This window comes from Mustela lutreola, chromosome 18, assembly GCF_030435805.1.
Source record: "Mustela lutreola isolate mMusLut2 chromosome 18, mMusLut2.pri, whole genome shotgun sequence".
In the NCBI taxonomy this organism is placed as follows: Eukaryota; Metazoa; Chordata; class Mammalia; order Carnivora; family Mustelidae; genus Mustela; species Mustela lutreola.
This window is the reverse complement of record NC_081307.1, coordinates 25,822,150-25,893,884: the sequence shown is the minus strand read 5'-3', so window position 1 is coordinate 25,893,884 and position 71,735 is coordinate 25,822,150. Positions and strand designations below refer to the sequence as shown.

Below are 71,735 nucleotides of genomic sequence, written 5' to 3'. Positions count from 1 at the left end.
GGAGAAATAAATCTGAATGGAGGGAATTAAGGCAGCAGTGTGGCACTTGAAGACTTGGATGAAAACGGCCATTTGCTACCTGCTAGCACCGTGCCTTTGGGCCAGTTGCCTAACCTCCCTGGGATTACCTCAAGTGTGCGGAGGGTGGTGGTCAAGTTCATTGTAGATGTTTGTGTGCCAACAGGAAGACGGGACATTAGGGTCGCCCTTCCCAGGTTCATGACAATCCGAGAGTAGACAAGGCTAGAACTCGTTCAGAGAACCTGGCAGTGAACCTGGGACCAAGAGCAGCTCTGGAGGCGGGGGCACCTCTGCCCACTCAGGAAGGTTCAGTGGTGGCCTCTCTGCCCTTTGCTCACCCAGTCCTTCTTGGACACCGACCATATGCCAGTGTGGGTGCTGGGGACACAGCCTGTCCACGCCTTGCTTGGTCTCTGCTCCTGAACTTACCCAGTTCTTTACAGATCAGTCACTATATTCTTCACATGCAAGTGATTGAAGGAAAGGGAAACTTCAGTGGCTCAGAGTGTAAACGAACCCCAGAGAGGCGGGCTGTGAGGGGAGGTGTGGCGAAAGCAGGGGGAGAATGAGCTGGCCTCAGGGTTAACTGATCAAGTTCACCAGAGCACACGCTGGGACTTAAAAATAGTTGCAAACACCCCCCAAATAGATAGTGTTCACGTTGGAGTAGTGGGAGGGACGCTGTTTGGGAATCAGGATTCCTTTTCTTCTTTTTATTTTTTAAAAGATTTATTTATTGATTGGGGGTGGGCACGGGCAAAGAATCTTTAGGCAGACCACGTTGAGCATGGAACCTGACATGGGGCTCAATCTCATGACCCTGAGATCGTGACCTGAGCTAAAATAAGAATCAGATGCTTAAACAACTGAGCCACCCAGGTAGCCCTCCTTTTCTTTCTTTCTTTGTTTTTTTTTTTTTTTTTTTTTTTTTTAAGGCTTTGTTTATTTATTTATCACAGAGATAGAGAGAGTTCAGGCAGGCAGAGGCAAAGGGAAAAGCAGGCTCTCCGCGGAGCAAGGTGCCTGATGCGGGGCTCAATTCCAGAACGCTGGGATCATGACCTGAGCCGAAGGCAGCCGCTTAACCGACTGAGCCACCCAGGGGTCCCTCCTTTTTTCTTTTAATGTCTCTTTACTTTTCCAGTTCTATTGAGGTATTTTTAACAAGTAAAGAATGTATATATTTAGGTCATACAATGTGATTTTTCTTAAAGGTATACAACATGATGATTTAATATACTGTACGAAGGCATTATGAAATGATTACTGCAATCAAGTTAACACATCCATCATTCACATAGTTATCATTTTTGTGTGTGTGGTAAGAACACTGATTTACTTTCTTAGAAAATTTCAAGTCTACAGTATGGTATTATTAACTATAATCAGTTATTATTAACTATGTAACTGTAAAATTATTATTAACTATATGTCAGTTATAAACAGTAGATTCCTAGACGTATTCATCTTATAGATGAAAGTTCATAAACCGAACTATCATCTCTTTGTTTCCTCCACCCCAAGCCCCTGACAGCCCCGTTCTGCTCTCTGGTTCTATGAGTTTGACTTTGCCACATTCCACATATAAGCCAAAGCATTTTTCCTTCTGTGACTGGCTTACTTCACTTAGCATAATGTCCTCCTGGTTCATCCCTATTTTTGCAAATGACAGGATTTCCTTCTTTTTATGGCTGAATAATATTCCATTGTATATACAATGGAATAATATTCATATTATAATGAATGCAATAATAATAATAATAAGGAATACAATAATATTCATATATACAATGGAATATTTCATTGTACATTTTCTCTATTGTACATTTTCTCTATCCATTTATCCTTTGAAGAAGATTCCTTGATCCACTCCCAGATCTGCCACTTATTAACTACACGATAGCGGGCGCCTGGGTGGCTCAGTGGTTAAGCCGCTGCCTTCGGCTCAGGTCATGATCTCAGGGTCCTGGGATCGAGTCCCGCATCGGGCTCTCTGCTCAGCAGGGAGCCTGCTTCCTCCTCTCTCTCTCTCTGCCTGCCTCTCTACCTACTTGTGATTTCTCTCTGTCAAATAAATAAATAAAGTCTTTAAAAAAAAAATAACTACACGATAGCATTTATAATACTGCTAGGGCTTCATCTGTTAAATGGGCGTAACAATCACCTCCCTTTCCAGCATATAAATGCTTTATGTGCTGGGTGATATTATTATTATAAAAATATCTGCAAATTAACAGTATGTGCTCATCTGCACAAAGACGCACATGGGAAGAAAAACAATGACAAATATTGACAATCGATAATTCAACCTATTTGAATTCAGGATGTGTGGCTTCTATCTCAAGTTCCAGACTTGTTCTCCATCAGCTCATAGCTGGGACCACTGACTTCACGGACCCCCGGCCCTCAATGCAGTTTCCTGAGCCAGTGCTCAGACAGCAAGTAAAGAGTTTTAGCCACCCCCCTCTTCCTGTGGGTTTAGGGATCCTGACCCTGGGTTCCCATCTTGGTCCCAGCTGTGCTGGGGAGGAGGGGGGTGTCTAGAGCCTCAGAAGAAGCCCAGAGCTCAATGACCATGTGATAGGGCTTCTGTGTGGTTCTCTTGAGAGCTGAAGTTCTGGACAGGGCATCTAAGATCCAAACTCAGGATCACCGGACGCCTGGATTTCTGGGCTGCTTCCTTTTCTCCAGATGGGAACCCGCTGCCACCTAGAACCTAAGTGAAGTTTGGGAACTGACCCTCTAGCAGTGTTCCAAAACGTCTTCCCTCTCCTATTTCACATGGTGGGCTGAGCCTAGACCCTCTCTTCTACCCCACTGCCACCACGGCCCCATGCCCAAGAGAAAGGCTGCAGGGGATGCTGAAGGCGATCAAGCCAAGGTGAAGGAAGAGCCACAGATAACATCTGCTAGGTCATCGGCAAGGTCTGCTCCTCCAAAGCCAGAGCACAAGCCTAGAAAGGCCCCTGCCAAGAAGGGAGAGAAGGGACCCAAAGGGGAAAAGGGGCAAGCTGATGCTGCAGAGAAGGGAAGAAGTCTGCCGAAAGTGGAGATGCCCCAACATACCCGGAGCAGAAAGCTGAAGGGGTTAGGCCGCCGAGAAAAGTGTGCATTTCTGGTAACTGTGGACTTCCGGTGGCTGTACAGTTTGAAATGCTACCTTTTATCAAGTTTTGTTATGTATATATATTTTTAAAGGAGCATATGAGTCTTGATCTCCAGGTTGTAAGTTCAAGCCCCACATTGGGTATAGAGAGTACTTCAAAAGAAATTATTTAAAATAAAGAATTTGCCCAGTCCCAACCCAAGCACTTGACACCCTCCCTGTGAGGTCCGTGCTATTTTCCTCTTGACCGGTGAGGACACCGAGGCTCAAGAGGTCCACCCAGGATGGATGGACAGCTGGTGTGTGACAGAACTGGGATTCCGGCCAGAGCAGCCTCATCCCAATGCCTGTCCTCACGACCCAGATGAGGCAGGTGAGTGACCCACACAGGTGTGCAGACCGTGTGGACCGAGCAGAATCACAGCTGGCTTCCTGCAATGTATATGGGCAATGGCATGTACTTTTGAAGTTTTATTAAATGTCCACGTTACATGTGGTTTCCTCTAGGAAACCCAGAGGATCCTTGTCCATTCTGTTCCATCTCCCCCAAGGCTTTGCCACCCATACTGGAGAACGTTCTGCGAGGAACTATGGAAATACAAAGAGTAAGTGGACAGGGGCGCCTGGGTGGCTCAGTGGGTTAAGCCACTGCCTTCGGCTCAGGTCATGGTCTCAGGGTCCTGGGATCGAGTCCCACATCGGGCTCTCTGCTCAGCGGGGAGCCTGCTTCCCCCTCTCTCTCTCTGCCTGCCTCTCTGCCTGCTTGTGATCTCTCTCTGTCAAATAAATGAATAAAATCTTTAAAAAAAAAAAAAAGAGTAAGTGGACATAGCTTCGCCTTCAAAGGGTTTTGATACAGGAGATGAGTGGGGGACGAAGTAGAGCAGTCGGAGGTTTTAAGCGCATTTTTGAGGGAGACGCAGGGATCAGGCAGCGTAGGGCTGGACAGAACATGAGGCTGGGATGCAGAGGTGAGGCTACCGGAGGAGGGGTGGGGGAGGGAGGAAGAGAGCAAGGACCGGGAGAAGAGCGGTTGGCGACCAGCTGCAGAGCGCAGACGGAGCAGGTCAAGAGGCAGGACGATGACAGAGTGAGGATCGAAGGGGCAGCGTCTGGAGAGGGATCATGAGAAAGGCTGGGGACAAAGAGGGTGGCAGCTCTGGTGCAGGGTCCAGAGCCAGGAGCCAGGCGAAGAGTGGCTGCTCCCGTCTGTTCCCACCCCCACCTCCAGGCCCCAAGGGGCCCCCCACCTCCAGCCCATTGGTGGGAGTTGGTTGGGGGGGTACAGCGGCTCACGCCCCATCTTCTGTCTTCTGCTGCTTGGGATCCGCCTCACCCTCCTCTTCAGCGCGGGCCCTTCATCGTCATCTTCTTCCTCAGCTTCTTCTTCCTCTTCACCCTCCCCTCCTCTCCAGGGCTGGGAAGTGGACAGCTCAGCCATGCCAGACGGCGCTCCGGGAACGGTGGCAGGCGTCGTGGCCGTTTGTAAGGCTTCTCTCAGTGACGTGTATAAAAAAGTAGGAGGCCGAGAGAGGTGCTGGGAGGGATGAAGTGCTGGGTGTGAGGCTCCACAGCGCCGTGACAATCTGGTGAATGGCTAGTCTTATATCCAGGTCTAGAAAAGAGAGATCCTAAATGAAAAAGAAAGAAAGAAGGGGTGGGGCGGGGAAGCACTGATACTCTGAACATAGGCCAATGGTTTACAAACAAGAATGGGAGGCACCTGGGTGGTTCAGAGGGTTAAACCCTCTGCCTTCGACTCGGGTCATCATCCCAGAGTCCTGGCATCGAGCCCCACATGGGGCTCTCTGCTCAGCGGAGAGCCTGCTTCCTCCTCTCTCTCTGCCTGCCTCTCTGCCTACTTGTGATCTCTGTCTGTCAGATGAATAAATAAAATTAAAAAAAAAAAAAAAAAGAATGGGATGCCTGTCTGGCTCAGTCAGCGGACCATGCGGCTCTTGATCTCAGGGTCGTGAGTTAAGTCCCATATTGGGCATAGAGCATAGTTTTTAAAAAATAAATTGAAAAAGAAAGAAAAAAAAGAACCGTGTTTGAGTGTATCTGTGCCTGTCTGAGTGTGTCTGTGTCTGTGTATCTTCCTTGAAGACAAGACACTTGACCTAAAGCTCAGGAGGAGAGTCCAAGCCCGGAGAAGGGCATGAACAAAGGCACAGCAGCAACAGGGGCCATGCAAAGGCCCGTAGTGGGCTGTGAGGTGGGGAGGTCAGGAGACGAGGCAGAAGCCAGCAGGGCTTAGACTGAAGGCCCATGGACGTGGGCTGAAACCCTCTGGTTAATCCTGTAATGGAATGGGGTCCTGGGAAGCAGGGGAAAGACATGGTCCCATTACCCCGTTGGTGACACTGCTCTGGTGACAGCCTGGAGACCAGAATGATGGGGGGTGGGGGTGATGGTGGGGTGCTGAGATTGGTCTTCAGGGAGAACGACAGTCTAGGAGAGAGGCATCAGGGCTCGAATTCCAGCAGGGAGAGAGGAAGGAGAGAAGGCCCTACACCCTCCTGGGATCCCAAACCCGGCAGACACTTCCAGCCTCCTCACAGCCTCCTCTCCACTCTTGGCAGCCTTTCCCCAGCAGCTCCCAGCCAGGAGGCCCATCCAGGCTTCCTAAAGGTTCTCCTTAAACACCTGGGAAGAGGGGGTTGGGGGAGGGGAAGAGGCCAAGTGAGGAAATTGGCAGAAGCCGCCCGCTGCTGCCTCCCCCCTCGAGGGTCTTTGTCTGACCGCTGCGCAGTTTCACTTGCTCTTTGCAGTTCACTCAGCCCACTGACTGCGGTCAGCCCGACCCACACACACAGAAGCCTATGAGCGGTCAGGGTATGTTGTTAGGGGAACAGAGGTCCTCACTAGGTTTCACAACACATACTCTTTCCTCTTCTTTTTTTAAAATTTTACTTTTAAGTAATCTCTACACCCAACATAGAGCCTGAACTCACAATGCCAAGATCAAGAATCGCACCCTCTAAGGACAGAGCCGGCCAGGTGCCCCCCAACAACACTCCTTTTTCCTTCTAATGGAAACATGTTTCCTCCTCGCTCTCCCACACCCCCTCCCCTGCAGGGCTCCAGGTTGTCCAGGTGAAGACCACGCGCCCAGTCAATGAGGGGTTCCTGTTACCTCAGGAACAGGCTTCCACTGTGAGGGTTTCCTTACGAGAGCTTATTCTTTTCAACAAATACCCGCCAGATTAGATTCTCATTTAACTAGTATCTGCGGTGGGGAGAGGAGTCATTAGAACGTATTGAGATGGTTAGCAAAGGGATCTGGGACTTTTCAGCTTTCTTTCCGGTGAAATCAAAACCAACGGGCATTTTTAAGCCCCTGATCTGCCAACGCATTGCACTAAAGAGTGGAGAACAGCCTAGTCCTGTCCTCCATGATGTAGATCCGCAGACCCAGGGGAGCACAGGGGACAGCAGCTGACTGTGTCCAAGTAAGTCAGGGGGTGCTTGTGTCTGAACTGGGTTTTTAATTAAGTGGATATTTGACAGGCAAAGACAAGGGCATTTGAAGCTGAGGAGACTGTGACCAGTATGGCATGGAAGGGAATGGTGCTGGGGCTGGGGAGAAGTCAGGGGTGACTGGAGGCCTGTGTCCTTGGGGAGTGGTAGGGAGATGCAGCTGGTAAGGTGGCTTGAGGGCTGACTGCAAAGGCCCTGGGGCACCAGGCACTGGAGCCAGGCTGTACTTAAAAGCAAAAGCAACCAGAAGTCATCGAATGTGTGCAGGCCTGATCTATTTCGTGTTTTAGGAAGGCAACCAGATGGACGAGAGAGAGAACATGGTAAAAATCAATCTAGAAGCATTAGAGGATCAAGATGAAGAACAATGCTTTAGGCAAAGGGACACATCTAGAGATACTTAGGATATAGAGCTGTGCCGAGCTGGGTGCTGACAGTACAGGAAGGAGTTGTCTGATAGAAAGCTTGCTGGTTTGGGAAAATAGGTGCCTACCACGCACTGTGCCAGGATACCTGAGGAGAACCAACGCTTTTATAAACTGCCTTCTGGTATCCTCTCAAGCAAATCTAAGAATGGAATCGCCGAAAGATGCGGCAGAAGGCAAAAGGAAGAGCTAAAGGAGGGCATATATGAAGGGAGCTTTGTACTCTGTGCCCAGATGGTTTTTCTAAGGTCTGCCATTGTGCCGTTGGTGCCAACCACTGTCTGGGGTATAACGCGGGACTCACTCCAGACGCCCACATGAGACATTTGTGGGAGACCCGTTGGATGAGAGCACACGAAGAATGCAATGCTGGAAGGACATTGAGGGGGACATCGAGCTCTCTAGGAAGCAGCTGGAGCTTGGAGATCAGGAGACAGATGGGCTGGAAATCCAGGCTGCAAATAATTAGCATCCCGGAGCCACTTGAAGCTGGGGGCGCAGATGAAATCACCCAAGGTGGGCTCAGGACAGGAACCCAAGGAACATCCACATTCAGGGAGCAGCTGGGGAGGGGTGGCGGTGGAAATGAGGCATGAAGAGGACAAGGAGAGGGCAGAGGACAGGAATCTGCCATATGATGGACCAGGCAAGTAAAGCCCGTGAGGGGAAACTTGCACAGTGGGAACAAGGGGAACTGGGCAGGAGGTGGTGTGTGGGCCGAAGCAACGCTGGGCGCACCGGAGTCAGGCAGTTACATCTGGACTCCGGTGCCCCTGTGTGCTAACTGTTCTCAATCCAGACCCAGTGCTTGGCCCACAACTCATGGCTCCGAGGGAGGCCGCCACCTTGACATTTTGGGGCTTGGCCTTTGGGATCAGAGGTAAAGAAAGAAGGGTCTTATAACTCCCCTTCACTCATCTGTGGGCTAAGAGCTTTTGGAGCACCGAGCCAACGCCACTCTTTGTTTTGCACTGAGAAAAACCATCAGCGTAGATTCCATGTGGAGATATTTCTGAGCGTGGCTTTGATCTTGCAGTAGCAACATTCCAGGAGAAAAAGAAGGAAAAAAAGCTGAGGAATCTGCTGCTTGTTGACTGAGAGATTGGGTGTTGTGCCAGTTGATGAAAGTCCCAGGGCTCAGCAGGTCTGGGGAGAAAGCAGGGCCTTCCCTATCAGAAGAGCCGCACCACACATTCTCATCCGGCAAGCGGCTGCCATCTTCATGGCGAAGCACCTCGAATGACTACCTTGTGTCAGCTGGAAATCTGACTCCACCAAAGGAATGAACGATACGTCACAGTGTCACTAAGAGTTTCTGCACTTATGTGCATATCCTGAGTGAATCACGTTTGTTAGAATTCTATCCTGTGTGCCAACAGATTTTTTAATACATGTATGACGTTTTAAAATCAGCTCTGAAGATTTTAATGTGGGAATATGATGGCATGGGGTTGGAGAACTTAACCATGAGTTAACCATTCTTTCTACTTTTCATAATCACACTGCAACAATACATATATTAGCATTAATATGTACATATCTTAGCATGCTTATTTCTTTGGTTAAATAAAAATCTCAATGGTCAGGAGGTTGATTTTAGAAGTTTTTAAACCATGAATGAAACAAGATAGGGTAGTTATAAGCCTGAGATAAATCCAAGAAAATTATAGTCCTTTTGGTGGATTTCTATGAAATAAAGAGGCATTTAACCCAGAATTTTTCTTTTTTGGAAATTAGTATTTTTAATTTGATTAATGATAGAAATCAGCCATGTCCACATTTTGCCCTTTCCTCTTATCAATTCAGAAAATAGAATATATTCCCTCTGCTGTTGCTCCCCTTACCCCACATCTTCTTAATCTCATTAAGGCAGAATTGCTAAATAATAATAGTTGATGATAGTTTCTGATGAGAATTGGATCATTATAGAGATTGAGGAACATCCAACACTCATGATCAAAGAAGGAAGCTATGTATATGAGGAAATCTGTAAAGTCTCATTTTGACAATTTTATTTTGACAACTTATTTCCCTTGTTAAAAATTTTTTTTCTTCTGGCCTGAACTTGAACCATTAAGGGCATTTCTGTTCTGGATGTTTTTGGTTCTCATTTATTTATTTACTAGTGCCTAAGGACTGCAATCATGCCACTGACTCTTACCGCTGTCTGCCATAGACGTAGGACTCTCACTCCAGAACCCCACACCTGTGCCATTTCTGGGTTAGATTCTTGGGGACTGCACTGGACCTTGGGCTATACAAGTGGGCTCTCGAGGGCAGGGATCTCAGATCCCGAAGAGGGATAATGGGAGAATTCTGTCTGGTTAGATTCTCCAGTCTCTCAGACCTATACTAGAAATATGTTTTGAGAATCTTCTAGTTGAAATTGTCTATTATATGTGGTGAGAACAATGTCACCTATTCTTTTATTTGTCATGGTTCCCAAGAATCATGGAGATGTTTTTCAGACCAAAATATTGGGGAACTTATTGCCTTAAACTTTCCAGTCAGAGATGAAGGAGCTAAACATATGGCAAAAGCACATTGTTAGTTTAACCATTCTTTGTTATTTCCTAAGACTCAAGTGATTCTGAGTTAGAAGAGTAAATGCACACACAGTCCAGTAGAGCTTGGTGCTGGAATGTTCTAGAATATTCTGATCTAGTGGTGTCTTGTTACAATATGAAAACCTGAAAGATGGATGTAGCTGCAACTTCATGTGGTGAAACAACGTGGGTATTTGAGAAATGTAAGACTATGAATTATAACATAACTTCCATGTATTATATTAGCCCTTCCGTTATTCCAGGTCCTCTATTTCCTGCTTTGCATATGTGCTCTCAAAGTCAAATCCGGGGATCAATCACAGTAGTTGTCAACTACCTCTCAGGGTCAGCACATCTGCTTCTCCTTTCTTGCTTGCTACCTTCATTTCTATTTTATTCATCTTGAGGCATACACATTCTTTATCTTGGCCCACTTCAAATTTCTTTTGGGAAGAGGCAGCATTCTGCAAACAGTTTTGGGACAATTTGTTTCTAAAGAGTAATTAATTGTGAAGGCTTTAGTTGGTCTTCAGTTCTAAAGAAATCAGTGTCTTCCTGGAAGGAAGACAACAGCCATTCTTGTTGAATTATTCTGCTAATGCTTGCTTTGTAAACACTGGTATTTTATGCAAACAAAATCGGAAAGTCTTGATTTGGGCCCTGTAGGGGCAAAGGGCTTCATTCTAAGTATCCTCGGGTAGGGCTTCCACAAGGGACACCGCGGGCTGGGTTGTCTCCTGGAATGAAGTCTAACTTACTCTCCTTTTTGATATAAACAGTGGGTGTTCGTATATGCATAATCTTTACTCTTGTACTTTATAAACAGTTTATTTGTGGGGATATAGTATGTGTGTGATCATTTCTTTAAGCTGTTTCATCTCTCCCTGAGGAGCCTTCCATAATTACTGCAAGATACTTTTGCACAATGACCCAACTGAAATATAAAACTGTTCAAAAAGAATTTGGGTTTTCCGAGAGATGGAGAGTTGCCCATTGACAAGGATGGTGGCCTTTGGCGAGCTGGTTGTATGGGAGCTGTCAGAAACCCGGGAGGGATAATGAACACCTTCACTTAAGTTAGGGCAGCAAAAGCCACCTCCCGCTGGCTGCTCACGGGCTTCACCAAAGCTGTGTTAAGCAGGGGTGGCTGCTGCCTCTGGAGCGGAGAGTCCATCATTAACCACAGGCACACTGCCTTTACGGGAAAGTAGGGAGGAGACATCAGACTGGGTCGCCACTCAGAAATCAGTGTTGCGGACTCAAAGATCCTCTCATGAATTTCCAGATGCCTTCAATACACAACAGAAAGACACAACAGAGCAAATGGTCCTGAGAGTCTGAAGGGGAAGGCAGCTCAGTTCAAAGTCGCGAAATGAGGGCTTTGTTATTAAGAGAGTCCCAATCTGGGAAGGCTCTCAGGTGAACCCAGTAGTCCAGACTTGATGTTTTTGTGTTTTATTGTTTGTTCTGGTGAGGCACTATTTTCACCCAGCAAGGGTAAGAGTCGGTGGAAAGGATGGACCTTAAGGCGATGGAAAGATTTTCATGTCTTATTTTCTACTTGTACTGCCTGGAAAATGCTTCCCATTGTAATGTCAAGTAGTACAAAATAAACCCGAGTGGTCTTGTGTATTTTTACACTGGGGCCTTAGTTTTGCAAAAAAAAAAAAAAAAAAAAAAAAAAAAAAAAAATGGGTAAAACATTAGTAGAAAATATAATAAAATGGTACCAGTGGTTGTCTCATTATGTGGGGTTGTAACTGTTTCCTTTTGTTTTTCTTTTTTCTAAACTTCACGTACTAAATGAGAAATATTTATAATGAAACTGAAAGCTGGAAATAAAAATCCTAGCCTTATTTTGCAATTTATGCCACATATTTTTGCCCAGAAAATCCTATCAAATGTAATTAATAATCTTCAACCTTGGGGTTGAAGACCTACATCATCTGGGAACTTTTAGATTTTTCAGGGACCGTGAAGTCTGGCCTGCAGAGCTAATGTTCGCCAAGGCTGAGGACCACTGAGCTGATGGTTGCCACAGACTTCCTCGTTAATCTGGATCTAACCCTCCTGTGAGGTCCATGACAAACAGCTCTAGACGAGAATTACTGAAGCTGAAGGGAGTGTCGGCAGCTGCCTGTGGTCATGAGCGGTGGATAACAGAGTGTGGTCTCCTGGGGGCATCCATCTGAACAGGAGGTCCCCCCCCCCCCGAGGTTTCCATGTCACTTATTAGCTTAATGGGAACCGGAAAATAGTCAAAGGTATTTCTTAATGCAATATTCATCCAAATTCATTTTTCAAAAAAGAAGTGCAGATCTCCTAACACTCTCAGAAATGGGAGAGGATTTGTGAAATAAAACATATATGGGACACTAGAGGTTGGAGCTCACCTAGTCCAGTGATTGATATTAATGAATAGATCAATCATGACAACCTTTTTTCTTCTTAAAGATTTTACTTGTTTGAGACAATGAGACACAAGCAGGGGGAGCAACAGAGGGAGAGAGAAAAGCAAGCTCCTTGCTGGGCACAGACCTTAACTCCGGGCTCAATTCCAGGACCCCAGGATCATAACCTGAGCGAAAGACTTAACCAACTGAACCATCCAGGCGACCCAACCATGACAATTTTTAAGCTAAATATTCAGGAAGGCATCTTTTTAGCTAAATGTGTGTGTGTGGGGGGGGTGCTGGGGGTGGAGTGGATGGTGGGGTGGCAGTGGTAGTGATGGTGGCCAGGATCTGAAACTATAATACGGGAAGTGACACAAAGTCCTTAAGGCTTGGACTGCAAGCCTTAAGAGATGTAAATCAACAAATGGAGATTTTGATCTAAAAGTAAGATCAGGGGCACCTGGGTGGTTCAGTCAGTTAAGCATCTGCCTTAACCTCAGGTCACGATCCCAGGGTCCCAGGATTGAGCCCTGCCCTGAATCGGGCTCCCTGCTCAGCGGGGAGCCTGCTTCTCCCTCTCCTGCTCCCCCTGCTTGTGCTCTTTTTCTGTCAATTAAATAAATTAAATCTTAAAAAAAAATAAAGGTAAAATCATTGTCTATGTAAAGACTTCTCTCAATTATCATCTCCATAGGAAAAGAGAATATTTTCAGATTCTAGAGGCTATCATAAATGAAAATTTCCCGAAATCCAGGCGTCCAGACAAGCAAATTCATTTTCAATTGAGTGAATAGGAGACACAGATAGGGTGTCCCTCAGCTACTGCTCCCCTTCCCAGGAGTTGCCCGTGGTCAGGCCCAGCAGCTGCAGTCACACTTGCCTTCCTGGCTACGTTTGAGGAGACTACCAGTGGGTGGAGCAGAGTCTCGATCCTGAGAGCTTGGAATTCGGACTGAGAGGCTAGGAAGTCATTCCTGCAGGTCAGTGAACAGAGGACACCAGGGAGCAAGGGGAACCGTGTGGGTCACGTGCACACGTAAGCAGCGATTGCCGGTTTGCTGAGATCCTCGGAGTGGACAATGTGAGGGAACTCGAGTGAGCGAAGCTGACTGCCGGCTTCTTGGTCCAGTCCTCTGCGGGTCCCGGCTCTGCTTGATGTCCTTGGATTCCATTAGCCATCTCAAGAGCCTTCCATAAGGGCCTTTATGCTTCAACGAGTTTGAAGTGATGTCTTTACCAAAGGGCCTTGACTAGAAAAAATGGTAACCAAAGCGAACTGCCTAACCTGGCCAGTAATGAACACTGAGAAAGAAACGTAAATGGAAGCAACATTAAGGATGTGTTAGTCATTTCTCCCTGCTGAAGATTTTAGAGCAATCATTCTTAGCTTTTTGGGGTTGTATCAGTAGAATTCTTTAAGTGGATGGACGTTATAGACCTTCTCTTTAAGGGAAAAAAACACATTTTGCATATAATCCATGTCCATGGGATAAATACTATTAAGTAATCAGTGTTTTGAGCCTTAATAAATGGGCACATATACCTGTCATTCTCATTGTGTCACCCACTTAGGTTATAAGCTTCTTTGTAAAGGAGGAAACCAGTTTTCTCGGTAAATTTTAGTTCCTTTAACCTCATTACTCAATCAGAATTCTCAATGAAGTTATAATCTGTTAAATTATGGGCACGTACGGTATCATAATACTTTTTTATAATATTAAAATACTTTTTGAATGCAAATCATGACCTGTGCCCCAAACATAAATGTCTTATCAAGGAGGATTGAGAGTACTTCACATTGACGTGGAATGCCCTCTTACGAGGCCAATATTTTCTTCTCTCTTTTGAACTTGTAATTTATCGAAGGGCCCAAGAAGCTACACGTCAGCCTGTATTTGAATTTAGTCTCTACTACTTACCACATAACCCTGGTCAAGTTCTCCAGTCTTTTGAGACTAAATTTCTTCATTGGCAAATGAGGTCAACAATGGTACAGAATCATAAGGTTTTTGTGAGGGTTTAGTCAGATATTCCATTTAAAGCACTTGGCAAAATGCCTAGCACAGGATAACAAATATTAATTTGTTATCTAGATGAATTGACATAGAAATTTAGTCACAATATACTGTGAACTTGCTTCTCTTGAAAGGCCTTGTCTCCTGACTTGTCCTGCATCTTACACTAATACAGTAAGGGCCAGGACGCAGTCAGGGTCAAGGTCCACTTAAGGCTTTCTTCCTTTTGAAATTCCCTCCCTCTCTTAGGCAGAACGAGTGACCTCTTCAGGCTTCCCTGGGTATTCCTCCTCACTGAGCTGGAATCCACTGTATAATTGGGCTCCATCTCCAGACTCGGAGACAGGGACCGAATTATTCTCCTCCTCTGCATCCCATAAGATAATTTGTGAATAAATACATGAGTAAAGATGCACAGAGCCAACAGTGAAGGAGATTCCTGCCCTTCCCCTCTCATTGATCAGATCCTGAGGGAGAGCAGAAGTGAAGAGGTTGGTATGAGAAGGATAAGGAACCTACAAACAGGGAAAAGACTGACAGTTCTGTAGCCATGGTAACAAGGAGCCACCAACAATTGGTTTTAAGTCTCTTCAATCTATCCGTGACAACTAGCCGAAGTGAACACGCTTTTGCAAACCAACCAGTGTTGGCTCTTGCTTATGAAAATCAGCCAATAAATTAGGACGGACCCACGCCAGTAAAAACACCCGAGTACCAGCCAATCCATAGGTCTCACCCAAGCAGCCATGCTTCCACAGATGATGTCAACTTACTCACACTTCTGAAAGTCCATCAATCCCATGAATTCCACACTTCTCAAAAACCCTACATGAGATCAGCTGCCTGCTCTGTTCCTGGAGACCAGGCTTGGCAAGCACTGTTCTCCCTGACTAGAATCAGCCACGAATTCAGTTTTGTTCTTTTATTTCAGATACTGGGAAATAGTCTCATCAGCCTTTCCCAATTCTGATGTAGACAATTTTTGTATTTAGATAAGTTTCATGTAACGTAATTCACAATCTTGTACATTTTACCGTATACAACTCAGTGATTTTAAGCATAGTCACACTGCTGTGCAACCATCGTCCTTGTTCAATTCCAGAATATTTCCTTTATCCTAAAAGGAAACTTTGTACTTCCCAATTGCCCGTCTCTTGACCACCTGCCAACCACCAGTCTACTTTCCATCTCTGGATGGAGATGTTCTTGATACATCAGATGAATGGAATTATACAGCCTTTTGGGTCTGGCTTCCTTGTTGACATGTTTCAACCTTCCTCCATGTTGGAAGTGGATCCATACTTCACTCCTTTTCATGGCCAAATAATAGACCACTGTATGGACAGAACACATAATTTTTAAATCCATCCTTCTGTAAATGGATACTTGGGTTGTTTCTACCTTTTGGTTATTGTGAATAATGCTGCTATGAACATTGGTGTACAAATATCTGTTTGTGAGCACCTGTTTTCAACTGGTTGACAGTTTTGTTTTTTTTTTTCAGGACTTTGACTGTATCACCTAGGGGTGCCTCACTGGCTGGGTCAGAGGAACATGCAACTCTCGCTCTCAGAGTTGTGAGTTTGAGCCCCACACTGGGTGTGGGGATTACTTTAAGATAAAATCTGGAAAATAATAAACAAATAAACAAACCACCCTACTGCCTTCTAGCCTCCATGATTTTTTTTATTACTCTAAAATAAAACAAAAAAGTTAAAAATAACTTCATTTTTAAAAATTTCGTTTTCTCACTCTGTGCTGTGCCTTCAACATTTTCATGATTTCCTGGTCCTCAGTAAGAAACGCACACTCGATCCTGCCATGAACAAACTTAGCACACATGGAGCCACCACTGGTCCTGCTGACATGTTTTTTCATTTTAGACAATTTCATAAGAAGGGTAGGTCTCACGGCACGAACTCCTCGAATTGGCCTGGGCACACGCCACATACGGATTTTGGCACTTTCCCAACCCTCTTGGTACAAAGTGAAATTATTCTACCACCAGCGGTTCAGGACAGCCTAGTTTTGCTAGAAGCTGTATCACAGGACAGTCTACAGTAGTATGTTAGGTGCTGGACTGTTCTGGATGCCTATGGATTTCACCCCCAGAAGGGGAAAAAGCTCCATGATTTCCGATGAAAAATCAGCCAGTAAGTTTACCGAGGACCCATTTGCTGTGATGAGTTGCTTATCCAGAACAGGCAAATCCAGATTCCGAGAGCAGATTGGTGGCTGCCAGGGTTTGGAGGAAGAAGGAATGAGAAATAGTGCTCATGGGCGTGGGGTTTTCTCTTTGGAGTGATAAAAACATTAAAAAGGAAATTAGTAATGATGATTGCATAGCTATGAATATAGTAAGATCTCTAAAACTGTCAACTTTGAAAGGATAAATTATGTCTTGAGCTGCTATAGAAAAACCTAAATTGGATGTCTCAAAGGCATCTCAGAATCAGTGTGCCCAACATCAGATCCTTGTTCTTTCATACCAAACCCGGTCTTCTTCCTGCGCTCGCTGGAGCTCAGAGTGGACCACCACCCACCTACTTCCACAATAGAAACTCTGGGTCATGCTTGCCACCTTGTTACTCCATTCCCCCAATATTTAGTCCATCCCTGAATCCTGTCAATTTTACCTCCTAAATGGCTCTTTAATTTTCCCATCTGCCCCATCTTTAACGGTCCACCCCCAGCCGGCCTCTCTGGTCGACAGCCCCTCTCGCCCGGCTTCCTCACGTGCGCTCTCCCGCCCCTCTTCAAGTTGCCGTCCCCGCAGCGCTGGCAGCACTGGACTGCTCAGCACTTACCAACCCCATCAGCAAAGCAGGCCGCTTACAAATTGAGGCAAACTTCTTGGAAATTTTGGATATTTTCTATCAGTTAGGATACAGCATTTCTCTAAGTAACAGAAAAACCAGCTCAGACTTCCTGAGATAGTGGGAAAATGTATTATCTCATCTATCAAGCCCTGAGTAAGGCAGGCTCCACGGTTAAGCTCAGTCATGTCTTGAAGCACCTACATTTTTCCCTACTGCCATTCTGCTGCCTCCCCTCATGGTGGTAGGGGGCTGTCAGCATCAAATAGGAAGCACAGTTCCCCTATTCACATCCAGTGATGGAAGGAAAAGCTCCCTCAAGGATAAGTTCTTCCCATAGCTTGTATTAGGCAAATTTAACTTATAGGCATACCTGTGGACCAGGGAAAGGCCAAACACTCACTCATGAAGGTCTGGACTGATTAAGGCATGGACTGATTAAGGTCTACCTGTGGACTGGATGGACAGCTGAATAAAATTTGAGAATCTGCTGAGGAGGAGGAAGACAGGAATGGGCACTTAGCCTTTATCCAGTAATATGGCTCTTCTTTTAGGCAAGACTTGAAACATAGGGAAAGGGTCCTAATATATTGCAGAAGGAGGAAGCTAACATTAGGAAAATACCATTTACGGCATGAGGTTTCCCCCTTCATATTTCAATATTCAAAACTCAGATGCATTTTCTGTCATCTGGCACAAACAGAATTTAACAATTTATCCAGAATTCAGTAAAGAGCTTCCCAATTTTTCTTACTGCGTTATGATAAAGTTATCATACGGGATCAAGAATGGGTCCTTCTTTTTCAAACATTTCCTTTTTGGGCTCTATACATTTATGCAATATATACCACACATCTACAATTGTGCCAGTGAGCCGTAAGTAAAAAGAAAACACATTTTAGGCACAGTTTGGGATAAGCTGAAAGACCTGAAACCGTTCTTTCAGTTAACAGACCTAGGTATATTATAGGTTAATTGAACTCTAAAAATCTGCTGTATTAAAAACCAAGTACATCTAACCCAGATATAAGGGCTTCTCTGTGTCATCTTCATAAAAATGAGGTTATTATTTGACAGTATACATAAGTAACTAGCAAGCACTGAGTGTGTTATTCCCCTACCCATGTATGGTTGGCCCCTCATGGAAGTCTATGGTAGAAGCTCTCTTCCCTCCGTAGCAGGATCTGTAGCTGGTCAGTTAAAGAGAAAAGTCAGTGAAAGTGGGGAATCACAAAATTGTAATAAATATCCTGAAAATGTTATTTTTAATTAAAAACACACATGTCAGGCACCTGGGTGGCTCAGTGGGTTGAGCCGCTGCCTTGGGCTCAGGTCATGATCTCAGGGTCCTGGGATCGAGTCCCGGTCCTGGGCTCTCTGCTCAGCAGGGAGTCTGCTTCCCCCTCTTTCTCTGCCTGCCTCTCCACTTGTGATTTCCCTCTGTCAAATAAATAAATAAAATCTTTAAAATAAATAAATAAATAAAAACACACATGTCTATTCATCCATCATTCCTTTGTTACTGGGCTGAAAGGCCTTTTCTTGGAGTGGAGTCTATGGATGAGGGCAAAAGGGAAGACACGCATTAACACGAGCAAGTGGTGCCGCCAGTTGTAGTTTTGGTGGAGTGAGGACTCGAGCACCTGTGGAGAAGAATGAGGGCAGAATTCTGCTGAATTTTGACAGCACTTCCTCCATCCCAACCTATACATTTGTTTCGCCCAGACCTAATTCCACAGCATTTTTTCTTAAGACATGATAAAGACCTATCTTTAGAGATAGGTCCTGATATCAGATTGGTCTTTATCAGGTCTTCCCAAGCAGTCGACTTATTTTCACAGAGATCACAACTCTCTTCACACTCCTACTGGTCTGCTTTGGGTGATATTTAATTAAATGATGTAGTTACTAAGTACAACTTGCATAAACAAGTTTGGGAACAAATGACTGACTTTTGGAAAGCATACAACTCAGAAGTGATTAGCCCATCAGGGACTAGCCTACTTACTAATTGTAAAAATTGCATAGGCCTTCAGCATTAGGGATGTTTTTCACACAGGACAGAGACTGGTTCAAAGGTCTGAGCCACAGGAAGGCAGAGCTGGTTTTAGAAACAGAAAATCTGAATTCAGAAACGGCACTTAAATTTATATGAAGTTATAAAACTCTTCTGAGAGGAATGCTAACAAATAGGATTTGAGCGACCTTTTGTTATGGAGTTTCCAGTAGGGCCAGTGATGCTTCCTTCTCTGGTGGAGGCCGTAATGCCTGATCCTCCTGTTGGATGTTGTTAGGGTCACTGCGTCTACTCTTGATGAATGCCCTAAAATATTAAAATGTCTCTCTCTTTGAAGAAGGCAGAAAAGGAACTGCTTCTAGTTTATGTTTAAGAAAATACTTTTGGCTTTCAGCTCAGAGGAGGTGAAGGTGCAACTGTCTTCGGATGTCCCCAGTCTGGGTTCATCCAACATTGGCTGCCTCCACCATGCCACCTAAATTTGACCCCAACGAAATCAAAGTTGCATATGTGAGGCACACTGGTGGGGAAGTTGAGGCCATGTCTGCCCTGGCATAATCAGCCCCCCTGGGTCTTTCTCCAAAAAAGGTTGGTGACGACATCGCCCATCATTACAGTGAAACTGATATGCAGAACAGACAAGCCTGGATTGAAGTGGTACCTTCTGCCTCTGCCCTGATGATCAAAGCCCTCAAGGGACCACCAAGAGACAGAAAGAAGCACAAGAAACATTACTTGCCGTGGAAATAGCACTTGGGATGTGATTGTTGACACTGCCCAACAGATACAGCACCGATCTTGAGCCAGAGAATTCTCTGGAACCACCCAGTCTGTGGGCTGCAATGTTAATGGCGCCACCCTCATGATATCACAGATGACATCAACAGCAGTGCAGTGGAATGTCCAGCTCGTTAAAAACCAGAAAGGAAAATATTTCAATAAAGAATCATTTGACAACCAAAAAAGAAAAAAAATATACTGAAGTCTAAAGTAGCCTTAATGTGAGTCAGATTACTAAGGATAATAAAATTCTCCAAGAGAAGCCATTTGCTAATCAAGATGGGGAGAAATGATCCTGTTTCCTGGTGCCCTCTTGTGATAAAAGAGCATGTCTACAGTGGGGATTAGAAAGCTTTAAGATTCAAGTATCTGAAAGAGGTCATCTCCCTTCATTAATGGTTGGGCTGCACACTAAGAGCTAGCCACCAAAAGGATGTGCTTGAGTGGGCCACAGGGTTAGAAGTGTTTCCTCTCCACCTCATAAATTATCTAAAATGAAATTACATTACTTTTAGAAGTAAAAGTAACAAAAACACCACCATGATTTACCACCAGTTAGTTAATAAGCAGAACCACTTTAAAGTTTTGAACAGAACAACCTATAGCCCTAACATGAGGACCATCTTTTAGTAATTTTTTTTTTAAGATTTTATTTTTAAGTAATCTCTGCACCCCAACGTGGGGCTTGAACTCACAACCCAGAGATCAAGAGTCACACCCTCTACCAAGTGAGCCAGCCAGGCATCCCCCTCTTCTAGTAATTCTTATTTAATTCAGGGGGAAGACCAGTAATTCTGGTTTTCCTATTGTTTTGCCTCACACTGTGTAAGAACTTTTTTGAAAAAAGATTTTGTTTATTTATTTGACAAAGAGAGAGAGAGAGACAGTGAGAGGGAATACAAGCAAGGGGAGAGGGAGAGGGAGAAGCAGGCTACCCGAGGAGCAGGGAGCCAGATGCGGGGCTAGATCCCCGGAACCTGAGCCGAAGGCAGACATTTAACGACTGAGTCACCCAGGCACACCAAGAACTTTAAAAATAACAAAGACTAATAAGTAAGGCAAATACTCAGCTGTTTTCCTAACTAGCATTTGGAAGCCCACTGTATTATAGAGTCTCTAAAAGGCAATGCCGAATGGGGTTAAGATCATGAACTCTAGAGCCAAATGCCATTTACTTGCCAGTGACCTTAGGACAGTTACTTAACCTGTCTGTGCCTCAATTTCCATATCTGTAAAATAATAATATTACTTACCTGACTATTCAGAGAATTAAGTGACTTCATGTGTAATCAGTTATGTGTAAACTGCTTTTAACAGTGCCTGACACGTAGTAGGTTCTATATACATTTAATAAACAAATGCAAATTTTTAAAATATCAGTGAGTTTACTAAGTATGTATTAAAAATGGTTTTTCTGGGGCGCCTGGGTGGCTCAGTGGGTTGAGCCGCTGCCTTCGGCTCAGGTCATGATCTCAGGGTCCTGGGATTGAGTCCCGCGTCGGGCTCTCTGCTCGGCAGGGAGCCTGCTTCCCTCTCTCTCTCTCTGCCTGCCTCTCCGACTACTTGTGATTTCTCTCTGTCAAACAAATAAATAAAATCTTTAAAAAAAAAAAGGTTTTTTCTTGGAGGCACCTGGATGGCTCAGTTGGTAGAGTGTGTGACTCTTGATCTCTGGGTTAAGTTCGAGCCCCATGTTGGGTGTAGGGATCAATTAAAAAATTTTAAAAAGAATAGTTTTTGTATTATTTTCAACACTCTTTTATTCAACATTCTTACCCTTTAGGATTGTTATTAACAATAGCTTCTACTTAGCCTAGAGAAGTTAAATGTATGCTTAATGAGATATTTATTTAGGGACAAGTAATCTAAATTTCTAAGAAGATGGTGTTTAGAGAAGGTTATGACTAAGACCTCTGATAATGTCATGTGCTATGCCCATTAATGAGGAGAAGTTCTTCTAGAGCCCATTTTCCCCAGTGTGGAGGCCCTTGAGAGATACTGACTGTGCATTAGCAAGGAACCCAGGCAGAACCCAGGATGTATGTGCGTGTGGTTTTAGAATATTAACTTGAATTCTTGGATGCTCCTCCCTTGAGTGTAGGATAAACTTAGTGACTTGTTTCTAAGAAATCAAATGAGGGGCGCCTTGGTGGCTCAGTCAGTTAAGCGTTTGCCTTCAGTTCAGGTCATAATCTCAGGGTCTTGGGACCATAATCTCAGGGTCAGAGCCATATAGGGCTCCCTGCTCAGCGGGGAGACCACTTGTCTCTTTCCTTCTGCCCTTCCCCAACGATTGTACGTGCTCTCTCTCAAATAAATAAAATCTTAAAAAATAAATAAGTAAAATGAAGTGGGAGTGATGGTGACAGCCTTGGAGACAAGGTCCTTCCTCGCTTGGATCTGAAGGAAGCTGAAAGAAGTCGACTGCCAGGTCATAAGGATACCCAACAGCCCAGTGGAGGCTCTCACGGTAAGGAATGGAGGCATCCTGCCAACAGCCCTGTGAGGCGGTCATTTTGTAAGTGGACCAGCCAGCCCCAGTCAAGTCTTCAGATGACTGCAGGTCTGACTGACTGCTTAAGAGAAACATGAGGCACACAGAGCCAGAACGGCCAGTTAAGCCACTCCTAGATTTGACCTGTGGAGACCAGGTAAGATAATAAATGTTCACTGCATTAAGCTGCTACACTTTGGGGTAATTTTCTACACAGGACAGATAACTATTACAGTGTGTGCTCGTGGATGAGTAAAAGAGCAGTATGAAGTACCCTTTCTATACTTCTATATTGATACCTTCTATACTGATACTGCCCGACCAGTGAAAACCTATCATCTTGACCCAAGAGCTATCACCACCTTGCAGTTAGATGCTGTGATAAAATGGTTTCTTTCTTCTCCCTGCCCAGTTGCTACTTCTTACATCCCAAGCATGTCAGGGTTTGTCCTACCCCTTAGTATAACTGTCCAGAGTGTCTGTGATGAAGTTTGAGCGCAGTCTCAGCGAGGCAGAGACTGTTAGTATGACAAGGCAGTAGCCTGGCTATGGAGAAGCCCCAAAGAATGAAGCTTGCACAATACACTGTCTGGGCTTTGGTCGTCCTAAAGGGTCAGGAACTCTGTTTTTCAGAATGTTCAGAAATTTATAGACTAAACTGACAGACTGGGGGGCCGAACCATACAAATTAAATGAGTACACACGAGACTAATGTATAAACCAGGAAGCTTCTCTGAATCTCCTATGTATTGAAATGGAATTCCGGTGCTCTCAATCAGAGTTCCTCCTTTTCAGGAGTGATAGCTTGGAGGTCATGTGAGCAAATCAGAAGGTGGTTCAGTTAAGGTTGCAATTAGAGCCCAAAGTGAAGAGTCTCAAGGTATGCTCTTCCCAAGCCACAGCAAGTCTTGATAAACTGGTACTACCTGATGAAGAGAACACTTCTGGCCACTAAACTGCTCACATGTCTTGGATTTAGTACCTCCCTTCCATGGATAACACTGTACGTACACTGTCATATTTTGTTTTTCCAAGCTCTTGGCAAATTGACTATTTCTGTTCACATTTTCTTTCCTCAGCGAGTTAGTATTATTTAAAAACCACAGTGTACCTAGGAAACACTGGGGCTCACCTCACCACTTGCTGACTTAATTAGTTTAAGTCTCTGGGGGTATCTTATTACCATGTCCTTGGAGGTATCTCACTATTGTCTTCACACATTACCTGTATAGTTTGGGACAGAAGACATTTATTAGGATATCACAGCTTGTACAGAGATAATATTTTAGAACTGGCATAGTTTCTGAAAAGCAGTTTTGTAATTTCTGATCTTTTATCTAGAAAACTTCCATGATCAACAAAATCTGAAGTTGAGATCACCAGGGGCTGAAAAATGAATAAATAGCAGTTATCAAAAACAGGGCATTTACGTGGTATTATCCTTTTTTTCAATCCATTATATGTGGTAGTACAGTTTTCTAACTTGAGTCATGACTATTCTTACCAAAACTGAATCATTCAAATTTGGAACAAAGGCTAATTTGTACCTGTCAGTTTCAGAACTTCAAAAATTGCTTTTACTATATAATTAAACATTTAATTTTAAGAGAAAATATCTTATTACTCAGAGTCTTAGTATTAATCAACAGCTATTGATTAAGTATGTTCCATCAAACGTAGGCACTTGAGGGCGCCTGGGTGGCTCAGTGGGTTAAGCCGCTGCCTTCGGCTCGGGTCATGGTCTCGGGGTCCTGGGATCGAGTCCCGCATCGGGCTCTCTGCTCGGCGGGGAGCCTGCTTCCTCCTCTCTCTCTGCCTGCCTCTCTGCCTGCTTGTGTTCTGTCAAATAAATAAAAAAAAAAAAAAAAAAAAAAAAAAAAACGTAGGCACTTGAATTATTAAAACTTAGAAAACAATAAAATCCTCAATGTTGCCATTATGTAACTAGACAAATCATAACAACATCAACAGTCTTCAGCAGTATGCCAAAATCATTTCATAAATTTATAAATATATCAAAATCTCTTTCAGTTTTATTGTCTTCAGAAACCCAGGACCACTCTATGGCCATTTACTTGTCATTTTCATCAGAGATTATTCTTAACTGATTTTGTATGCTACTGAATACATCCTTCCCTAATTATTTCTGTTTTACTAAAATGAAAATAAAGTTTTTTTCTCTTGGAAACAAAATAAAGTCAAATTAATTCAACAGCTATGAAAATTCCACCTGAAATTTTAAACAGCTCTAAAGCCACAAAAGGAGAAGAGAAGCACATTAGCTTTAATGTAGCTAGCATGCAATAAAAATGAAAAGATCTATTTTGGGAAAGTTAACACACGTAGAAAAATTGATTAAAGCATGTTCACTAAAAGTCCTGCCATTAGCATTTTTATTTAGTACAATATATGCTAGAATATAAATACAAAGCAATATGTCCTTCCTTATCATGGGGAGTCTTTTATACAATTAAAATCCATAGCCGACATTTTATATGACAAAAGAAAAATAAACTAAACCTGTAAATTCTCAGGAGAAAGGATATAAGAAAATAATGCATTTTATATAAATTACAAAGGACAGTTACAGTGAAAATCCATTACCTTCCTCTCTGACTCAGTTTTACAAAATAAAGTCAACATGGATTATTCCGGGAACTGCTAAGAGTGCATGAACAGTGTGGCCCTTTCAAAAGACAGTGGTCAAAGACAAACTCTTATCTTGATGTCATGTATTGTTCTTAGTTCTTAACTGGAGTTGAGCTTCCTTTCATAGTCTTCTTTAGGTGGTGGTAGTTTGGCAAGATTTTCATCAGGAAATCCAGCTGTAGTGTCTGGGGCTAAAAAGATAAGATAATTATGGACTGACAAGCAGAAGGCAAAGAATACCAGGCAGAAATAATCACCACCATGCCAGGGAAATATAGATGATTTTCACTGGCTTATTTTTACCTGTTTTTTTTTTTTTCTTTTTAATTTACAATGAATATATGTTAAGTTTGGTCATGAGAAAAAGCCAAAAGATTTTACATAAAAAATTATACAGGACTCTGTTTTCAATCCTGCTTTTGGCAGACTTTACCCTGGCCTCCAAAAAGTTAAACAGTTCTAATCACAGACAGCAACGTAAGCAGAAACCTGGAGCACACAGCTTTGCACAGGACCCGCACAGCACACGGCTGCGGGCCTCAGCAGCTCTTCCCCCTTCCTGTATATCAGCTTTGCCCCAACTTCCCTCACTATGAAACTCACAAGGGGCACTCGTGACAAATACAGAGTTTCAGGCCCCTCCCCTAGACATTGTGATTCAGTAAGTCTGAGCAGTCCTTTTAATAAGGACCTCTACATGATCACTGTGATCAACGAAATGTGGAAAACAGTATGCATTAAACTTCAGATATTCTTGCATACTTAACTTTTCTCCCTTAACCCAATTCGTTTCTCCCTCTTCAATCATTTTTGCGGTTATGAGAAAGACAGTGAAAAGAAAAACGGATTCGTTCTCATTGCCATTTTAGTCTAGAGAAGTCATACTTGCTTATAATAGTAATAAAAGCCAAACGTCAGAAAAACAGAATAGCCCAAAGAGAACTGGAGTTTTAATTTCTGATAAAATATGGCTAAGATTCAGATGCAAAGTGATAAATGACTTAAAAAATATTTTCTTTGTGGGGAGGGGAAAGAGGCTGGGTAACTAAAGCACGATATTGTGGGCCAAGCAATGAGGATCAAGACCTCAATTAGAATGTCTTCTGTCCAAAGAAAGCCCCAAGTACCCTATCTTATTTACTTCCTAAATGAAACTCTAAATACATATTCTTCATTGTTCTTGGTTCTTAGGAGGAGAAGATAAATTCTCATAAGCCAGGAAAATATCCAAATACATTTGCATATTCACCAACTGTGTTTATTTTCAAGTAGTCTATGTTGGCAAACTAATAGATGGATCTAAGTTGGCTGCCCGATATACATTTGGTAGGGTCATTCCTTACCCTGGAGGATTAATATTTTAAGAGTGAATCAATAGTTTATAAAGTTTGGTGACTCATCTTTAGTGAAAACACGTAAGACCAGGAAAAACATCTCTGGATTTCCTTTTTTCCATCAATTTGTCATTGTCATCTTTGTACATATTTTTGGTAATAACCTGAAGACTGAATAATTTCACTGCAAATAAATTCTAGTTTTAGGAATGTTTCTCTGATGCTTTATTTTAATCATCTGCTTCTTAAATAGCAGACTGCTGTCCCATTAAAACAATCATGTGACATTTTGGGGAAAATCAACAGCCCTAGAAAGAACTTTCAAGTATAATTAACAGTGTTGTATGAGTTTCAAGCGTACAACACAGCGACTCAACAATTCCATACGTTACACAGTGCTCACCATGAAGAATGTAGCCGCCATCAGCAACCATACACTATTCTCACAATATTACTGACTACATGCCCTGTGCTGTACTCTTCATCTCTTTGATTGATTTATTTTATAACTGGAAGCTTGTACCTCTGTATTTTATCTACCCCTTCACCTACCTTCCCTGTGGCAACCACCAGTTTGTTCTCTGTATGTAAGTCTGTTCCTTTTGGAAAAAACTCTTTTTAAAGACAGGTTCTAGTACCTGTGGCCGCTCAGTCTGCGCCCGACGAAGGCAGTCTGCACCATAGATCACCGTATTCTCAGGGATGACTTCATACGTATTCAGGTTGCAGCAAGCCCCAATGATGCAACCACTTGTCAATATTACGTTTCTGCCCACATATGCTGCAGTAAAAACAAAGAAAGACCTGAAATTTAAGACAAATAAGTAGAACACTGATTTTTTTCTAAAAAGGACTTAAATATTAAATTGCAAACTACCCTTAAGAAAAAAATTTAAGGAAATATTTTAGCTCAGAGTTTATAAAGTAAAGAGGTAGGTGCCTGACTAGTACTAAATGGATTAAAACAGAGCTTTGCAGACTAGTTGTGTGACCTTGGGCAAGTCACTGTAAATTCTCTGAGCAAGTTTATTTATAAGATGGAAAGAATGACCTACTTGCAGTTGGTTGTAAGGAATAAGTGAGACATTAAATGTAAAATGCTGAGCACAGGTTTGACGCACAGTAAGTATATAATAAACAGAAAATAACAATGATAATAATTGGTAATCCAAGTTGAAATAATAAACCGTTAGGTAGATTAACAAAAAGTCTAATTCTATTAATTAAAAATAATTTTCTTTCACACCAGTCAGGACCATCAAAGATAAATCATTATTCTATTTTTTTTTTTTAAAGATTTTATTTATTTGCTAGAGATAGAGAGTACACACAAGCAGAGGCTTAACCAACTAAGCCACCCAGGCATCCCTCTATTTCTTTTTTAATCATTATTCTAAAGATGTGTCATTGTTCAGGTTCTTTCTGGACTGTAGTGGGACATGGTCTTGGAGCTGCTTTCCTAGTAGTGGTGGTAACTTCACATGACCTCCTGCCCACCTCCATTTATTTTTTTTTATTATTTTTTTTTTTTTAAGATTTTATTTATTCGACAGAGAGAAATCACAAGTAGGCAGAGAGGCAGGCAGAGAGAGAGAGAGGAGGAAGCAGGCTCCCCGCAGAGAGCCCGATGTGGGACTCGATCCCAGGACCCTGAGATCATGACCTGAGCCGAAGGCAGCGGCCTAACCACTGAGCCACCCAGGCGCCCCCCACCTCCATTTATAAGTAGCTTCCCTTTGTTCCTGACTGGCTAATTGTAGAACTTCTACAATTAAAGAAAGCAAACTGCTATAGAAAATGATTTTTTCCTTTAATTTTGCAATTATATTAATCAACTAAGTTATCACTGACATTAGCATTTAGTAGAAATCTTTTTCAAATCTTTCATCTGAAAATTATGGTTTAATTCAATCCTGATTTAAATGTACACAGATGATTTTTTTTTTTCTTTAAGGGAGGGAGGGAGGGGCAGAGCGAAAGGGAAAAAGAATCTTAAACAGGCTCTACGCCCAGCCAGGAGCCTGACATGGGGCTCAATTTCACAACCCTGAGATCACAATCTAAGCCAAAATCAAGAGTCGAATGCTTAACCAACTGAGCCCCCCAGGCAGACCCACAGATGAATTTTTAATTCAATATATTAAACATATTATTAAGTTCCTTAAAGGCAAATAATTAGGCTCATAACATTTTAGTCCACTTTCAACCATACCCTCCTTCCACATTGCCATAGTTTCCACTTCGGTTGCTTTTTCAGGACACAATAAAGAGAAAAGAGATAATCACTATTCACTATTCACAAAAAAAAATTCCAAATATAGCTTACCTTTTGATTCAATAACATTATTATCTCCCATTTTCATGGCCTGAGAATCTGTAAGCCAGAGTTAAGTAAACACTGTAAATGCGTTCATCTTTTTTTCCCTCCACTAATTCACTATATCCTTTCTACTTTTTAAAGACTTTATTTGTCAGAGAGCGAGCACAAGCAGGGGGAGGGGCAGACGGGGAGAGGCGGGCTCCCTCTGAGCAAGGACTGATGGGATACTCAATCCTAGGACACTGGGATCATGACCTGAGCTGAAGGCAGACACTTACCCACTGAGCCACCCAGGTGCCCTAATTCACTATATCCTTATCCTGCACCACGGCAGAGGACAAAGGCATGGGAAGGGCCATGCAGCCCCAGTCTGGCCAGAACTTCTTGCTCAGAGAAGCCTGAAAGTAAAGTTTTAATCTTTAACAAGTATCTCTAAGCAGATTCAGTCGCCTTCTATATTTTAAGAAATGAGCATCTTTTACCCCAATTCTATAAGGAACATATTTTCATGACTGTCTTAAGAAAATTAAAATTACTTATCACCAAATCACTTAATGCTAACACTGCTAACAGTCTGATATATCTTTATATAAATACATACAATTCCCTTTATATAACTGGGAATCAAACGGTATAAAATCAAACTGTATAAACTCTCACAGCTCGCTTATTTGGTTCAATTAAATTTGTAAGCAAGCATTATTTCATACCATTAAAATCTTTAAATACATAGTTTAAAATGACTGCTTAATGGTCCTGATCATCCATTTTACACATATAGCTTAATTTATTTAAATATTTTGCTATTGTTAAACATAGATTTTTTTCATCCAAGTTTTCCTATCATAAAATAATGTTTTGCTGATACCATGAAAACATTTTACTAGCTTTTTAGAGGACAAAAATCAAGCATAAGAACTGATAGCACTCTGGGGGAAAAAAAAAACAAAGAATGAAATATTTCCATCCCCATCCACCATTTCTTTACATCAGACAGCATACTGCTAACCAAAACCATACAGGAACCAAATGGACAGAGCTGAGGTTCTTAAATCAGTCTAGAAACCAGGATTCCTATTTCTGTGTCTACTGCCACTCAGTCATTGCTACCCATCAACAAGCTGTAGCAACAGGAGCAAGATGGTACCTGAAAATATGTATGTATGTGTGTGAACTCATACTTATAATATATGTGACATATTTGATAGCTAAAACACGACAATTTCTATGGGACAGATCTGAACGTTAAAGACAGGTGGGAAGAAGAGTTTACTTAAATTGTTGTAAAGGATACAACAGCCAACTTCAAACACATTATTGGTGCCAATGATCATAGGTTTCGGTTCTGGATCTTCAGCATCAGGAGTGATATTATCAGGGTAACTATAAAAAGAAGAGACAAATCATCAAAATCAATAATGCAATAAGCAATTCTCTTGTTTTAGAATTCGGGTTCACTCTTTCAATTTTACCTCCATCAAGCTTAAAATATATAACTACAGGGGTGCCTGGGTGGCTCAGTGGGTTGAGCCTCTGCCTTCAGCTCAGGTCATGATCTCAGGGTCCTGGGATTGAGCCCTGCATCTGGCTCTCTGCTCAGCGGGGAACCTGCTTCCCCCTCTCTGCCTACTTGTGATCTGTCTCTCTGTCAAATGAATAAATAAAATCTTTAAAATAAAAATATATATATATATATAACTATATAAGTAATTTCTTAATCCAAGTGAATTATTTATCCTCTGTGCTGAAGAACTGATTCTGAATTGAAAAAGAACTACTGAAATGTAAGGAAGCCAAAGGCAGATGCCTAAAGACATCACAGTAAAGCTCAAAGTGCAGAGGGCCTTTTCCAGGACAAGGTAAAAATGTTCCTGGCTATCATTTTTAGCTTGTTAAATTAGAATCAAAATCGGGCCTGAGTCGAAAAATTTCCATTCTTAATAATCATTCAAGATTGTGAAATGCAAACAGATATTCACAAATAATTATTTTATGCTGTTAGGTAGTTTGAAATATTTGGAACATAAAATGTTTGTGGTCTAAGAGGAAGCCATTTTTTAAATGGAGCTTTATCTCTGACAGTTGAGTTACTACAGAATATAGCTGTTGTCAACTGACTTACAGTAAAGGTGCCAAAATAGATTTTAAAAAGAAACTCTTACTATAGTAGAAACTCCCAAATTCTAAGTAAGTGTTAAGACAAATCAATCTCTTTATCACAGTTAAATATTTTCCCAAGGTCTTTCTTAAAAATTCCATACATTTGTTGCTATAAATTAGGTATAAGCTTGAATTTCCTGCCAAAATTTTATCTAGAAAGCTTTACAAATGCTTATGAAAACTTCATAGATATTACAGTCTAGTTCACTAAGATTATGCACGTTTAATACTTTATTATTTCTTTACTCTTCAAAGTTAAAAATTGCCTCTAGAACCCTCCAAATTTTCAAATATAATTCTGGGTGCCATCCCCACATAAGGTTTATGAAAATATACAACAGAATTAAATTCATGTGTCTGGGCATGAGTAATAACATTCCAGCCTTCGGAACTGAGAAATCATCCTATCAAAAGACTCTCTTTGGGGTGGTCAGCACAGCACTTGATCGCTAGAGTCAGGAAATGTTTGCTTAGCGCACAGAAGAGGTAGTGACATGTAAGGGAAGGCCATCAGACACAGGGGAGGGAATTCTAGTCAGCTACGGACGAGTTCTCTCACCTTGGAAAAGTCTCTTCACCTATCTGGTATCTGGTTTCCTCATTAACTAATTTCTTGTGTTGAAAAGATCCTTAATGTTTCTCTAGTTCTAAAATAGCAGCTTTTCAGATGTCTGCTGTAAATCTGTGCCCCTTCGTTCAGAGTATCTGTAAGAGTCGTACTCACGCATTTATGATAAGCGCCTGTTCCTCTATGAGGTTACCTTCACCGATCACGATGGGCCCGGCTTCGGCAATAATGCGTGCTTTGGGGTGGATCACCGTCCTAGGTCCTGTTAAATATATGATGAAACGGAATTATTGGTGGAGGCTACGCTTCCAATAGGAGGGGAGAAGATGGGGGGGGTGTCAAGGCTATTGGGAGGCACATTTTCTCAAGTATACGGCAGGCACCCTAGGCACACTACAGACCTTATCTCCGCGCTGTTATCAACAGTAGTCGGAGCCAGATCTCAAGCCAAGGTGAGTGGAGACAGCCCAGGCTCTGGAGCCAGACAGCCCTGGCTCAGCGGCTGTTTGGAAGCCTCTGTTATCTCAGCAGTGAAATGGGGGTGGCGAGAATACCAGTCTCGCAGAGTGGTTGTAAGGATTAGATGAGATAATGTTTGTAGACACGGTATTCTGGCACATTGTTGGCAATAAAAATTCATTCCCTTCCTTGTTTTGCTTTCCTTTATAAAAATGAGGCTCTCTGCTTACAACGCTGCAGCTTTCTCATGCCAGTGAACCACAAGGCAATACAGGAGCAATGGGAGACAGGAAATATGTAAACTAATGTTGTCTTTGTTACTTTGTCTCTGTCCCTACAGCAAGCCTAACCCCTGGAAGGAGGCAGAGCTTTCATTGAAAAAGGTTACAGGGAGACAGCGGAAGGAGACAAATGTGATTACTGGAGTCCTAAGACCCTGAGATAGGCCAACTGAGGCAAAGTCTCCCATCTCAAATTGAAGGGAGCAAGATGGGGTCTCACCACATCCATTTCACCATGAGGGTGGAAGAGGCATTGCACTGCTCAAACAGGGACAGCATTCTAGAGTGCTAACACGTTCCCTCCCCTGGTTCCTCATTTCCTGAAGGCCTAGTGTTTGGTGATCTTGAAACCACTCAGGAGAAAATATAACCTCACGTGCGCCACTCCCTGCAGCACGGCCCCGCCCACCCCCGAGGCCAAAGGCTATTTCTACTGGTAAACCAGCAGCAGGATGGGACTCTGAAGTAGGAGAGTGTGGGCAGAAGCATTGACAAAAGATGGGAGGCGGTCAGGAAGATGACACTGTTCATGGAGCTCGGTACTGGATTGTGTACATTAATTTATTCCGTAGTCATTACCTGCTGGTGATGCAGTGCTACAGGTCACAGGGAAACAAAAAGGAACACATGCTACTTTTGCCCTTTGGAGCTTGCGTATCTTCTTTGTTTTGTTTATCTTGAAAACTAGAAATACTTAACACACTCACACACAAATGTATTAAAATAAATGAGGTGTTCCTGGTGCCTAGAGAACTGGAAGGAACCTCCGTGCAGCTTTGTTTCTCCCCTAACAATGACGAGCTGGGGACTGATAAGGAGGGTGGGGCCGAGACAGGATGCTCCGGCAAAGGACCCACAGTCTGATAAGGAACAACAGGAGAGAGGCTTTGCTATTTCTGTCACCTCTCACTCCCCAAGTCCTCAGATGCCAAAGTAAATTTCTCTGGCAACTTCTCCTATTCAGGACAGAAGGGAGGATTTCTTGGATCTCTGGGAAGGTTCTCAAGTGGACATGTGTGCCTTTTTTTTCTTTGTTAAAAAAATACACACATTTATAAAAGTAGTATGTGCCTATTATAAAAATTCAAAGCAAGGGGCACCTGCGTGGCTCAGTGGGTTAAGGCCTCTGTCCGGCTCAGGTCATGATCCCAGAATCCTGAAATCGAGCCCCGCATAGCATCGGGCTCTCTGCTCAGCAGGAAGCCTGCTTCCTCCTCTCTCTCTCTGCCTGCCTCTCTGCCCAATTGTGATCTCTGTGTGCCAAATAAATAAATAAAATCTTAAAAAAAAAAAAAACAAACAAAAACTCAAAGCAAAAAGTGAAAGATCCTCTCTTTATGCAACCCTATTCCCTAGAGGTAATTATTCTTAAAAGTTTGGGGTATATTATTCCAGCCTTAAGTTCTACTGTATACTTAAGACCTATAAATGTCAATGTATATAAAATATATTTTATCATAAAGTTAAAGAATAAAATAGAATTTGAAGGTAGAAAAATACAGATTATAGGCACATTGTTTGTTTGTTTGTTTGTTTTTAAATCAAGGAACAGTACTTATTATTCTGCAATTCGCTTTATTCACCTGAAAAGACATGGTGATTTTCCCGTGTAAGTACATTTAGCTAGCTATTCTTTTCATATCATATTAGCATACCATAATTTATTTAACCAAGCCCTTAATGATGGGCACTTAGATGTTACTACTTTTGGGGGAGAGGTGCTAAAAAAATACTAAAACAAACACTGGATTCTTTTGAAATGAGAAATTTCTTACAGGTCTTCCAGCTGTGTGAACCAATTTGAATCTATAGTTTGCACAATACCAGATTTGCATTTTACTTTAAAATGCTCTGTGATGGGGGTGCCTGAGTGGCTCAGTCGGTTAAGCAACTGCTTAAGCATCTGCCTTCATCTCAAGTCACGAATCCAGGGTCCTGGGATGGAACCCCACATCAGGCTCCCTGCTCCCAGGGAAGCCTGCTTTTCTGCCCCTTCCCTCCCCCAGTGGTGCTCTCTCTCGCTCTGCCATCTCTCTCTCTAATAAATAAATAAAATCTTAAAAATAAAATAAAATGTTCTGTGATAAAAGGGGCAAATTCAATTTTAGGTTCTTTGGTCATTAGAGCCCTGCCAGCACCCCACCCCTCATCTGGAAGGTCCCCACCCTGGTCTCTACCACGGAAAGGCTGTGTGCTTTATCTCTCAAATGCCTGTTCTCTCCCCCATAAAAAGATGAGATCTGGAGCAACCTAATTCATCGTGTTGAAGTGTGGGTTATAAGAAATAATGTCTGAAAGGCAGATCACAGGGTCTGGTCTGTAATTGTTAAAAATGGGAGGTTCATCACTATCTGACACCAAAGGCTATTTGTGTAACTATCATAATAAGCAAAACAACTCCTTCTGGTCTGAGAGACAAAAAAGGGGTCCACTTTACTCCTCTACTCAGGTTATGAGGGTAGTAACTCCCTTTAATCAGCATGAAGAAATTTATACATTACTGTAAAATAGTAAAAGAAATTAAAAAAGTATTTTCCATACTAGCATTAGATCTTAGGGAAGAGATCATCACGCTGTGATAGAAAGCAGATCGGCTGCCACTGCTGAACAAGAAGCCGGCTGCACTAGCTGTTCTGCTGATCCTCAAGCTGTAGCTTTTGACAGCAAGTCCACCTGCGAGAAGCTTCCTGAGAATGGACTAGTATGACAAGGTTATCACTGAAACCTGCCTTCCTTAAAAAGCTCCTCTAAAGTGTAGCTCTGAAAACAAGTGATATTTCCATTTTTCCCTTTCAAAAATACATATAATACATGTTAATTACACAAACGCAAATTTTAAAAAATGAAATTTGAAAAAAACAAAGACACGATCTCTATGTCTCATACAATTTTTAAATACGATGCCTGAGCTATTTTAACCAGGCATTTTATTATTGTTATTACCATTTTTATCATTATCAATAAGTTAACTAGAAGAAAACTGGAAAACTCCTGGTTAGAAATCTAAAGGCCCTGAGATACCAAGCAACATCACCAGCTTGGGTGAGATCTGCACTTAAGACAGCACCTCCCCCTGGTGGTAGTACCGCCAAACTACAAGTCCTCATATTTGGGACAGAAAGAATGTAAAAGGTCAAAACATAAACTTTGAATTGTGAAGTAACAGCAAAAGTCATGGGTGAGGGCGCCTGGGTGGCTCAGTGGGTTAAGCCGCTGCCTTCGGCTCAGGTCATGATCTCAGGGTCCTGGGATCGAGTCCCGCATCGGGCTCTCTGCTCAGCAGGGAGTCTGCTTCCTCCTCTCTCTCTGCCTGCCTCTCTGCCTACTTGTAATCTCTCTCTGTCAAATAAATAAATAAAATCTTTAAAAAAAAAAAAAAAAGTCATGGGTGATAATAAACTGAACAGCTCCCCTAAATCTGTCCTAGGTCTTTTGGGGTAGAGACTAAAGAGGTTAGTACACATGTCCTTTGGCACATGACTGCTAAGATTTTGGTTTGGAGGGCTCGCTAAAGGGCCATTCAGGGGCAGGTGTGCGGTCCACAGTGTGGACTCCCGTCTCTGCACACAGTCTGGGGCTGGTGGCTGGCACCAGAAAGCCCGGGCATCCAAGTGCTATTCCAAGTCCTGGGCAGCTGCAGCCGACTAAAATGTGAGCACAGACTGCTCCACACTCTTCCACATGCGAGAAGCACTTTTACCTAGAATGGGTCTGATTGCAAACCAAGTTTGAGTCTTGAGATTAAAATGCTTTAAAAATAAAATCTGTCACCATGGAAAGATTTTTTTTTTTAAAGGCTGTTGTGAACTTCTTGGAGCTCTCACTGGCAGGGTAGTTTGTATATTTTCTTACCAAATGCGCTGAAACCCTATTTGGCTTATCTCCTTGTTTGGATAAATGTGTCTAGAGTTGGAGTTGCCTTGCCGGCTGATGAATTATTTTTCTAAATGGTTGGCTGGGCTTGATGCAACACAGCCAGAAAGGCATTCCTTGCATCAAATTTCCATTCCCCTCATTTGGTAAAGGACACTTTTCCTGTCTGTCTTTGCCACAGAAAGCAATCTCTGTGCACATTTTCATATGTCAATAAACAGTTCAAAAAGCCACAAGCTTTTTCCTTGAAAATTAAAACAATTCTTTTGACCTGTAAGCTGAAGTACCTGTAAGCACTACTTTATATTTGATGAAATTTAAGCCAAAGCCACTGTTCTGCCTTATTGAAAAAGATTTCCATGGTAAAGGGAAGCTTTTGATCTGTATTAAAAACTCTAATGGGGGACGCCTGGGTGGCTCAGTGGGTTAAGGCCTCTGCCTTCGGCTCGGGTCATGATCCCAGAGTCCTGGGATGGAGCCCCGCATCGGGATCTCTGCTCAGCAGGGAGCCTGCTTCCCCCCCTCTCTCTCTGTCTACCTCTCTGCCTACTTGTGATCTTTGTCAAATAAATAAATAAAATCTTTAAAACAAAAACAAAAACCACAAACCTCTAATGGACAGAAAGAGTAAGTGGGACATAGGGCTTCCATCTCAGCATTTTACACTGTGTGGAGTTCTGCCTTCCTACCTGTAATGTCCCAACCAAGCCTTGTCCTAAGACCAGGTGGCTGACTTTCACCCCATGGTGGGACTACAGACTGTGCTTAGAAGTGACTTTCTACAGTGTTTTTCAGCTTTCAAAGCAAAATTTAAGGAAATAATGCATGGCCCAAAATCCAAGGCAGCCTAATTACAAACAGGCTTGATACTATGAAACCTTGCTTACCCACACGGTAATTAACAAGAGAACTGTTATTTTTCCCAAGGTCTGTTTCCCAGCAGCCTCTAATGAAAGGGGTCAGGTTCCAGCAGAGCCTCAAGTCACAGAATTTCTGCTTAAGGACAATACTCCAAAGCTTCAGACTAGTTTCTTTGATAAACACCTGATTTTTCTAGAATAGAAGATCAGGTTTAAAGTTCTACTACACCACTGAAACACAGAGAAGGAAAAAATTACTTTAGAAATATTTCAGAATGGAATAATCTGGTAGGAGCATAACCAACTAGGGGATGGAAAGTTATGCATAACATCCTGTGAAAAATCCATTAATTCATCTACTTTAAGTTTATTGCTACTTAACCCAGAAAATAGAGCTTATTAAGTGTTCAAATCTCCCTATCCATAGCATAAGAGAAAAAGACTTTATTCTGGTATATTAGGCAAAAACAATAAATAAATAAATAAATAAAAGCCATCAATCAGAAAACCAACCAGCCAACCATGGTGGAGAGAGTAAGTTTTAATTAAATAACTTATCTCTACTCTCCCAGTTGATTTAACTTCATATCTCCTAGGAGCTTTTTAATCTGATATATTACATCAGAAAAATGAATTAATAACAGTCAAAAGGTTTTACATTTATATTTATCTGAGGAGGGAGCGGGAAGAGGGAAAGGGAGAGTGAGCACCTTAAGCAGTCTCCATGCCCAGGGCACCCAACATGGAGCCCAGTGCAGGACCGGGTCTCACAACCCTGAGATATAACTTGAGTCACAATCAGGAGTCAGACATTTAACTATCTGAGCCACCCAGGCACCGTGATTAGAGATATCTTATACCAAATATAACAATGATGGAGGGGCACCTGGGTGGCTCAGTTGGTTAAACATCTGCCTTGGGCTCGGGTCATGATCCTAGGGTCCTGGGATCAAGCCCCACGTCGGGCTCCCTGCTCAGCAGAGTCTGCTTCTCACTCACCCTCTACCCCTCCCCCCAACTCATCTCTCTCTCTTAATTAAGTAAAAAAAAAAAAAATCCTTAAAAAAAAACAATAAGGATGCCTGGGTGGCTCAGTTGGTTAACCTGCTGCCTTCGGCTCAGGTCATGATCCCAGAGTCCTGGGATTGAGTCCCACATCGGGCTCCTTCCTCATTGGGGAGCCTGCTTCTCTCTCTGCCTCTGCCTGCCACTCTGCCTGCTTGTGCTCTCTCTCTCTAACAAATAAATAAATAAATAAAATCTTTAAAAAAAAAAAATGATAGAAATGGCTCTCTAATACCAATTCTAGGGGCGCCTGGGTGGCTCAGTGGGTTAAGCAGCTGCCTTCGGCTCAGGTCATGATCTCAGGGTCCTAGGATTGAGTCCCACATCAGGCTCTCTGCTCAGCAGGGTGCCTGCTTCCTCCTCTCTCTCTGCCTGCCTCTCTGCCCACTTGTGATCTCTCTCTGTCAAATAAATAAATAAAATCTTTAAAAAATAAATAAATAAATAAATAAATACCAGTTCTAGAAAATTTCCATACTTATATATACAATCAAAGACGAGAAACAAAAAACAAAAAAAAACAAAAACAAAACGATAAGAAACACATAATGAAAATGAAGAATTATAAAAGACTAAACAATGGGTACCTATATCCCTTCTGAATATTCTCCTTAATTTAAAAAACTGAAATATTTCTGTAAAGTATTTTAGCAGATTTTCTTGTTTAAAAAAACTGGGTCAAAAATAAGCATAAGAAATACTATCTTAGGGGCGCCTGGGTGGCTCAGTGGGTTAAAGCCTCTGCCTTCGGCTCAGGTCATGATCCCACGGTCCTGGGATCGAGCCCCGCATCGGGCTCTCTGCTCAGCAGGGAGCCTGCTTCCCTTCCTCTCTCTGCCTGCCTCTCTGCCTACCTGTGATCTCTGTCTGTCAAATAAATAAATAAAATCTTTAAAAAAAAAAAATAAAAATAAAATAAAAAAAAAAGAAATACTATCTTAGATTCATTCTATGACAAGCTTCAAATCACTAGTTTAAAAATTATGACCACTTCTTACACTATTAATCTATCACTGAAAATCTGTATTGAACTGTCATTTTATAACTTAACCAAGGATCTGTGTACTATCAGCTAGAGGAAAAACCTATATGGAAAGTAGATTTAAACACTATTTCCTGGAGTGCCTGGGTGGCTCAGTGGGTAGAAGCCTCTGCCTTTGGCTCAGGTCATGATCCCAGGCCCCTGAGATCGAGCCCCGTATCGGGCTCTCTGCTCAACAGGGAGCCTGCTTTCCCCTCTCTCTCTGACTGCCTCTGCCTAACCATGATCTCTGTCTGTCAAATAAGTAAATAAATAATAAAATAAAATAAAAAATAAAAAATAAACACTGTATTTCCTTACATAATTTCAACATTAGGGAAGGTTGGTTGACATAAGGATAAAGAAAAGAGAGGAGCATAAAGTAGTGAAAGACAACAGGAGAAACAAGAAAGCGAGCACTGACTCCTGGTAACGCCCACGCTCTAATCTCAGTGGCCCACCCTTCCTTTGCACAGGAGAAAGGTTTTCCTGCTATTCTACATAAGCTTCTACAAGTAACAGAAGGTTTTTTTCCAAGTCAGAAACACACACACACACACAAAACATATATATACACCTTGTATGTTTAGCCAGCAGAGGGGTCTCTGCCATCTTTGCATCTGTTCCAGAGTAGGTACAGTATACTTAGTTTTAGAATGGGGAAGAAGGAGAAATGAAAGGGAAAATGTGTGTAATTAGCTACATTATTTTAGTCTTACTTTCATTCTAATGATAGAATACCTTGTGAGCTAATGAGAGGGTTATTCCTCAAATCATGATGAAAACCATAAAAATACCAGATTAAAAATAGTGCAGAAGAGCACCGATAGACAAGTAGCCATCATGATTTCTCCTCATTAAAAAGTTTGCAAGTGGTTTGGGAATTCACAAAGAATTAACATAGCACTGAACAGAAACTGGGTCATCTTCTAAACTCTGAAATTCCGTCAACTTAAAATAATTATATAAATCCAACCCGGCAAATTCCCAATGATGTTCCATAATACCAGCACAATCGTCACATGTTCTCTAAGACATGATGCCTAAATTGGTCACAGAGGCTTAGACTTAATAAAACTCCTATTTTTTTTTTCCTATTATAGATCCTGTTGGTGTAAGGGAGCAGGGCATGTTTTCTCTCCGAAAGCTCTAATCTGGTAACGAGCAGCTGCTAGTAAGGACAGACTCACGTTTGTAAAGCTCCAAGGGCATGATAGGCCGTGATAACATATGTAAAAGAATAAGTGGCTAAAATTTAGTTTGGGAGAACTTAATCATGTCCATATAAGCAAGATGCCACCTGTTAAACTGTTCATTTGATTTCAGTGTTGGATCTCACCTCTAGCAAGGCTACACAATGTTAAGATTAAATGGTGCGATTAGCTAGAGTCAGGATTTGGGCAATGACTTTCACAAACATTCTCTTATTGAATCCTTCAAAAACCCACGAGGTAGGCACTCCTATTTTGCATGTCACAAAAACTGCTAATTACCACTAGATATCCATGCTTTCCTCTTTTCTGGTAACAGAACCCTGTCAGACTGGGAGACGCAAAGCACAGTTCAGACTATGATCTCCCAGCCTTCCCTGTAGCTACAGTGTCCATGACACCAAATCCAAGGCAGAGACTGTATATACAAAGAGAGACCTGTGGAACTTTCAGGAAGACTATTTAAAGGAAGCTGACTCAACTGGGAGGTACACCTTTTTGTCTCCACTCCTCCCTTTTCTTATCCAAGATCACTCTTGGTGCTGTAGGATCGCATCCTGGCCTACAAGGCCAGAGGCCCTGGACAACCAACTAAGGAGTCCTGAATTGCCCACCTCTATATTTCTTTATATAAAAGAATAAACCTCTGCATGGATAAAGCCACCACTACATGCAGCTGAACCCAATTCTAAAACACACAATTACACGCGGATAGGGAAAATGAAGGTCAGTGAGGTTAAGCGGTCTACTAAAGTAAACCGGCAGGTAAAGAGCACGGATGCTAACCCAGGTCTGTCCGACTCCATGGTCCACACTCGCTAACAGTAGCATCTAAGCTCCATGAAGCGGTACCTTGTCTGCTGTGTTCACTCCTGTGTCCCAGCAGGTACACATTTGGATGTTTCTCAAATAAATCAATGACTTCATTATATTGCCTCATTAGTTTATCAGATAGAAACATAAACATAGAGTCCATCAGAGGGCCTGGCTGGCTCAGTGGGCAGAGCATGCGACTCGATCTCAGGGTTCTGAGTTTGAGCCTCATGTTGGGTATAGAAATTACTTAGAAATAAAATCTTAAAAGTTTCCATCAGACTTAATTCTATTAGAAATATTTAATATTTACAGGAAATATACATTATTTTGTCAATAAAATTAGCACATCAGTGAAACAGACAAAATATAAAACCTAATTAACTGTAAAGCACTGAAATAAATTAAATTACATCCACTTTTTAGAAATAATTTATAAACTATTTAACTAAATAACTAATAAACTATTTTCTTACCTATGGTTACATCACCCCGAATTTCACTTTCTACGCATACAACTGCTCCAGGAGCAATCTTCACACTGTAGAAAGAAAAAGGTAATATTCACCATGGGCACATTTTAAAAATATTGTTATAGAAGTTATCTTAACACTACAGTGAGAAAAAGGTTTAAAAAATGGATTTAAAAAACTGTAAGAGAATAGGATATTTAATATATTATAAAATTCTCAGGAAGTATACAATCCATTGGCTAAAATCACTAATGATACCTTATTAAAATGCTTGAGGAAGTGCCTTGGTGGCTCAGTTAAGTGACTGACTCTTGGTTTCTGCTCAGGCCATAATCTCAGGATCACGGGATTGAGTCTCGTATCAGGCTTTGTGCTCACTGGGGAGTCTGCTTGAAATTCTCTCTCTCCTTCTGCCCCCACTCCCTGTGCTTACTCTCTTTCTCTAAAATAAATAAATCTTTTAAAAAATGATAAAAATAAAATGCTCAAGAAAAGAGGCTTTGGATTCTTTTAACACCAGCATTGTTTCCAAATAGGATAAAGCTGAATACACCTAACTATCCATTAGTAAGGGACTGATTAATACTAATAACTACGGTACACCAGTTTATTACACAGTCATAAAAAAGAAAGAATAATATTTTATGTAAAGATTTGGAATGATTTCCAAGCTATATTAAGTCAAAAAAGATCAAAGCCAGAAAATGGTGGGTATATAATACACTGTAAATTTTGTAAATTTTGTAAAAGAATGTACATTCAAAATACTTAACAACCAGCAAGATAATATTAATATAGAAATCAATGTAGAGATTTAAAATTTACAAAAATTCCTATTTATTCTCTAACTATATATGTTATAAAACTGCTTATTGAGTGATATAAATTGGAATGCAAATTGTCCCCATATTACTAATGTACAAATAATTTACTGATGCTTTTTGATATTCTGTGACATCCTGTTTGACAAATGCTGCCTTGGCTGGGCCATGAGCTGACATGCAGAACTGTACCAAATGACTCCCCCCGCCTGCCCTTAAACTGATAATCATTTGATAACTTGTTCTTATTAAGTATTTTCCTTAGTAGTAATGAAATTATTCATGGTGTTAAATATGCACTCAGCTTCTCTAAAATAGCAGCTACCATGTTAGCTACTTTTACTTTATAATCCTTTTTGGATTTTTCAAAATTTTGATTTCTAGTTGTTCACTGCAAGTATGTAGGAACACAATAATTTGGGGGGCACCTGAGTGGCTCAGTAGGTTAAGTGTTAGACTCTTGATTTCAGCTCAGGACTGGATCTCAGGATCGTGAATTCAAACTCCCCATTAGACTCCACGCTAGGTGTGGAGCCTACTTTAAAAAAAAAAGAAGAAAATGAAAGAAAGAAATATAATTTTGTATATTGACTTTGTTTCCTAAAACCTTGCTAAACCCACTCAGTTCACATAGATTCTCTGGGATTTCTCACAAAAAGAATTTTGTTGTCTATGAATGGGACAGTTTTTACTTCTTTTTCAGTCTACATGCATTATTATTTCTTTTTCTTGCCTTATTGCCCTGGTTAAGACTTTCAGTATGATGTTTAATATCCTTAACCTGTTCTGGCTCCATAAGACCAACAAAACCTATCAAACTATCTTTCTAAGCCATGAATGATGCGTTTTATTTTTATTTTATTTATTTATTTATTTAACAGAGTGAGCACAAGCAGGCAGAGAAGCAGGCAGAGGGAGAGGGAGAAGCAGGCTCCCGACTGAGTAAGGAACCTGACATGGGGCTTGATCCTAGGATACTGGGATCATGACCTGAGCTGAAGGCAATGGCTTAACCCAGTGGTTGGTGGTGAGCCACCCAGGTGCCCGGAATGATACATTTTAAATAAATTAATAAAACCTGGTATGTAAAACAGTTGAAATTTTCTTGACCAAAATGTTAATGCTTTGGTTTATAAATTTTCTAAAAACTTGTTTTATTTTAGCAAATACGTTTTTCAAGCAATAAGAACCATAAATGTAGAGTATAATGATTCACTCATATCAATATTATTTTTTAAGTTCTATAAATATTCATGTATGAAAATATTTGCTTATTTTTAACTTATAGTAGATAGTATAAAAATGTTAATGGTACTTTCTACTTGTTTTTCATGTCTTTTTTTGGACATTTCTTTGGTTAAAAAAATTGTTATTGCCAGGTTTTATTTTTTTCCAAATGTTTCACTGTGAGGCAGGTTCATGCTTTCGTATTTGTCCTCCTTGATTAACATAAATTTTCATTATATGTAACATAAACTTAAACAGGACATGCTTGCCATACTAACAAAATTTTTAAAGTAATTAGCACATTAAATTTCTCTAACTTTTGAGCATCATTTACAACTGATGCAACCAATACAGCCGCACCAGTGTGTACCTGCTGAATATTCGTATTTGCTTGAATATTTCCAAACCAACTCCAGAGGAACAGACAAGGTACTAATAATATTTATCACCTTCAGAGAGAGGAGCTGGATAGCAGGGACACAAAGGTATAAATACACTTTTTCATTAGATGCCCATTTTTTAACTGCTTGCATTTTGAAACCCACAAATGCACTGCTTATTCAATATGTAAATAAAAACAAAAAAGAGATTGATAAAATTTTCTTAACAGCAGGTGCTAAGTGGGTACTGTATTCATTTCCATAATCAGGGTGATTATTTATTTATCCCTATTTCCTTAAAAAATCTCCCTCAAATTATGATCCCTATATGCCCTCCCCCACTTAAACTTTATTTTACCTAAAAATACTTTGTTGTTACTCTTAAGTATCATTTAATTAATTTTAGACTTCTCAGTTTCCCTTTAAGATTTTTTTTTTTTTTAAGATTTATTTATTTATTTATTTGAGAGAGAAAGAGAGAGAGCACCAGGAGGAGGAACAGAGGGAGAGAAAATCTCAAGCAGACTCTGCCCTTAAGCCAGACAGTTGTAGGGCTTGATCTCCTAACCCTAGGATCATGACCTAAACCAAAACCAAGAGTCCAGTGCCACCCAGGTGCCCCAAGACCAGATTTTTTGTTCTTTAAATCACTGTTCCTATTGCTTCAACAACAATCTTTTTAAACCAAGGATAAAATTATTATTCATTAGTATCACTTCTCCTTACTTCCAACCTTCAAATAAATACCCAGCTATCACATATATAACCTTATTATGTCATATTCGATGACACTGGTTATAGTATTTCTAGATCATTGTCTATACCTGTTCTGTGTCATATTACATTCAGGATGCTTGATACATGACACAAGTCAATGTAAGTAAGGAACAAAAGGTTGTGTTATGAAATAAAAATGAATACTTAGAATAGTCAGTATAATCAAATTCTGGTCCATTTCTTGTATTAGTTTGTTCAGGGTACTGAGGAGTTTTTGCTTTTATTTATGATGGTAATCTAATGATGATGCACCTATAATTTAATTAAGACACTTGAACACCTTTGTTGACAATTATTAGGACACTTCCTGGAAAATACTGTATCAATATGCATCAGGAATCATGAACACAGTCACAATGTTTGACCTTGGAAATCTATTTCTGGAGTTCTCTCATCAAGAATTCAATAGAGGGCGCCTGGGTGGCTCAGTGGGTTAAGCCACTACCTTCAGCTCAGGTCATGATCTCAGGGTCCTGGGGTCGAGTCCCACATCAGGCTCTCTGCTCAGCAGGGGGCCTGCTTCCCTTCCTCTCTCTCTGCCTGCCTCTCTGCCTGCTTGTGATCTCTCTCTGTCAAATAAATAAATAAAATCTTTAAAAAAAAAAAAAAAAAGAATTCAATAGAAGGAATATATATATGCAAAAATTGGCAATGTTGTTTAGAATAATGAAGTCATAAAAGGGGAGGAGTAATGAAATAAAATATAATCATCACCTAACTGGAACACTATATACTGCCTAACAAAAGAAAAAACAAGATAAAACTACTTTTTTTCTCTCTCTTTTTAAAAAATTTTATTTATTTGAAAGAGAGAGACACAGCATGAGAGGGAACATAAGCAGGGGGAGTGGGAGAGGGAGAAGCAGGTTTCCCACCAAGCAGGGAGCCAGTGAGGGACTTCATCTCAGGACCCCGGGATCATGACCCCAGCCGAAGGCAGACGCTTAATGACTGAGCCACCCAGGCTCCCCAAAACTACTTTTTCTTTAAAAGATTTTATTTATTTATTTGACAGAGATCACAAGTAGGCAGAGAGGCAGGCAGAGAGAGAGAAAAAGGGAAGCAGGCTCCCTGTTGAGCAGAAAGCCCGATGCGGGGCTGGATCCCAGGATCCTGGGATCATGACCCGAGCCGAAGGCAGAGGCTTCAACCCACTGAGCCACCCAGGCGCCCCCCAAAACTACTTTTTTATAGACAAAGTTTGCTCCTCCCTGTGGCCTTGCACTTGAGACATCAGGTCTAGAGGTAGGTAATGATGACAGAGCAACAGTGAGCCAACCGGCTCCCCTTCCCTGGTGTAGTTTAGTTTAGCCCATCAGCTCCCCTTCCGGTTGTTTATTTTATTTTTTCAAAGATTTATTTATTTATTTGACAGACAGAGATCACAAGTAGGCAGAGAGCACAAGAAGGACCTCTCTCTGCTGAGCAGAGAGCCCAATGCGGGGCTCAATCCCAGGACCCTGAGATCATCATGAGCTGAAGGCAGAGGCTTTAACCCACTGAGCCACCTAGGCGCTCCCCCCCTTCCAGTTGTTTAGTTCTCATTCTTAATAATGGACGGAGAACCAGAGATTATCAGATGAATCGGGAAAGCCTCCAACTAAAAAGGAATAAAAGCAAACCAAAGAGCAAAAAGAACAGTTTGAGGAAACACAGACAATTCAGGTACTAAAAGAAAACTTAAAAAACAACAACAACAACCACCTTATAATTCAGAGAAATAAGAGACATTTCTGCATAAAACAAGACAGAAGTCTATGAAAAAGGAACAATGTCTAAGAAAGAGCTCCAAGGGGCGCCTGGGTGGCTCAGTGGGTTAAGCTTCTGCCTTTGGCTCAGGTCATGATCTCGGGGTCCTGGAATCGAGTCCTACATTGGGCTCTCTGCTCAGCGGGGAGCATGCTTCCCCCTCCCCCTCTGCCTGCCTCTCTACTACTTGTGATCTCTCTCTCTCTGTGTCAAATAAATAAATAAAATCTTTTTAAAAATTAATAAAAGAAGAAAGAGCTCTAAGAGATTAAAAACATGATCGAAATTTGAAATCACTAGGAGTGAGGTTAAAAAAAGAGCTCTTCCAGAAAGTAGAACAAAATGGGGGGGTGGGGAGGGAGGGAAGGAGAGAAAAATGAGAAAATTAGAGAGTCCAAATAAAAGAAACCTCAAGGGGTGCCTGGGTGGCGCAGTTGGTTCAGTGTCCAACTCCTGGGTCAGCTTAGGTCCTGATCTCATGGGTCCTGGGATGGAGCCCCACATTGTACTGGGCTCCAGCTCAGCAGAGTCTGCTTCTCTTTCTCTCCCTCTGCCCCCTCCCCCACTGTGCTGTCTCTCTCTTCCTAAGGAAAATAAAAAAATAAAAAGAAAGAAATCTCAAAAGGAGAAAAGAATTTGTAGAAAAAAACTATTAAAGAAAAATACAAGAAAATTTCCCATTTCTAAAGGATATTAATCTCAACTCTAAAAGGATACGAATGCAAAGGACCCATCCTCTTAAAATTTCTGAATGCCAAGCTAAAGATCCTTATAGCTTGCAGAACAAACAAAAACAAAAACAAAGTCACACAGAGGGATTAAAATCATCAGAATGGCTTCAGAGTCCTCAAAAGCAATACCGGAGGCTAGAAAACCAGAATACAATAGCTACAGAATGCTAAGCAAAAACTATGTTCAAACTAGAGCTACCTATCTAACCAAACTAGCAATCAAGTATGGAAGGAGAATAAAGGCATTTTCATACTTACTTAAGTAAGTATTTATACTTGCTTTCATTCATACTTACTTTCATACATACTTACTTAAAAAAAAAAAAATCTCTTAAGTACTCTTTATTAGGAAGCTGCCAAAAGATGTACCAAGCTAAATAAAAGCCAACAGACAAGACATTCTAGAAACAGAGGCCCCAGTGTGTGAGGACAGAGGGAAATTATCAGGACAATAGCCATGCATCAGCCTCAGAGAACAAAACTGATAGGTTTCAATGGGGAGATCGTAAAAAAAAAGACGTTGACAGATTATGTGATGGTTTACTAGATAGTTGGTATATCTGTGAGAAGATTTAAAAATCATCAGTACATAGAAAAGAAAGGATATGAAAATAATGAACTTATTTTGTTAAATTTTAGATTAATTCAGGTTGAGTGTCCAAAGAAAATTCAAGAGAAAGACCCAGTAAGAAAGTGAAAACACAGAGCTAGAGAGTTCGAGACCAGAAATAAAGCTCTGAGAGTTAGTAGGGTACAAAGGCCTTAACGTATCTCTCCATCATTCACATTCCAGAATCCCTCTAAATATTCAGTAATACAAGTGCAAAGAATACCAAAAATATTCTTCTTAAATCACACCAACTTCCCTACTGATAGGGAAAGATTTAAAAAAAAGGAGACATACACAATTTTTTCTCCTACCACCAAGTATTTTTAAAACTCTAAAAGAAGATATACCAAACCCAAACTGATAATCCCAGGGTCTATCTTCAAGAAATATTTGTGAGATCAGACACAGCTACATCTGTTTCCAACCTTTTGACATACAGCGACCTTCTACAAAGCACAAGTTAAGGAAATTCTAGAAATGATGCATCTGGGTTATGTGTTTACTGAAGCCACAGAAAAAATATAACCTTCCTACCCAGTGCATGAAAAACTTTAGTACCATGGAACAGAAAGCAGAAATGGCCAAACCCTCTCATTTTATAGATGAGGAAACTGAAGCTGAGAGATTAGAAATTTCCTGAAGCAGCTGGTCCCTGAGGCATCATTATCGGAACACCAATCATGTCTTTTCTGTTAGCTGCAAGTTTCCTGGAAACATCCTGACATGTTGGGTATTTTTCCTGTGAGAGCAGAATGATGCTGTCTTGAATACATCACCTTTCCTAAGCGCTATTCCTCCGATGCTTTTCATTTAGAGTGGGGGGGGGGGGGGGGGTTAAAATAATGCAATTTATTAGGCCCTGGTCAAATAAACCAGGTTTTCTAAAATGCCTCCTGTTTTAGACCTTATTTCCAGATTTCCATTTCCTCAGCCTCCCTCTCAGTATGATTTTTTGGGAAAAGGGCATCAGCTATCATTTAACTTATCCTAGACAAGTGAGGAGAGGAGCGATTCCCAAGTGTCCCTCTGTCCAGTCTTATGCCTGAGGGAGAGGACCCAGGTCGAGTTTGTGTCCCGAGTTTGTGTCTTACTTCTGAGACCTAAAATAATTAAATTCACGACTAGACCAACTCAAACACAGTCCAAACATCTCCGTGTAGACGCCACTGCACTTCGGAGTGATGATGTGGCCGGGGGTGCTCAGACGGCTGGGAGGACCTACTAAAGGGACTGCCTCAAGAGAAGAAAACCCTACATGTTCATTTATTACGACAGAATCGGTTTTCCTGCTCAAGGAAGCGTCAGTAGAGGGTGCTCCACGCGGCTGCTTCCCGAGTAAGCCCTTCTCCCGCCCAGCGCGTCCTGGCCACCCCCCCGTTTCCAGCAGTGAGGACGGCGGGAGAAGCCCCATCGCCGTCCTCACGCGTTGGCGCAGGAGCTGATCCGCGCAGCTCCGGGCCGGGCGCGGCCCCCGCGTCGGACGAGCGACGGCGACGCGCTGACACCGCACACACCGCCCCCGACTGGGCAGGAGGGGACTGGGGTGTGGCCGGCACTTCGGCGGCCGTCTCGGAACGCCGGGAGGAGGAAGCTGTTACAGGCCGCCGACCGTGGGCAGCCGCCCCAAACGGGGCAGGATGTGGGGGGAGCGGGGGCGTCCCTCTGTGTCCCGCGGCAGTGGGCGACCACAGGCTCCCCGCACATCGCCTCCGGAGACCCCCTCCCTCTGCGCCGGCGCGTGGCGGAGGCGGGCGACGGGACCGAAGAACAAAAACCTTCCCGGCACCGATTCCACGTCCCATCCCCATCCTCCCTGACACCCGCCTTCGTCGCCTCCTCCCTCAGCGGCCGCCAGCCCTGGGCTTTAACAACCAGCCCAGCCGAGCGCCCGGGAGAAGACACCATCTCAGTCCCTGCCACTGGCGACCAGAAGCAGATTGGCCGCGCCTGCGGAGTGCAGAAATAGGCTTTTTCAAACCGCGGACTCACCTCTTTTGAGCCTTCTCCGCCATGGTTCGAACCCGGTCTCCAGTTGGAGCGGAGATCGACACAACCGCCTGGGTCCAGCGATGATCTCTACCAGCGATTGGAGCGCCTGGCAGGATCGGGCGGGGCGGGGCCTGCGGGGGCTGGAGGTTTCTCCTCCCCCTGGCTGAGGCGGCTGGTACCAGGCAGCCCTGCGTGGGCTCCGGCTGATGGTCCGCGCTGTCCGCGGATGGATAGACTTGGATTTAAAACAGCGACTTGGTCCAACCCGGCACACATCCTGTCGACCTCATCACAGGCCACCGTTCTTTTTCGGTCTGCTTAAGATTCCGGCCAGGCCCCTGCGCCCTTTTCTCCTGTGTGAGCTCACCTCTTCCTGGGCGATCTCAGCATCCCCATAGGTTAATACCTTCCTACCTGCCGGTTTTCTCGGGGTGATACCTCTAGTTCTGTCCTCTTTGCCGAGCTTCCCATCTGGTTACTTCATTGTACTTGGCATCTCCACTTGGATCCTTCAAAGTACTATCAAACCGAAAACGTATAAAACAGAGCTTTTGAATTACGCCCTCAGTTGGTGCTCTGATCTCCCTCTCAGTGAAGGGATCCACCATTCACCTAGAGCTCAAGCTAGAAACTCAGTAGGCAGCCTACGCTTTGCTCACCTCCCTGCACGGAATGCACGGGCAAGACCCGGCCACCTCTCTAAGCAGCCGGCTCTTCTGGGCAGTCCGCTCCCTCCACCCGGTCACATCCCCATCCCACCCTCCAGCCCCCATCCAAGCCATTCTCCTGTAGCCAAAAGTCACTCTGGAAAAACCAATCCGGTTATTTCACTTCCCATTCTTTATAAAATCCAAATTCTTTTTTCCATCGCCCACCTCTGGGTTAGATCCAGCCCCGGCCTACTTCTCTCTGCCTTATTGTCGTGCTCCTCTTCCTCTGATCACACTTTCATCCTCCATGAAGCCAAGCTGACTCTGCCCCACATGGCTTCCACCTGCCCCGCTCCCCACCCTGCCCCCCTATGAGGGTTTAAGTCTCAGATGTGGGTTGAACCTCTGCCTTCAGTTCAGATCATATCTCAGGGTCCTGGGATTGAGCCCCACATCCGGCTCTCTGCTCAGCAGGGAGCCTGCTCCCTCCTTTCTTTCTCCCTGCCTCTCTCTCTCTGTCAAATAAATAAATAAAATCTTTTTAAAAATGTACTGATTCCAAAACACAAATATAAAAGTATAAGTAGGAGTTAATAAATATTTAACTCAAAGACAAAAAGCACAACTTTTTTTCCTAACAAATTAACTACAACTCAATTCCTCTATACCTAACAGTTAAACTTAATGAGGGATCTGATTACATTGTAATATGTTCCATACTGTGTAAGCTTAGTCATTGTTCTACTGTTCATCTAGATCTTTGTGCCACCTGTGGCCTTTCCAGAACCGATTTAAGCATTTCCATTTCTTTTTAAAAATTCCCTATCTCCGCAGATAATTGCTTTTTTTTTTTTTTTTTTTTTAAAGATTTTACTTACTTATTTGACAGAGAGAGACAGCAAGAGAGGGAACACAAGCAGGAGGAGTGGGAGAGGGAGAAGCAGGCTTCCCACCAGCAGGGAGCGTGATGCAGGGCTTGATCCCAGGACCTTGGGATCAGAGCCTGAGCCAAAGGCAGATGTTTGATGACTCAGCTACCCACGTGCCCCTAATTGCTTCTTTACTTACCCACTACAGGATACCCACAGTACACTGCACCTGTCATTCTTTGATGAAAGTATTCGTTGCCATTTCCATCATCCTCGTAGATTGAGAGCTGCTTGAAGGCAGAGGCCATGTCTTACTCATCTTTATATTCCTGGTGCTTGGCACCAGTCTATCATAAAATGGTAGCCCAATAATGCTATTAAAAGCAATAGTTTTTATTGTTCTCCAACTGTTTTACTTTCAACTACATTCATCCATGATATTACATACTTTATCTAATCATAACGATTCTGTTGAGACAGGCATTATTGTATCTAATTTTTTAAAGATTTTATTTATTTATTTGAGAGAGAGAGAGCACAAGCAAGGGGAGGGGCATAGGGAGAGGGAGAAGCAGGCTTCCCACTAAGCAGGGAGCCCGATGTGGGGCTGGATCCCAGGACCCTGGGATCATGACCTGAGCCGAAGGCAGATTCCCAACCGACTGAGGCACCTTCTATCTAGTATTTTATCTAATATTTTCTATCTAATATTTTAATATCTATCTATCTTTCTAATAGATATCTAATATTTTAATATTTTATCTAATATTTTAATATTTAATATTTTCATTTATTACGACAGAATCGGTTTTCCTGTTCAAGGAAGAGTCTGTAGAGGGAGCTCCACGCGGCTGCTTTAGGAGTAAGCCCTTCTCCCACCCAGCCCGTCTCGGCCACCCCCCCGACCCCCCCACCCCCCCACCCCCCGTTTCCAGCAGTGAGGACTGCTGGAGAAGCCCCATCTCTGTCCTCACGTGTTTGCAAAGGAGCTGATCCGTGCAGCTCCGGGCCGGGTGTGGGGCCCCCCCTTTGGACGCATATCTAATATTTTAATCTATCTAATATTTTAATCAAGGAGCTCAAGCTCGGTCTCAGAGAGGAGATGGGACTTAGCTCAGAGTCCCCCAGTTAATAAGATATCTCTGTCTTTTCTTCTTTGCAGAACTATCTCTCACTAAGAGATGGTCCTTGCCCTTAAGGTGCTTTCATGTCAGGCTGTACTCCGCTGTCCTTTACTTAAGGCTGCTCGCTCTTGCATATGTCTTCGGGGATGGGAAATGGCCAGCCAGTTGTAATACTCTGAGCTCAGGATAGGGACTCAACAAAGAGATGGCCTGTTCTTTTCTTGCTTCTAGGCAGTGTCTCTTGTAGTTCTTGTCCACACTCTAAAGAAAAGCTTCTCCTTACATGTTCCTCTCTACACTTCACTTCCTTAAGACCTTTTAATGTTTAACCGGTATTTACTGAGTACATAGCATATGTCCAGCACTGTTCTATGTGCGGGGAATACAGCAATAAACAAAACAAAGTTCCTCCCTGTAGAGCTCACATTCTGGCAGGGGGCAGACCATAAACTAATTGAGGAATAGATATAGAAGAGGTGGTGATAGGTACTATTAGAAAAAAAAAAGAAAGCAGGGCGCCTGGGTGGCTCAGTGGGTTAAAGCCTCTGCCTTCGGCTCAGGTCATGATCCCAGGGTCCTGGGATCGAGCCCCGCATGGGGCTCTCTGCTCTGTGGGGAGCCTGCTAACTCTCTCTCTCTCAGCCTGCCTCTCTGCCTACTTTTGATCTCTGTCTGTAAAATAAATAAATAAAATCTTAAAAAAAAAAGAAAGAAAGAAATAGCATTAGGAGGACAACGGTGGTTAGGAAGAGGAATCTTCCTGCTCTTTGAGAACCCGTCTCACTTCCTCATTCTCAAGTCCTTCCTTGCTTGCCCTTCCCAGCCGCCCAGGTATCTGTCCACAACAAGAAAATGAGATTTTTCATTAACTTAGTGAAGAAAATATGACAGATGACTGGAAAGGCAAATAGTGCAGTATGTAAACCAAACAAAAGGGGAACCTCTGAAAGCAATGTTTTCCGTACATTCTTAATAGAACACCCAAACGCGTTTTGGTTTCTATAATGCAGTCCCTTTTATCAGCCAACTTTTATGCTGCTTCTCGCTGGTGATCTGTTTGCTCTTTACTCACCCAGTCCTTTCTGAGCCGTATAAAAAGATCCAAGAGCGCCTGGTTGAGGTTTTGCTCTCAGGGAGGCACCGATTAAGGACTCTGGAAAGGACAGAGTCTTTGTTCATTTACAATGGATCGGCTAACGCTTTTCTTCCTCCATCCTGTATCACTTTATCAAGGGGCGGCTTTCCCTTTTGCACTTCTGTTTAATTATCTCTGCATTCTGGATTCTTTTCCCACCCATGCCAGGTAGGTTTAAGTCCTCATTTCATGGAATTTTATTATTTTCAATAAAGTTAAATTTTGTTAAATATATAACTGATTCTTTAAATGCCTTTGTATGGTTTCTCAGAGAAATGGGATAAGTCAAAACAAATTATGTTAGATGAGCTATATCTCAATCTAGGTTTCAAAAATCATCGTCACTAGAGATCTGACAAGTTGATTGAAATTATTTTAGATCTGGCTAGTACATTCTATATATGAGAGACAGTCCCTATTTTTTGTTTGTTTTAAAGGTTTATTTTATTTATTTGAGAGAAAGGGAAGTATTGAGCGTGGAGAGGGGCAGAGGGAGAAGGAGAGAGAAAAACAAGCAGATTCCATGCTGAGCTCAGAGCCTGACACGCAGCGGACGGGGGGGAGGGCTCGATCTCAAAACCTTGAGATCAGACCTGAACCCAAACCAAGAGTCCAATGCTTAACCAAGTGAGCCACTCAGGCACCCTGACACAGTCCTTGTTTTTAAAGAAGTTTGTGGAATATCCTTTTATAAAATGAAAATCCATTGCCAGAGGGCTACCTCCTAATAATTCACTTATTTTAGAAATGAAGATTTTTTTTATACATTGAGGATTTTTAATAAAATCCAGCTGTATCTAGTAATCAGTTAGGCTTTCTGAGTTTGACTAAACTGTGGTATGTTATCACCCGTTCACAACTGGTGGATGGCCCTTACCTTCATTTAGGAGACGGGGGTCACGAAGGGGGGCATTGTAAAAAAAAAAAAAAAAAGTTTCCTCTCGATAAAGAATCACAAATAATAAGGCAAAGCAAGTGCAAAAACAAAGGTTTATTCCCATAGGGTTAAGGTTGCTGGCTTTGGAGACAGGCTGGTGGGTCCTGGGTCCCTCCCTCCCTAAGTGTTTTTATGTATGTGAATAAATTCTCTCCAAGTTGATCCATGAAATAGAAATAATAATGCCTATCTCATGGGGTTATTTTAAGGATTAAATAAAGATACTTTTTAATGCAGGGATTATTAGCACAATGCCTAGAATAAAATAAGCACTCAGTATATCATGTAGCCTGCATTGTACGTGTATAGACATTTCAATGACACCTTAGGCTTCCACTGTGTGAGGAATACATGTTCCCCTCATTTTTCCACGGCAGGGAGGTAAGGGCTTGGCCCACAGTTAACTGGGGTGGGTTAGCTCAAAGAGAAGCACAGGAATGGGCCAGGCCTTGTATGATAGAGCGTCTCACACTGTCTCTCCCAAGAAAGACATTCTCACCTATGTGTGTGTGTCCCTATCCCGCAGAGCCGTGATATGTGCCCTGTGGTGGTCGAGAAGACACAGACCGCTTTGACTCAATTTCCCTATCCCTGACTAGTCATACCGATTTTCACACCTCTCCGTTCGGAGTTATTAATTTGGCAGCAATTAAAATGAACAGGGGCTCCTGGCTGACTCCTTCAGGAGAGCATGGGACTCTTGAGGGTGGGGTCATGAGTTCAAGTGGAAAGAAGAACTGAGACCTTATCATGTGAAATTTCCCAGGTCTCTGCATATCCTCTGCACCTGCCGGCTTCCAAGGGAAGTAGTTTCCCCAAACCACTCATGTGGGTCCTTTCACAACATGAAAAAAACCCCACCAACTTGTAAGATCTGGAAGAGCAGTAGAGAGGATTAAGAGCACATAGAAAGATTTTCTAACTGAGTTTTCAAACAGTTAGCAGAGGGAGGCACAGAACCCCCTTTCCCACTGTCTCCGGAATGGTTCAGGACAGTGCGACCCAGCGACAAGGAAAGAGGCTCATCTCCACGGGGCGATGTCTAGAGAGCTCTCCTAGATCCTTGACAACTGGCTTTACAACCCTTCATTCAGGCAACAAGCCACTAGATTTGTAAGCTGTCCCCACCAGGAAACCTTCTGGACTGTCACCCACAGGACTGTCAGGGGTGTCGTTCCCACTTAGGTGACGGACATCAAAGAGAGGTTCGCAGGATCACTGAGGTAGGAATCAAAATTCATCTGAGGGGCGCCTGGGCGGTTCAGTCGGTTAAGCGTCTGCCTTCAGCTCAAGTCATGATCCCGTTGTCCTGGGATCGAGCCCTGCATTGGGCTCTCTGCTCAGCGGGGAGCCTGCTTCTCTCTCACCCCTTGCTCCCCGCCCCCCCCTCCCCTTGCTCATGCTCTCTCCGTGTCAAATAAATAAATAAATAAAATCTTTTTGAAAGGTTGTCTCCTGACATAGTCGTTTGCAAATGGACTCTGGCTTTTTCTCCCTCGGTTCATTCTTTCAGAAAAGCAAAAGGAAGACTTTGGGTGATAACAGTGTGGCTTCTTCAGGTGATACATGGGGCTTACCCCCATTGGGTTACCGAGAATGACATCTGCGGGACTCCTTTGTCACACCGTTCCAAGTCAGTCTCCCACTTGTCCTTTCTCTTTCAGGTACCTCTTTCTCCTGGCTGGAGGGGGCGCCCTGGCCTTGGCAGCCATGGGTTCCTTCGCTGTGCTGGTCCTCATTCCCGCTCTGTGGGCTGCGGCGCTGATTTCCTGGCGTGGCCCGCGGGATGTGCACAGGTGGGCGTTCATTTCCCAGATGAGCTGGCAGACGCTCTGTCACCTGGGGCTGCACTACACCGAATACTATCTTCGAGAACGTCCTTCCACGAGGTAAAGCTCACTTGGTTATACTAACCCAGCCGAGGCTGCACTTGCACCACGGTGAAAGTGGACAGAACCTGGGGGATGAGTCTGAATGCGAATTCTCGCACATTGGGGCAGGGTGACCTTAGGCAAGTTGTTTAACCTCTCAGTCTCAATTTCTGTTCCTAAAAAAAACGATAGTGTGTGTGTGTGTGTGTGTGTGTGTGTGTGTGTGTCTATAACAATACCTGTATTAGAAGACTCTCAAGTTTGAGATAATTAATATAAATGTAATTAAATGACTATAAGTAACTGCCACATGTTGCCCACATCACACAGTGCCTGGCACTTCGCTGTCCTTATCATTGTGCCTGAAAAGGGCATCGAACCAGGAGTTCCAGGGCCCACAGATAAGATCTGCCTAGAAGTGACTAAGCACAGTCGGCTCAACTCAGACTGGCTGGTTTAGACACACAGTCGGCAGCCTCTGCTCCCCTTCAGCAGCGCCGGGAAGGTATAAACTCACTGTAAACCTTCGCTGCCTTCCGGTGGAAGCTGCTATGCAAGGGTTTTGCTTTCATTGAGACTCAGCTGTTCTGTCCTCCCACAAGAAGTGTAGTTACCAGTCTAGGAAACGAATCAGGCACTGATTACCATTTAGGGAAGTGTTTTTCATGAGTCAGTGAGATCACCCAGATTAGGGGAGAACAGGTATCTCTGCGATCTTGAGCCCTGTGGTCCCTGGCTTCCCGTCTCACCACAACTGGTGTGGGTCTGTGGTCACTCAGAGAATATGGGCTGAGACCTGTCCAGGCGGGTCACCTCTGACTCTAGTTTGCCATGGGTGCTCTCATTCTACCATCCCTGCCACACCTAGAATCCTTTTCTTCATCCTCACTGCTTTCACCAAAGGCTTAAGGGTTTGTTTTTTGGGAGAAGAGGCAAGGTGGCAGGCAGGTAGGGGGTAGGGAGTACTGACTGGGGTGTGGTGAATTAGGATTTTGGTAAGAAGCGGGGACCTGATAGGGGCTGGAGGAGCGAGTTGAACAGGATCTGATTGATGGGAAGAAGGCTGAGCCAGAGCTGAGACGGGAAGATGTATTAGTTTGCTCTGACTGTCCAAACGAGGTACTGAAGAGGAAGTGACTCACACAACAGAAATGTACTTCCTCTGGAAGCTGGAAGTTCAAGGTCAAGGTGTTGGCAGGTTCAGCTTCTTCTGAGGCCTCTCTCCTTGGCTTGTAGATGGCTGTCTTTCCATGTGTCCTCACCTGGTCTTCCCTGTGTGTGTGTGTGTGTGTGTGTGTGTGTGTCCTAATCTCCTCTTCTTGTAAGAATGCCTATCATACTGGATTAGGGTTCACCCCAATGACCTCATTTTAACTTACTCACTCTGTCTCCAAATGCAGCCACATTCTGAGGCACTGGGGGTTAGGGCTTCAACACATGAATCTGGGGGAAACACATTCAGCCCACAATAGCAGGTGTACAAACAGGGGTTGGTGGCGTTTGGAGGCTACTTTGCCTACTGTTTGGATCGGTCAGGGAAGGTCAGTTGTCCTTAAATCCTCAGACTCACAGACAGAAGCTGTGGAAAATGTGGGAAACAGTGCCATTTTCTCTCCACAGGACAGCGTTCCTGATTGTAGAGGGCATCGTGTAATTTTCATTACTCTTTTCCATAAAAACCTTGCCAGCAAGATCTTCTCTACCTTGTGACCCTGAAGCAGGAGCAGCTCAGGTGACTGGTTAAGAACCTCAAATTGCTAATGACTCAGTGCACACCCTGAACCCCAAGACTGACTCACTGTTCCTAAGCACAGAGGCCAAAGACTGCAGAATCTTACTGACAGGGACCAGTTCATAATTTAAAATCTTCGCCTTCCTATAATCTCTTCAATACTAAATTTGTGTCCCTTCTGTGGCAAATTTCTCCCAGGTCCCGGATCCTAGTCTATAGAAGCCATTCCCAGAAATATACTAACAATATTTCCCCCACAATATCCCTTGTCATTCTTCTAGTTGCCTCTCTAATGATTCATTTCCCCATTTACCCTTTGATCCTAACCAGAGCAGCCTGTGGGGAGAAGTAACTCAAGAATCTTTGTGGGGCGCCTGGTGGCTCAGTGGGTTAAGCCTCTGCGTTCAGCTCAGGTCATGATCTCAGGGTCCTTGGATAGAGCCCCGTGTCGGGCTCTCTGCTCAGCAGGGAGCCTGCTTCCCCCTGTCTCTCTGCCTGTCTCTCTGCCTGCTTGTGATCTCTGTCAAATAAATAAATAAAATCTTAAAAAAAAAAAAAAAAAACCCAAGAATCTTTGTGGGGGCACCGCAGGGCTGGACATCGGTCTCCATTGTTCAGGGCTGCTGTTCGCTGTGGGGTCGTGTGTGAGGGACTAGAATGGGATGAAATAAATGTGGAGCGTCTTCACATTTGAAATAAATCTCTTTCAGGTTCTGCATCACTCTTTCTTCCCTCATGCTATTGACCCAGAGGGTGACGTCCCTCTCTCTGGATATCCGTGAGGGAAAAGTGAAGGCAGCATCAAGAGGCATCGGGGAAAGAAGCTCGTTGTCTGAGCATCTGTGTGAGGCGCTGCCCTACATCAGCTACTTGCTCTTTTTCCCTGCTCTCTTAGGAGGCCCCCTGTGTTCCTTCCAGAAATTCCAGGCTCGTGTCCAAGGGTCTGGCACTTTGAGTCCCAGGCGCGCCCTCTGGGCTCTGAGCCAGAGGGGTCTGCAGATCCTGGGTCTCGAGTGCCTAAAGGTGGTTTTGGGGAAGGTGGTGAGAGCAGGAGCAGGTCTGGCTGACTGCCAGCAGCTCGAGTGTATTCGAGTCATGTGGTCCACGGCCGTGTTCTTCAAACTCACCTACTACTCTTGCTGGATCCTGGATGACGCCCTCCTCCACGCCGCGGGCTTTGGACCTGGGTTTGGTCACAGCCCCAGCGAGGAGGGCTACCTCCCCGATGCGGACATCTGGACACTGGAAACGACCCACAGGATCTCCCTGTTCACGAGAAAGTGGAACCAAAGCACAGCGCGGTGGCTCCGACGCCTCGTGTTCCAGCACGGCGGGACCTGGCCACTGCTGCAGACCTTTGCCTTCTCGGCCTGGTGGCATGGGCTCCATCCAGGACAGGTGTTCGGTTTCCTGTGCTGGGCTCTGATGGTGGAGGCCGATTACCTGATTCACACTTCTGCCGGCTTGTTTATCAGATCCTGGCCAATGCACCTGCTCTACCGAGCGCTCACTTGGGCCCACACCCAGCTCATCATTGCTTATATAATGCTGGCCGTGGAGGCCCGGAGCCTCTCCTCCCTCTGGCTGCTGTGTAATTCCTGCAACAGTGTCTTCCCCCTGGTGTACTGCATTTTGCGTTTTCTATTGGGAAAGAGAAAGCAGACATTTAACTGATAGCTTCTCTCCTGCCTTCAGGGTATACATCCATGAAACAGAGTTGAGAAAGTGCCAGATGGTGTGTTGATGAGACGTAGGCTTGAACTCTTCCATACTAGGCTTTTGTTTTGTTTTGTTTTATTTTGTTTTGTTTTTCAAGTACTGGGTGTATATTCCTGGGGTCTGCCCGTAGAAATTTGTGTACCTCTTTTCACAAGCTATAGTACTGATACTGAAGATTTAAAAAAAAAAAAAAAAAAAGACATGGTTTCTTCCTTTAGGACTTACAGTTTGGGCATGGAAGCAAGGAAAGGTGATAGGTAAAAACAGAAGGTACTGCCAACCAAAAGGCAAGTGGTAAATGCTGGGCCAAACACTGAATCTCCAACAGTTCCACTTGATCCTGGACGGCGAGTTTAGCCAGACAAAAATAAGAGAAATCTTCATTAGGGGCAGCCGCCTGGCAGACTCACTCAGTAGAGGGTGTGACTCTGGATCTTGGGATGGTGAGTTCTAGTCCCATGTGGGATGTAGAGATGACTTTAAAAAGTCCTCTAAATCAGATTCTCGTATTGGCTTGTTCCACGAACTAGAGACTCATTCTCATCTAGAGGTAATTTGAACATTTTGGTCTCAAAATGGAAAGGCTGCTATGATCTCCGAATATATTAATACACTGAAAATCTGGGGCGCCTGGGTGGCTCAGTGGGTTAAAGCCTCTGCCTTTGGCTCAGGTCCTGATCTCAGCGTCCTGGGATCGAGCCCCACATCGGGCTCTTTGTTCAGCAGGGAGCCTGCTTCTTTCTCTCTCTCTGACTGCCTCTCTGCCTACTTGTGATCTCTGTCTGTCAAATAAATAAATAAATAAATCTTAAAAAAAAAAAACACACTGAAAATCTGGCTGAGCCATGATAACCACTTACATAACAGGCACAAAACTGACCTATGAGACGTCACATGAAGAGGCCAAAAACAAGAAGTAAGCCCTATTTTAGTACAATGTTGAGGGTCTGGTTCCCTTTTCTTGGCATAGCCTATGTAACTCTCTCTCTTTCTCCCTCTGGGAGGGTCCCCGAGAGAAAGCTGTGAAGACTGCTGAGGGGTAGCGAAGCTGTGTGACCCCGTGGTCGCTGTCACAGCGCCTCCGCCTGCTGGCTGCCTGGCCGGTCACATCATTACAGTTTTTTCCTCTCTCTCTCTCTTATACTCTTATTTTTTTTTTTAAAGATTTATTTATTTGTTTGACAGAGAGTGCACAAGCAGGAGAGAGGGAGAAGCAGGTTCCTCACTGAGCAAGGAGCCCGACTCCAGACTGAATCCCAGGACCTAAACAGAAGGCAGATGCTCAACCGACTGAGCCACCCAGGTGCCCCATAATTAGTTTTTCTTTAACTTTAGCTCAGCTTACTTTTAAAACTTGTCCTCTTTCTAAGCCATGGCATCGCTGAACACTGAATTTAGCGGATTCACTATATTTCACTCTCACACTCACTAAAGAAACACGTACAAAGTTTCTTTGTGTCCCACTTAAAATCATTCACTTACCCTACCTACCCCACCACAGGAAGCATGGTATGAGCGTTGAAGCTTCCAAAACCAACCATCTGCATTCTTTTCAAAATATAAAACTGCAAGTAAGCTTCTAATCTTTAAAACTTGGCAACGATAATACCAAGTTAGAAGTGATGGATCACTTAGAAAGGTATGCCAATATCACTCACGGGCATGAAGGCAGACAGACAGCCCAGACTTCACACACACAACACACCGTAGCAGGCAGTGAGGGCCTTGAACAGATGGCATGAATTTGTAGTGGCCTTCACCCGCATGGTTCCAGACTTTCTCTCACCACACTCGACAGCCCAGAGGAGACAGTATGGACAAACAGGGCTTTCCAGGATTGGGTGTAATCAAGGGGAAACAGTTGATAGCCAAGGGAGTGGTAAAGTACTCTAAGACCATTACAAGCAAGCCACTGGAAGGACTATCCTTAGAATCCAACCCAGAGGGGCAAGTGGGATGGTGGGGGTGGCGTTATGGGTTGGGAGGAAAGAGAACAATCATCTCAACATTACTTGTCATTAAAAAAAAAAAAAAAAGTCAGCATTAGAATTACAATAGATGATGATAGAGCTTTTTAAAAAATCAATGCTTTGGGGGCACCTGGGTGGTTCAGTCAGTTAAATGTTCAACTTCAGCCCGGGTCATGATCTCAGGGTCCTGGGATGGAGCCCTGCGTCAGAGTCCCCTGCTTAGCAGGGAGCCTGCTTCTCTGTCTGCCCCTCCTTCCACTCATGTTCTCTCTCTCTCTCAAATAAATAAATACAATCTTTCTTAAAAAAAAAAAAAAAATCAGGGGCGCCTGGGTGGCTTAGTGGGTTGAGCTTCTGTCTTCCGCTCAGGTCAAGTTCTCAGGGTCCTGGGATCGAGCCCTGCATCAGGTTCTCTGCTCATCGGGGAGCCTGATTCCCCCTCCCACCCCTCTCTCTGCCTGCCTCTCTGCCTACTCATGATCTCTCTGTGTCAAATAAATAAAATCTTTAAAAAAAAAATCAGTGCTTGTATAGTGGCACTTCTGAGGAGCTAACCATGTGGAGGTATGTGTTCAGTTTATGAAAATCCTTCAAACTGTATACTTAGATGTTAATTCTCCTAATGCTGACCATGTTTTATGATAAGTAATGCTGTGATAATTATATGATTAACTTGAGCGCGTTTCCCCATGTATATTACACTTCTGTAATTTCCTTACACAAATGCTTTTAATGATTAGGAAAATGCTTATGATAGAATGTTCAGTTTTAAAAGTAGTTGCGTGGTCCCTGGCTGGCTCAGTTGGTTAAGTGTCCATCTCCTGGTTTTGGCTCAGGTCATACTCTCAGGGTTCAGAGATCGAGCTCGGTGTTGGACTCCACACTGGTCATGGAGCCTGCTTAAGATTCTCTCTCTTCCTTTGCCTCTGCTCCTAGTTCCCCCCCCCCCTAAAAAAAATTAAGAAATAAAAAGTAGTTGGTTAATAAAGTCTTTTAAAGTGCAGTTCAGGGGGCGCCTGGGTGGCTCAGTGGGCTAAGCCGCTGCCTTCAGCTCGGGTCATGATCTCAGGGTCCTGGGATCGAGTCCCATATCGGGCTCTCTGCTCAGCAGGGAGCCTGCTTCCCTCTCTCTCTGCCTGCCTCTCCATCTACTTGTGATTTCTCTCTGTCAAATAAATAAATAAAATCTTAAAAAAAAAATAAAATAAAGTGCAGTTCAGTCTCCAAATCTATCTCCTGTTGATGGCCAGGGATAATTTCTGCTCCTCTCACTGGTTAAAGCCAGGACACATACTTACTTCCTTTTGTATTTGCATCCTATAAAAGTATCCCATTTATACTGGATAGTATAAAGAACAATGTGATTTGAAAGAATTAAGCTAAGGAAAAAAGTCATAGCTGGGAACAGACACCTCACAAAAAAAGAACTTCACTCTTTGGCTATTATGAATAATGCTACTATGAATATTTGTGTTCAATTTTTTGTGTAGATCCAAGTTTTCCATTCTCTTGGGTATATATGGATGAGCAGAATTGCTGGGTCATAGAGAACTATGTTTAACTTTTTGAGTAACTGTCAAACTGTTTTCCACATCAGCTGTATGTTTTACTTCCTACTCCAGTGTATGAAGATTCCAGTTTCTCCACATCTTTGTCAACACTTGTTATATCTTTTTCATTCTAGACATTCTAGTGGGTTAAAATTGTATCTCACTGTGATTTTTTTTTTAAGATTTTTTTTTTTATTATTATTAGAGAGAGAGAGAGTGGGAGCAGGGTCAGAGGAGAGAATTTTCGGGCAGACTCCCCAGTGAGCACAGAGCCCGATGTGGGGCTCCATCTCATAACCCACGAGATCATGACTTGAATCAAAACTGACTTAGCCACCCAGGCACTGCTCTCATTGTGGTTTTGATTTGCATTTCCCTAATGATTAACAATGTTGAGCACCTTTTCATATGATTGTTAGCATTTGTACCTTTCTTTTACAGAAATGTCTATGCAGGGGCGCCTGGGTGGCTCAGTGGGTTAAAGCCTCTGCCTTCGGCTCGGGTCGTGATCCCAGCGTCCTGGGATCGAGCCCCACATCGGGCTCTCTGCTCAGCAGGGAGCCTGCTTCCTCCTCTCTCTCTGCCTGCCTCTCTGCTTACTTGTGGTCTCTGTCTGTCAAATAAATAAATTTAAAAAAAAAAAATGTCTATGCAGATGCTTTGCCCATTTTAAAATCAGGTTACTAGGGTCTTTCTGCTGTTGAATTGTTTAGAGTTATTTAAATATTTTGGGTACTTGATCCTTATTAGTTATGCAATTTGCAAATATCTTCTCCCATTCTGTGGGTTGTATTTTCACTCTCTTGATGGTGTCCTTTGAAGCACAGAAGTTTTTAATCTTGAGAAACACAATTTGTATTTTCCCCTTGGTTAGTTGTTGCTTCTCGTTATCTATGAAACCATTGCGTAACCAAAGTTATGAAGAGTTACACTTATATAAATCTTAAACCTTTATAGTTTAGCTCTTACATTTAGGTCTATGATATATTTTGATTTAACTTTTGAAGACAGAGTGAGGTAGGGGTCCAATTTCATTCCTTTGCATGTGTTTATCCCATTGTTCCAGCACCACTGCTAAAAAGGCTCTTCTTTCCCCTTTGAATTGTCTTGGACACTAAAGTTGTTTTTTGTTTTTTTTTAAAGATAAGAACCAAAAAGGGGCACCTGGGTGGCTCAGTTGGTTGAGTGTCTGCCTTTGGCTCTGGTCATCACATACCTTAATCCAGAGGTCAGAAAGTTTCCAATAACACCCACAAGTCAGGAAACCACTGCCAAAGTCACAAATTCCTTGCATCTGCTTAAAAGCAGTGGAATGCAGAGTCCTGTTAACCCTTGAGAAAACTCACATCTGCTTAAGTCTGCATACCGCTGTTGGCAGAGGACGAACCTCTTTCATCTCACCAAAGCATGGTGAATATATTTTATTAGCAAAATATAGATTAAACACAGGACCCTGGAGGCAAGGGAATCTGGAAAATATAGTTTCAAGACCCCTGTAATAGAAGGTGATGCGCTCTGAAAGCAGATGTAACCTGGATGGACTCCTGGGCTCACATAAGGCATGCAGGGCCTTGCTTGTTTATAGGGCTGAAACCTAATCAGTTGACCCTGCATCCAGACTTCTGCAGAGACAGAATATGTATTAGTGGATCTGAAAATAAACAATAGTTGATCAGGGAGAAATAGCTCGCTGAAAAATAAGTTTTCCATTTTCTGCTAGTTTTAAACTCATTAACCCTATGCGACACAGTTTCAATCCTGCAAAAACAACTCAAGAATATGTGTTAGGCCCATCTTTGCTCTTCAAATAGCATGGGGAATTTTACCATTGATTTATTGCCTCTGATATGGTTAGGGTATTTCCTGACCTGGTAAACTGTTCGTTCTTTGCAATTTCCTTTGTTCCTTAAAATCCTTAACTTTTAGAAGATTTTATTTAAGACACACACACACACACACACACACACACACACACACACACACACATACACACAGTGGGGGGTTGGAAGGGGCAGAGGGAGAGGGAGAAGCAGACTCCCCGCAGAGGAGGGAGCCTGACACAGGGCTCCGCCTGGTCCTAGGACCCTGAGATCTTGACCTAAGCAGAAGACAGATGCTTATAAAGCGTCTCTTTATAAGGTGTTCCTTATAAAGCGTTCTTGTGTCTGCATTTTTTACAATGTGATTTTTTTTACTATGTGATTTTTAATAACTGCCTAATACATTCATGATTTATTTAATCAAACTTCTGTTATGTGACTTTAACAGTGTTTTAATTTTTCACTGCTGTAATTAATAAGGTGATGACTATCTTCTATCTCTGATTAATTCCCTAGGATTAATATTCAGGTAGTTAATAAGCTATATAATATGCATCCTTGGAGGCTTTTAATATTTATCACCAAATTATATTTAAGACTTTTTTTAAAGTGTTTTTTTTCCTTTTTTTTTTGTTTTTTAATGTAAGTTCTACACTAAACATGGGGCTTGAACTCACGACAGTGAGATCAAAGACACATGCTCCACCGCCTGAGCCAGACAGGTCCCCCACATTTCAGGATGTTTGTACCAATTTACACTTCTACCTATAATCTGTTGAGAGTGACCATCATTTCACATGCCACACCTGGGTATTATAATTTCATAAAGGTCTTTGCCATATTTGTAAGTGGTATAAAGCGTCATATTGTTTACATCTCATGGACTTACTAACAAGAATAACGCCCCCTCCATATATTCCTTATCGATCATCTACATACAGATTTTTATTCAGAAATTATGTGCTCATATATTTTGCTACTTCTTTTAATTTTTTTCCCCTAATCTATTTGTAAGACTTCCCTGTAAGATGTTCTTCTATCTTTTTAAAAGTAATTATCAAAACAGGTAAAGTACAATTTAATAAAACGTCTGTGTATGTACCATGAAAAGTTAAAAAAGCAAATCACTGAGAATACAATTGAAGTCCTTTTTGAATCCCTCCTTGACTACTTATTCCCACTTTCTCACCTCAGAAGAGATTGCATTTTATATTTTAATGACATAGTTTATTTATCCCAAAACAATATGTAGTATTTGGGGGCATGCATTTTTTTAATAGGTTTGATTTTTTAATTTTATTTATTTGACAGAGAGAGAAGAGAGAGGGCACGAGCAGGGGGAGTAGCAGGCAGAGGGAGAGGAAGCAGCAGTCTCTCCACTGAGCAGGGAGCCCGACGTGGGGCTCCATCCCAGGACCCTGGGATCATGACCTGAGCCACAGGCAAATGCCTAACCAACTGAGCCACCCAGGTGCCCCTGGGGAATGCTTTAAACTTTATATAAATGGTATTATTGTCCAGTATCCTTTTGTGACTTGACTTTTCACCCAGTTCCTTGTTAGTTTCATCCATGCTGGTCTATGCAGGCTGTGGTCCCTGCATTTTCACTGCTGTATACAGTGTTCATCATACAATGTGAATGTACCACAATTTATTTACCCAGTCTCCTTTCCCCCCCAAGTATTTGTTATTAAAATAATTAGTGATGGGATGTCTGGGTGGCTCAGTAAGTTAAGCATCTGCCTTGAGCTCAGGTCATGATCCCAGGATCCCTGCTCAGAGGGGAGCCTGCTTCTCTCTCTGCCTGCCACTCCCCCTGCTTGTGCTGTCAAATAAAGAAATAAAATCTTTTGGGTCGCCTGGGTGGCTCAGTGGGTTAAAGTCTCTGCCTTCAGCTCAGGTCATGATCCCAGGGTCCTGGGATGGAGCCCCGAGTCAGGCTCTCTGCTCGGCAGGGAGCCTGCTTCCCCCTCTCCCTCTGCCTGCCTCTCTGCCTACTTGTGATCTCTGTCTGTCAAATAAATAAATAAAATCTTGAAAAAAAAAAAAAAAGAAAAAATCTTTTAAGAAAATTAGTGATGGACATTCCTTTTTTTTTTTTTTTTTTTTAAGATTTTATTTATTAATTTATTTGACAGAGAGATCCCTGCCGAGCAGAGAGCCTGACTTGGGGCTCCATCCCAGGACCCTGGGATCATGACCTGAGCTGAAGGCAGAGGCTTTAACCCACTGAGCCACCCAGGCGACCCAGTGATGTACATTCTTATACGTGGTTCCTTGAGTGCATGTATCAGGGTTTCCACAGGATATGTTCCTACTCATGGAGTCACTTGGGTTATAACGCTCACAGATCTCCAATTTTGCTACATGTTGTCAAATATTCCTATATAGTCTCCAAAGTGATTGTACCAATGGACACTTACACTGGCAGTATTTGTGTTTAATTTGCTACATATCCTTTCCAGTTACTGATATAGTCAAGACTTACAATTTTGCTGATGTGGTGGGTGCTAATGGTACTTTAAAAAACTTTTTATTTTGAAATAGTTTTAGACTTACAGAAAGTTGCACAAAAATAGTACAGAGAATTCATGTCTCTTTTACCCTTAAAGTTATCAACTTATATAACCACAGCACAATTACAAAGCAATTAGTATCAGCACAATATTACTAACTACTAAACTACTGACCTTATTCAAATTTCACCAATTCTCCCCCAATGTCATTGTGCAGCTCCAGATCTAATGCAGGATTGCATTTCCATTTAATTACTGTGTCTCCATAGTTTCTTTCCATCTGTGACAGTTCCTCAGTTTTTCCTGGACTCTCATGACCTCGATGACTCTTGTCTTTCATGACTTTTGCTGAGTACCAGTTGTTTCGTAGAATGTCTTTCCAAGTGGGTTTATCTGATGTTTTCTGATTCAATGGAGACTAAAATAAAACAAAATCTTCCTTCTAGAGTAAGATTGTTGAAAGGATAACATGCTTCATTATTGAAGAACGCTGTCTTCTGTGGGCTGAGATGTGTTACTACAGATCAAGCTGTTTTGGAGCAGGGGGCCTGGAGTCATGTAAGGAGACCTCATAAGTCCCCTTGCACGGGATTTGAGAATCTCTCCCTTTTAGGGGAGGTAAAATGCTACCTGCAACCTGGCACAGGTCAGAGCTGTAGAGAGAGTCGGAGCAGCCTTACAAGCAAGTACACAGCCAATACGTAGAAGACAGTGAGTATGATGATGAGTTTTGGGTTTTCTTTGGTGGGGGGCGGTGAGGGTTGTATAGTAATTCCTATCTCTTTTCCTCAGGCCTTTGGTAAAAGACTGGCCTGAAGTTATAGCCCCATTTTAGGTGTGCTTCACAGGATCAAGGGAGAGCGTCCTATCCATGGTTGGGGTGCAGGATATAGGGATAAAGGGCAAAGCAATTACAAAGTGGGGGAAAGGTGGATGCGGACAATGGAAGCCAATCCAGGGCCAGAGTTCAGCTGAGGGACAAGCAACAACCATGACCAGTTTGTATAACACACGCAATCCTGGGATTCCCGGAAATACTTGGGAAAAGAAACATGAACATAAGAACATTAACTGTTACACAGGTTGAGGGCTTGAATGGTTCTTTATTACCATCCTAGACCAAGATCACTCACCATTTTCTTTCTTTTTTTTTTTTTTAAAGTAATCTCTACACCCAACATGGGGTTCAAATGCACAATCCTGAGATCAAGAGTCACATGCTCAACTGACTGAGCCAGCCAGGTGGCCCAACAACCATTTTCTCTGTGAAGGCTTCTCTCTCCTCCCTCCGCTGCTGCTGTTGCTACTCCCTCTAGAGTCACACAGCTACTTGGTAGATAGAATGTAGCAGGGATGTCCAAGATACTTTTGTTGGTTCTCATCTCACTTCCCGTTTTATTTTGTAGCCCTGGTGTCTGATTCCAAAAATGTCTGTGTGATGAGTAAATGCCTATGGTGGGCTATGGAATGTCTCACGTAAGATGTGTAATAGCAGATACAGCTCTTCCCATCCAAGCAGATAGTGGGTTCCATGTTCACGGTCACAGGAGAGAATGTTACAGGGAGAGTATGCTGCGAGAAAATGTTTACCCGTAGTACTATACTGTGTGTCTTTGAATTAAAACCACTGTGGTATGACAAAGAAGCTCTGAGGAAAAAAGCAAAACCGTGGTCCTGGGCAATCTAATTGGATTTGGGTGCACAATACATAAAATATTCTGTAACTTCATCAGCCTGATGTTGTATACCACTTGGTATGGTCTTTTGGAGGGGGTTTCAATTTTCTAAACTGTCAACATGGAACTTCTTTCTGTTCTGTTAACTGTTTCCTCAGTGCTAAATTCTGTGAGTTTGTCTTATTCCAATGGGCATTCCTAAACTGTCTGGTTATCCCTGTCTGGGAACTCCCCTCTGCTACCTAGAACCCCTGGCTAGACCAACTGTTGCTCCCGCTTGCGCAGCCTGAGGAAAGGGAGGGGTGGTGTTTTCAGGGAGTTAGGGAGAAGAAAGAGGTGCCACTGAGCAGGGTACCCTGGTGGCTGACCTGGACTTGGCTATTCCCACTTTTGCTATTTCAGGAAACGTGTCCTCCAACCCAGCCCGGAAGGCGTGAGATGGGGACAGGTCTGTGTGTGGAGATGCATAAAGATCTGCTGGTTTGGCTGCTTCCCCTGTAGCACCCCAAAGAATCCCTCAGTAAACTGCCTCAGTATGTTGCCTCTGAGACCCTTCCCACTCTGGATGCCACCACTTGTGCTGATCAAGGGTCTCCTTGGCATGGCCCCCCTATTTTATGGTAGCATCGTCTCATGTGTTGGCCATCAGCATTCTAGGCTACAGTTTTGTTCTTCAATTTAATCATTCAGGTTCTCATTTTCTCAGAGATTTCTTAGTTTCAGATCTACCAAGACTTTCCCTTCTTGTTCTAAGTTTGGCAATATATTTCCCTATTCTTTAAAAAAAAAAAAAAAAGTGTATCATTTCTCAGTTTGGTGCGGGAGTGGGGGTAGGGAGGATCACACATACTTAAGCCATCGGAAGCGTGTCATGGCACCTTGGTGGTATTTATTAGATAATCAATAGGCCTTCCTGAAATATTGCAGTGAATGAGAAGACCAAATATTGCAGTGAATGAGAAGACCAGGGAGGTAGAGCATTTCCAAGAGATACTCTGAGGCTAACGGGGTGACTCCCATCAGCAATATACTAGACTGGATTGTTAAAATGTTCTATTTTTTCAGTTTGTCTACTCCCACGAGAAGAGGGAACTGCTTAGCAGAGAACTGTTAAGAAGCAGTCATGATAGCTAACGTTTAACCATCTCAATCACTGTGAGCCCTCTGCACGTCACACTGAAACATCACAGTCACATTACTGTTATTATCCTCATTGTACAGATGTGGACCTGAGACACGGAGAGGTCCACTAACTCACTTAAGGTTGCACATCTAGTAGGAGGACTAGCTGGTGGTACAGGGAGGCTGACTCCAGAGCTCACGCTGTAACCACTATGTCAAGATTTGTGCTAGTGTCAACCCCCAGGAGCTTATAAAGTAGTTACACGGCTGAAGGGCCCACAGTATTGTTTCATAGGGTAAAGGTTTGAAACAAGGCAAATGATGTCACATCCAGGTCCCACCAGATATGATGAACCAGTAGTTTGGACAGATGGTCTAGACCTTATTGTTTTCAAACTCTCCCTCACTACTACTTTTCCATCCCCCACCCTGACATGACAATCAAAAACTTGGTAGTGACCCTTGACTCCTCTCTTTTTCCCCCACACAGTTCATCTGCAAATCTGCTTGGTCACTCCTTCACAACACAACATAAATCTCACCACCTCTCACGTCTCCACTGTATCTGGGACCCAGGGTGAGGGTGTCAAAATCAAGAGGCGCCCACCCCCATTTTTGCTGCCCCAACTCCCCCGAGTCCCAGGAAGCCTAAGAGCCAACACCACCCCTAATGCTGCTCCAGAGAAAGCCTTCTGTTGCCAAGACCCTGCCTACCAGCGAGAGACAGGCCAGAGCACAACAGGAAATTACCATGCACCTCTCTTTTCCTTCCCGAATCTTTTCCTCCTGCAGTTCCTCACACTTCCCTTTTGGCATGTATAGGAATCAGCTTCCTTTGATACCTTCTGAGTCTCTAGTTCAGAGAGGGACCTTGTTCCAAGTTTTGTTTTGTTTTCTGTTCCCCAATAGTACCTAGAATGTTGCCATGTAGAATATAATTGCCCCTGGGAACAAAGAACTTATCTAGATGAAGAGCTTGAACCAAACGCAGTGTTTCAGTATACATATTTCATACTATCTTCACATAGTCAAGGTGAACTATAAACCATTTCTACCTAATTAGTTGTCCAACTAATAAGACACTTCTCAGTGTCTGGAAGGTGTTTTTTTAAGTATACATACGTGTGTGTGTGTGTGTGTATACACATATGTACATTATTTTGTTTAAAGTAGGATGTAGGCCCAACATGGGGCTCGAACTTGTGACCTTGAAATCAACAGTCACATGCTCTACCACAGAGCCAGCCAGGTGCCCCTGTAATAATATATTTTTTGAGGACACTTTTAAGCACTAGATTAGGCCATTTATGCTTATAAATGACAAATGTCCTTTCTAGTATCAAGTATGGCTCAAAACCATTTTTTTTTTTAAATCCTTGGGAGACTAATACCCTCTTCTTCACTGCTGTACTCATTAACTAGGTATTAGAGCTGATTCTGTATTTTGGAAGCTGATGATTTAGACCATGACAAAAATGAATTAAAATCCATCCATTTTAATTTAATCCTAGAAAACTGTTCAACAGTGAAAATTTTTAGAGACAATCACCACATGTTCTATGAGGTATACCTAGCTT

The 71,735-nt window shown here is 42.8% G+C and overlaps 2 protein-coding genes and 1 pseudogene across 2 annotated transcripts; 1 reads left to right on the top strand and 2 right to left on the bottom strand.

The window, feature by feature from the left end:
- Positions 1–14,896: 14,896 nt before the first annotated feature.
- On the bottom strand, positions 14,897–16,561 carry LOC131820685 (large ribosomal subunit protein eL34-like; annotated as a pseudogene).
- Positions 16,562–24,472: 7,911 nt separating this feature from the next.
- DCTN6 (dynactin subunit 6) lies at positions 24,473–49,590 on the bottom strand. Its single transcript, XM_059156028.1, has 7 exons — positions 49,468–49,590; positions 41,187–41,251; positions 31,284–31,389; positions 29,694–29,782; positions 28,406–28,453; positions 26,718–26,860; positions 24,473–24,936 (listed from the first exon to the last, which is right to left on the bottom strand). Exons 1-7 carry the CDS (start codon positions 49,488–49,490, stop codon positions 24,838–24,840), a joined length of 573 nt encoding a protein of 190 aa, XP_059012011.1. The 5' UTR covers positions 49,491–49,590; the 3' UTR covers positions 24,473–24,837.
- A 2,852-nt stretch (positions 49,591–52,442) lies between these two features.
- MBOAT4 (membrane bound O-acyltransferase domain containing 4) lies at positions 52,443–60,059 on the top strand. Its single transcript, XM_059156298.1, has 3 exons — positions 52,443–53,413; positions 55,847–56,071; positions 58,496–60,059. The coding sequence occupies exons 1-3, from the start codon at positions 53,295–53,297 to the stop codon at positions 59,457–59,459; spliced, it is 1,308 nt and encodes a 435-aa protein (XP_059012281.1). The 5' UTR covers positions 52,443–53,294; the 3' UTR covers positions 59,460–60,059.
- Positions 60,060–71,735: the final 11,676 nt, after the last annotated feature.

Coding starts and splice junctions, on each gene's coding strand:
- DCTN6 (XM_059156028.1), bottom strand. CDS start 49,490: ATGGCGGAGAAGGCTCAAAAGAG. Junction 41,252..49,467: donor GCGGAGAAGGCTCAAAAGAG/GTGAGTCCGCGG, acceptor TTCTTTCTACAG/TGTGAAGATTGCTCCTGGAG. Junction 24,937..26,717: donor CGCAGACTGAGCGGCCACAG/GTACTAGAACCT, acceptor TTATCTTTTTAG/CCCCAGACACTACAGCTGGA.
- MBOAT4 (XM_059156298.1), top strand. CDS start 53,295: ATGGATCGGCTAACGCTTTTCTTCCTCCATCCTGTATCACTTTATCAA. Junction 53,414..55,846: donor TCTTTTCCCACCCATGCCAG/GTAGGTTTAAGT, acceptor TTTCTCTTTCAG/GTACCTCTTTCTCCTGGCTG. Junction 56,072..58,495: donor CGAGAACGTCCTTCCACGAG/GTAAAGCTCACT, acceptor AATCTCTTTCAG/GTTCTGCATCACTCTTTCTT.